We start from the raw sequence: 72089 nt of genomic DNA, 5'->3' as shown, positions 1-72089 counted from the left end.
AGGTTCAATTCTGACGAGATTTAGAAATGATCGGTCACCTATCAACTTTAAACAAGACTTTCCGTTTTCTCCCGCAGAGTTTGCAAACATTTCTGTCACATTTAAAGGATATAATGAGGTACAACATTGGGAAGGTTTTCCTGAATACGAAGTCCATCAATATAGAAAATGTATCAGCGATAATTCAAAGTTTTGCTTTGAGGAGGTGAGCTTCTGTATAAAACCTGCAAACACACCTCTATGTCGGTTTACTCTACATAGTGGGTACTGACAGTATATATTAATAGTACATGTATAAGTAGCCGTAAACCCATCACGGTTATGTATAATATATGTGTGCCATTGTGACAGAAATTAACATTATTATAACTGAAAATGGTATACATGTACGTAGAAAATTCAAACAAGAGGCTCCCAGGAACCTGAATCGCTCATCTGGTTAAAGGGCAATAACTGACAAGGAGTTGTCTGTCCATTCTGACTCCATGTAGACTTTGGTAGAACGTATCATAAGGATCATTTCATCAACTGAAAGTTTCATTCATTCTATTATAGTTTTCAAGATATTGGGTGAAAACTGCGAAAAACAATGTTTTGCCTTTCAAAGGCAACAACTCTAACATAGAGTCGTCTGACAACTTTGATTCTTGGAGGCTTTTGTAAGCCTCATAATAAGGATCGTTTCAGCAATTGAAAGTGTCATTCTATCAATCATAGTTTTCAAGACAGCTGAAAACTAAAAAAAAAACTGTCATTTTTCTCCTCTCAAAGGCATTGACTCTTACATGGAGTCCTAACAAGTTTGATCCCTTGGATACTTTTGTAGGCCTTATAATAAGGATCATTTCAACTATTGAAAGATATTAGCTGAACAGAAAGGTTTTTGGGATATATATGCACAAAACTACTGTCCGGTCCCTATGTCCTTTTTTAGCTCAACTTGCCAAAGGCCAAGTGAGCTTACGCCATCACTTGGCGTCCGTTGTCGTCGTGGAGAAATTTAAAAAAAATCTTCTCCTCTGAAGCTACTGGACTGACAGGTTATTAACCTGGCATGATTGGTCCTTAGGGTGTTCTGCACAAAGTAAACTTTGTAATTTTTTATCCATAAAAAAACATGGCCGCTGTTACTAAAAATAGAACATTGGGGTCAGATTGCAGTTTTTTTGCAAAACCGTTGCCTTTAGCAAATTTCTGGCATGGGTAAAATTGTTCAGCATCATGAGATGGACCTATGCCAAAATTTCAAAACGATTGGTCAACTGATGTAGGAGTTACAGTCCCTGAAACAGTTTTTTTTGCATTTTTTGCATGTGCAACTTTGAAAATCTTTTTCTCAGAATTCAATGAAAGTTGGCGTTTATGTTTCTTAGAGTATCACACACTAATTGACCGTTGGGATTGTTGATTCATGTAAAAACATGGCTGCCATTACTAAAAATAGAACATAGGAGTCAGATGGCAGTTTTTTTGCAAATAACTCAAAAAACCGTTGCCTTTTCCACATTTCTGTCATTGGGTAAAATTGCTAAGCATCATGAGAAGGACGTATGCCGAAATATTCAAAACCATTCATTGACTAATGTAGGAGTTGCGACCCCTGAAACAGTTTTTTGTTGTTTTTTTTTCACATGTACAACTTTGAAAATATTCTCTTAAACCATTTAAGATCATTGAATGAAAATAAGCATAATAGTTCTTTAGTGCATTGTGCTCAAAATGACTGTTGTGATTTTTAATCCGTGAATAGATATGGCTGCCTATACTAAAAATGGAACTTAGAGGTCATAAGACAGGTTTTTGAAAAAAAAATCAAAAATTGTTGCATTTAGCAAAATTCTGGTTCAGGTCATGAAAATGCTATGAAAAGCATTTCCTGCATTTGACAATTTTGTTGATTTTAACTTAGCCTGTCTCATTCCTCATTTTCAAATAAGCAAATGGTTAACAAGGTGAGCGATTCAGGCTCTCTTGAGCCTCTAGTTTACTAACGACGTCCATGTTTTTAACCAACCAAAAATCCAAACAATTATTTTGTGCAGGATACCCTAAAAAAATCCTTTATTGAATTCTGTATAGTAGTTTCTTCGAAGATTTTTGAAAGTAATAACATCAAAAACAGCAAAAAAACGCCCAAAAAGGCCAATAACTCCAGCATGGGTCAACAGATTTTCACCAACATTTGACCACAGATAGATATAATCATACTGAATACTTTTACTCACGACACAATTTTGTTAAACCTAACGGTTTTGGAGATATATGCAAAAATCTGCTGTCAGACCCATATGTTCTATTTTTAGTAACGGCGGCCACGTTTTTTAATTGATCATAAATTCTTACGGTCATTTTGTGCAGAATACTCTAAGGAACATTCATTACAAATTTCATTGAAATCTATTCAGTAGTTTCAGAGGAGAAGATGTTTGAAGAATTGTTAACGACGACGAAGACGACGGACGGCTAGTGATACATGTATATTGCTTAAGGCAAACAATCTGAACCCGCTCTAAACTTTCTCTTTGGTTGTAGTTTAACTTTAACATTCATTTCGTCCATGATAAAAATAGTTATGTTTGGCGCCATTGCATACACGTACATACGTTGTATGTGGTGTGTATTTGGAAAAAAAATTTAATATACATGTACATGTAGATCTAGAAGACTAACAATACGTTTGATATATAAAAAAAATTTCAAGATAAACGAACTTGTTACATGGTTATGATTTTCTATGAATTAAGATCTTTTATTTCTTTCAATATTTTTGTTGAATTTTGCTTGATTAAAATATAGGATATTAGGTCCGTGTATAAACTTAATTAATAAATATATCAATTTACTGTATGTACAATGCAATGACTTGTTCTTTCAGTTAGGTATTTACTACGAGTCAACATTGCCAATAGACAAGTCTGTCATACGGGAGTATCACACGGACCCAAACGGAGTTACTTGGCCCGACATAAATTATGCCCAATGCCAGGAAGGAAGGATATGTAGATCATGTATAACTGTTGATAAAGCGGAAGTGATTTATTTCAAGGATGGCGATCTTATTGTCGGTGGAATTGTTCCCGTGTTTGACGCCGGTACCGACAGTCCCGTGTCTTGTGGAACCATTCGGAATAAGAATGGTAACGAAATGATTCAAGCATTTGAATACATGGTGAGCTTGGTCAACAGAAATACGGTTCCTTACGACAAATTATTTCCAGGAAAATCAGTTGGGTTGATGTTCATAAATAGCTGCGATCAACCTCTTTTAATGAAACAGAAATTATTGAATCTTTTTCATGAAGGAGTGTTCGTACGGAATGGGAAGACTATAAATCTAAGAGAAAAATTAATAGGATTTGCAGGGCCTTACTCCAGTAGTTTAAGCGTAGCAACTTCGAGCATATTTTCAGACTTTGGGTACGTGCAAGTCGCTTTTGCATCTACAGCCACTGACTTAAGTGATAGAGAAAAGTACCCGTATTACACAAGAGTTTCCACTCCTGATAGTAAACAAGCTAAGGCAATGATCAGCATAATTAAACATAAGTTTTATAGTTCCAGCTACATCCAAATTGTCTATAGCAAAGGTACGTATGGAGAAGCGGGAAGAGACGCCATTAAAAAGGAAGCGGAAGTAGGAAAAGTTTGTATTATTCAAGAAATTGAGGTAGACGAAAATAGCAATTTTAACATAGTACTTCCGAAATTGCGCAGCCGCCCGTTTGCTAAAATAGTTATTTTGTTTTTAAGAGCACACCAGATTGACCTAATTGCACCTTCTATGAATCGCGATATGGAGTATGGGGAATTCATGTTCATTGGATCTGAAGAATGGGGATATAGGCCCGATGCATTTACTGATAAACAAAAACTCGTAGGTTCTATCATCCTTTCACTACAGTTACCAGAGAACAAAGATTTTACCAAATATTTACAAGGGATTACAATATCCACAAAATCGGATAATCCCTGGCTTCAGGAATACATCGCAGCGAAATACAGTTGTCATATTGCCCTCAGTTACGATAAAACTTTCACTACAGCTTGCCATCCGGATATGAGACTAGCAAATAATGATACTTACGAACAGGAAATTTGGACACCATTTGCACTGAGAGCAATGACTGCTCTTTTAGGTGGAACTAGTGAAGCTTTCGAAGATCTATGTGGTTCCAGTTCGCCTAAAATATGTGAACCATACCGGAACAACCCCCTAACTGTAAGAAACAAGATAATCAATCAAAAAATTAACAATGAGACCGGAAATAACGTAAGAGTTTTTGACAACAATGGAGATGGCATTGTTGGCTACACAATTTACAACCTACAGCGAAATCCAGACAATGCCAATAAAGTAATTTACAAACAGGTACATAGGAAGGATATTTAAGTGTCAGTTTCTGTAAGAATCAGGCAGTGGATGAAACATGGTATGAAAAAAATATTTTGATAGTAACTTGACTATTTGAACCATCAGAATCAAAGATAAAAAGCAAGATTTTTAATATCAATTAATTAAAATATTATTATATTGAAATGCACTGTAAATGAACATGTCATGGGCAGATAACTCTGTCAAAAACCTCAATTTTCTAACAATCTATTGAAACATTCCTGAGCAAATCCAGTGATACAGAAATCAAATAATTGTCTATTCAAATAGAGAAAGCATTCTTGAATGAAATTATCAGATCGGTGGGGTTTTGACGTGCATGTTTCAATGTTTTCCCATTTTGCCTGATTCTTACCAATATTTACATTTAAGAATCAGCAGGCGACTGCTTTATGTTTTATGCCTAGTATGTTCTAGGTTTTTTTTTTTTTTTTTTCACCGTAACGTTGACTCACTCAGTTTAAAATACTCTACGTACTAGTCTCTGCAAGGCTCAGACAGTCAATGGAACATGACAGCATGACTCGTATCACTGTCTGTATTATCAACTCTTTTATATAGGACGAACAAACTCAGTCGTCAGGCAAATTTTGCTCACGTGAATTTCGTATATTAATCGAGTTTCACGTAAACTTCACATGCAAATAGTTGTAATTTACACCACATTAAAATAGTCACTATTGCATGTATTTCCTGTGAAAAGTGCACATTAAATTCACGCAAAGGGTCTATTGGCGATTCACATGAATTTACGTGAAATCTGCTGTTACAAATGATTTCACATGTAGGCTATGCCTATGATGGACGGAGCTCATTGTCGTATTTTAGACAAAATGGCGCCTCCGCTCTTTCGCATTCGTCAACTTCCGTGTCGACAAATTTCTTCACTTCCGTCAGAATATTTTTAGCCGGTCTTCCATTTCACATATGTATAGGGCTTCGCTGACGCTCCGTCCATATTATTTTTTATCAAATTACGTGACGTTCATGTGCATGTTTAATCGTGTAAATGTTTTCTTTTGACTTTACGATTTAAAACGATAAATTTTCAAAGTACAACACATTTTCCCCCTTTATAATGACATTTGTTGAATAAATTGCTATTAAAATCTTGCATATGGTGTCTGCGAATATTTTAAGTTATTCGGGCAGTCAATATTGGAAAGATCAATGTCATGGTATCATTATACGTACATATAGTGATTTTAATATTGGCTAGTAGTCAGGTTCCACCGTTGTCATGAAGACTTTTATAACATTCCATGTCACCCTTACGGTCTATAGATTAAATTTACATGCAGTACATAAATGGTCACGGGTGAGATGAAAGGTCAATCATGTGCATTAATATGTGTCGTAACGTTATGCAAACATACAAACACTCCCTCTTGAAAATTGTGTAGTTTCATCGTGTGTTTACATTCCACAAACCTTCTGCAACTTTAAATAATTTGCTTTTGGTAAAGTTCCAAAAATTCCGAACGTTTCGCATTTTGTTGAAATGAAGAATTTCCAAACGACATGGATCAGAACCCGGCCAATATTTAAAAAAGTCAATATTGGAAAACCTTATGCAATTATACTTCATTGACTAACTAATCCAATATGTCATACACGTATTAGCAGATGGATAAAAGCCGTATTGGACGGCTGAATTCTATATTGGTGCATTTGGTCATATTTAAGCTAATAGGTTAGTCAACAATTCCTCACGAAAATTCGACGATACATTGAATGTACATGTAGAATTATACTGTTTTTCGATTAAAAAAAAAAAAAAGAAAAACTTGCATCTCACGCGCAAAACATAAATATTATATCCGAAATTTCAGACATTTTGTATTGTCCAGTAACGGAAGGTAGCGTGATGATTTTCTGGACTTTGTATTTCATTTGTATTGTTTTTTATAGGTTGGAACGTTTTCTATTGACGGACAAGGTTTTTCACTGGACCAACAGAACATTGTGTTGCCCGATGGGATCGATTTACCATCAGTATGCCCTAATGTAAGAGAGTGTACTTTGTGTCGGGGACCAAGACCGAATGTCACGACGACGGGTGAAAGGTACATACAAATGTAATAATATGCAGTAAATGTTTTGATTTTTTTCTCATATAGAGATACATGTACGTCATAATGCTAATTTAGTTTATGACGTCATTACTTACGATCAATTTTACACTTACGACTTTTTATGAAACTGACACCTGTTTTTTTTTTACATTTATCATTAAATTCTTATACTTTATGTAGATTCATGATGTAAAAATTACTCAAACTTTCAGTTTTATAGGAAAGTAAACCGAAAATATCTTGATAATTGTAATGCAACAAAATAAATACTGAATAATCGAATGTGTCCATCGATTTCTCCCAAATCTTTAAATATTTTTTTCTCATCGAATGTCGATTATTTACCTAGTACATGTAACTATTTAAACTCATTGGCGGATGCAATTAATTTGCGCAGATGTTTGTTACCTGTTACCAAATGGTTAATTGCTTCTACCTCATCTGTGTTTTCAGTTCTTAAAACTTTAGTCTGCACGTTAAAAAAACTTTTGATTTGAGTTCTTTTTTTTCCTTCACAGAGAATCAGGTAGTGCTGCCGTGTCGGCTCTTGGAGCCGTCGTCGGAGTGTTGGTTGTTGTCCTCCTACTTGTCGTCGTTATTGCAGTAATATTGTACCGCAGAATGAAAGGTAAATAATTAATTTACAGATTTTTTTTCATCCAAATCCAATAATCAAAGCACGATATAAGTTCATAACGTTCAAGATACAATTATCACATGACAGCTGAGAACAAACATGACAGTGCTGTAGAGTCTAAGCTCTGCTTGTTTTTGTACGGTTTCCAAGATGCCGGACAGTTATGTATCCAGGAGAGTGACACATTTTATACTATACACTGTATGGCTTGCTTTACTTTGCATGAAGGGGATACCTTTACAAAATAAAACGTTTTGTTGATTTTTTAATGAGTTATTTCCCTTAGGTGTTGTGTAACTCCCGTAAGCCCACAATGAAAGCAAAACATATTTAGATAAATAATTAGATTGGTTTAAAAAGCACATTTTTTTGAAATATTAGTATATTATGTGTATTTCAGGGTTCAATGCGATGTACAGAAATGCATAATGCGCACAACATTAACATCGCATTGTGTCACGTGACAAAAGATAACATTTGTATATAAATTAAAAGAATGGAAGATGGTATATTCCTGCTATCATTTTGATGGCTTCTCTGATCTTCAGGTCGTTTGACAATCGGATTACGTCGCGTAAAATCATTCACATTTTTCCGACCTAGCAAGATTCTTTCATTTTCTCAGAGGGCTGGGCGCAGCGTTTAGAGTGAATTTCAAACGTCAGGCGCTGTTTCAGAGCTTGTATTCTTGCTATTATTTTGATGGCTACTATTTTTGAATGTATTGAATCAGTGCTGACTTGAAAGATTTCTATCAGACTATAAAGAAACATGCAACACAAGTATGTGTGTTTCTATCTTTCTTTACATTCGATTTGTCTTTTAACGGACGTGTTATACCACCGTTCGTCTGCCTACATGTCGTACGGTAACTAAAAAAAAAATGATTTGATCGTGGATTCTAATAAATTTTCGATGCAGTGATTGTCATTATGGAAGGAAGTTGAGCCCTCTTTCTGTTTTTTTTTTACGCGGTTATGGATTTCTTTTAAACACCAATAAAAACGTAGGCTGGTAGGGCGTATCATGTACTTTTAAGAGGCGCCTCAGGCGTGTGTTTGTACGAAAAAAAAAGCAAAATTATCATGCATAACTATTTTGTAACTGTGAAACCATGTTGGGATCCATAAAATAAACATGGATGATTTAGGGTTCTTTTATTGATAAGGCAGATTGGAATCTGTTACAAATAAATTAATTGACCCTGTAATACAATAAAATACTGTAAGAGTAATCAAGGGAACCAAGGTTATAGCTGTAATCAAAAGAATGTAATCCAGGGACAAAGACCAGACATGGAAAACAGACATAAACAACAAAGAACATAAAGTAACTAAAATCATACATACAAAGTAACAAAAGTAAATGAGCAACTCGGGAATATCACCAAGTGAGATTTGCACACCGTTTTTTCTTCAACTCTCTCTACGTTCTCTATACTCATGCTGTACAAATATTTAACAACAGTTGTATGTTGCAAATTTATAATTATACGAATCGTCCTGTCGTCTGAACCTACTTTTGTTTTATGACTTTATTTGCTTAGTTTCAGAATCAAAGAAGGATAATTACAACTATCTAACACCAGTTAATGTTCCTGATCCGAATTTTTACCAAGCAAGAAATGTCGCATACATTCACGAGGAAACAAATCACGGTACTTCGAGAAACAACTGTGTTAACTCGTCCAGGTCTCAGCCACCAATTATGGATCCATACCTTGACCCGATTGATGCTTATACCTCGGATTCACATGACGGACAATCTAACCAGAGCAATACAGTACCGAAAAAAATCGATTCGATATCTTCTATTAGTAGTATGGAAAAAGACGATGGTCTTTCTTTCCATTGTGGCTCAGATCAACATCCGGGATCTTCGGATGGGAGTATAACAAAGCAGAAGCAGATAAACAGTTTAAGTGACTCAACCCCGCAAGGTGGCGCCCAGGATGACAGAAATGTGTCAACACTACAAGATGGCATTCGAAGGGACGGAAGTACTTCGTCTGCTTCTCATCCGTCTTTGTCATCGTCTTCACATTCACAAACAGGACAACCTAAATTTGATAGAAATATATCAGAACATAATAGTTTTGCACGTGATGGGTCTCCTCCATTAGCCCCGTCCAGACGACCACAACAGGTGGCTGTTGTTTCTGCTGTACCTAAATCTTAGGTAAAATACAGTCGACCAACAATAAAACTGCGTTCATACTTAGTTAAACCAAAATGATGTTATCTCGGATATGCTCGAAGTCTTTTCATCGATTATGTACTAATTAGGGCCTGGCACTTTAGTAATCACCATGGGCGTCCATCTGTAACAAGTCGTGTCCGGACTGTTACTTTAAAGGATTTTTGATTTTTGATATTTGACATGAGGGTAGATCCGCACTGTAAACATTTGTCTTTTTGCTTATACTTTTGGTATTGAGCACTAGAGTAGATCAGTTCATTGTGATGTGTTGCATGTGATGGTTGGAGATCTTTGACCTCAAGGTCAGATTAATAATTTTGCATACAAATTCTTTACCAGACTAACTTTTTTTATTGTATGCTTTTGATATTGTGCATTAGGTCAGATCAGCTCAAGACGATGTGTTGTCTCTAGGTCAAATTAATTATTTTTGTATGGTAGATTTGTGTCTGGGCTGTAACTTTTTGACATTGTCTTTTGGTTTAGGCTTTTAATTGTGATCAGCTCATGACAACGGTTAGTGATCTTTGACCTTGAACTTTGACATCAAACTAATTATTGTTGCATGACTGTTTTATGTGACAGCTGTATTATTGTGTGTTAAATTGAATGTGCTGCGCAAGGCTGATGTACAGGATTTTTACCACAGTGGGGCCAACAGAGATGGATTTTATCTCAATGATATCTTGTTTGAATTAACATGCATCAAATGTATGTCCACTTCAAACAATGTATATTGTATTCAACTTACACTTGTCTTGGTTTAGAGAGTATTAACTTTACAGTGTACAAGTACATTTTGATACAGGTGTCTTGTTGCCATTTATAAGGTCTAAGGTACAGGGTGCTTTTACTCATATTATACATGTTTACTGGTCAAATGCCAGTGATAACCGGAAGTGACGGGTTTTTGTAGTATGTATTATATTTATACTTAAATATTTTTTTGATCGAAGATATATTTTTATATTTTGACTTACAGTATTGCAGTGAATGTTTTGTAAGAGTAAAATATGTGTCAGACAGTTTATAGATACAATCATATTGTAAGTGATATTCTTTTTCTTTCTGTTGATTTCTGGGCACATTTAAATGTCAGTCTTTGTAAGAATCAGGCAGTAGGGTAAACATGGTATGAAAAAAAAACATCATTCTAATAGTTTAATTTGACTATTTGCACGATCAGCATCAAGGAAAACAGACAGTATTTTCCATATCATGCTGGACCTTTGAGTTACAATTTCATTGAAACGCAATGAAAATGAACAGTCATTGAAGCAGAGAACAAATAATGGTATTTTCTAACAGAGAAAGCATCCTTGAGTGATGTTACATTGTCATATTTGTGGCGATTTGACATGCATGCCTCTGATTTTTCCCATTTTGTCTGATTCTCACAAACACTAAAACTAAACATTCCAGTGTGTGTGTGTGTGGGGGGGGGGGGCTAAAATCAAATTTTGAAAAAAAGGCAGGATGTTGGTGTAAAGTTAAAATTTTTAGGATGAAAAAGAAGGTAAATCCATGACATAGAAAATAAAAATAAATCAGGTCAGAAATTTTACTGAAAAATTCCAGGACACGCATTTTGATCTTTAAGTTGGACCCCCACCCCCCCCCCCCCCACCTACTAGAAATTAAAATGGTTGCTCCCTAATACAAAACTTATACTCATTCATTTATAGATAATATAGAACATGTTTCACAAAAATAAGTGCAATATTGATGTGTTTTACATGTGATAGGAATAACTATATACATGATATAATTAAAAAAACACTTTATACTAGTACTGTTTTTACTAGTGTCATTTTTTGTGGGGAAAATGGGGGTCTTCGAATATCTGAACGACGTACGCCAAGATTAAATTGTTGGGGAAACTTAGTTTTTTTTATATTCAAGGGGATAGAATGACGACTGGTCGGCTCGGGGCTCGGAGTCCGGATATATGTGTCCATCTCGGTTAACATGCCTAACTTAGGCTGTTGCTTCTGTGAGCTAGCAAATAAAGATCCGACTCAGGTTGTCGGTTTAGTACAAAGCAGGGTGCGTTCGATTAGTCAATCGTACATGAAATATATGCCGTAGGACTTCGTACGATAATCAGGCAATCAATCGCATTACATGTAAAGGCCGAGAAACCAAAGAGTACAGCTAGCGACACCTCCATTGTTTCAGCATAGAGGCGTTACGTTATCGGATTGATAGATTAAAATTGATTGATTGATTTGTGTTTAACGCCCAAGCAGCAATATTTCAGCTATATCAGGACGATAAACATAAGTTGGATGATAAAATGGATGTGAAAAAATTAGGATGCGTCACAGGGGTAATGGGGTCGACGAGTTTCGATTGCCACTGGAAATTGAGAGAGGTGGGTAGGGTCGGGCAATTTAGCTTCCTGTAGCGAAGCCAAGGCTCCTACTCCTGTCGAATACCACAGCAGGATTCTTTAACGCACTATTTAGTCGATAGGTTTAGCGCTGCTGTCGGCTTACTCTTTTGACACCTGAACCTGCTCCAGGCGCGTTACCGGAAGCTGCCTGATACAAAAATGTACGTAATACATAAAGTCTCAATATCAGAACACCTGATACTCAGGCAGATAAATAAGTAGCATATGAGTTGTAGGAGTTAAAATGACCTTGAAACTGAAGATTTTTTTTATATGGCAGGATGCAATTGAAGAACACAAGGGCGAGTACCAGAAAGCACTTTCATATGTAATGTAATAAGAACTATTCATTGTTGGCCTGAAATATTTTTAAAGAATCTAGATTGAAGTTCCCAGATAATTTCCGACTTAACAGATTTGATCCAAGCAAGATCATGGTTTCTCTCGAAGTCATCGTGTTTAAAATGCACATCTGGTGCGCTACAACAAACATGATTGATTATTGGGGTTTAACGCCCGAGCAGCTATATTAAGGCGATCCACAACAAACAACAACATGCTGTAAAGTCACACACAAAAATTAATAACAGAAAATACGGAAGTTTATTTGTAGCTTTTGGCCATATAAAGTGGGTAAACAAACGGTAAAGTACCTTATATTTTATGTTGATAGGTTCTATGTACCGTATCGCTAACTTTGTATTTGTATCTATTCATAAGGCCTTCATAATAATACAAAATCTATATTTTGTTACAGCATTTGAAACGTTTTAAATTTCTTTAAATAGTAACATGTTTTTTATTTTATAATCTTCCTGTTCCTCAATATTTATTTCTGCGAAGTTTTTCAACGCATCTTGTCAAACATTTTAGACATGAACGAAAAGTGCATTTACTCTTCAGGCTTTCTTTTACATGACCATTCACGTAAGTAACCATTTCAAGTTTTTATACGCCAATATGAAAACCACTTTTCCCTCACTGGTCCGTCTTAAGATAATTATACCGCTTTCCACCCACTGGTCTGTCTAAAGAAATTGTACCGCTTTTCATTCATTGGTCCGTCCGAAGAAAATTATACCGCTTTTCACCCCCTGAGCCGTCTGAAGAAAATTATACCGCTTTCCACCCACTGGTCCGTCTAAAGAAAATTATACCGCTTTCCATCCATTGGTCCGTCTAAAGAAAATTATACCGCTTTCCACTCACTGGTCCGTCTAAAGAAAATTATACCGCTTTCCATCCATTGGTCCGTCTAAAGAAAATTATACCGCTTTCCACTCACTGGTCCGTCTAAAGAAAATTATACCGCTTTCCATCCATTGGTCCGTCTAAAGAAAATTATACCGCTTTCCATCCATTGGTCCGTCTGAAGATAATTATACCGCCACCGATCTGTCAGCTGGAGAGCGTATTGAAACTGTAATGAATCTTTGGTACAATATTTGTTTGTTTTTAACGGAAGGAGATGGCCTTGAACAGTTTGTTGGTTCATCTTTTATCATCGCAATGTGTATTGTAAAACACCAAGATGGTGTGTTCCCTTTTTTTTTTTTTTTTTTTTTTTTCTTTTTTTTTGTTTGTTTGTTTGTTTGTTAGATTTTAACCGTATAATGTAGAATATATAGCTTGTTAACTCTCCTTTTATCCCATTATACTTCTACTCACGTGTGAATGTCTTGCTCTGGAGTCGTTCGTTTCATCTCTTACCAACCGCTGCAGATAGGCCTTTCGAAATTTTCGGACACTATTTAAATCAAACGTCAGATAAGGCAATGCAAAATCATTTACTTTTCCCCGACTTTACAATATTATTGCAATTTTTCGAGGGTTTTCCTGTACCGTCTAGAGTGAATTTAATCTGGTTCCCTGGACAATTTCATAAGCTACCCTAGGATCGCTGAAAGTACAGAGAAACTTGTGGAACAAAAATATTACCCAGGCTGCCAGGTTAGAGTATTTCCGAACGTCAAACGCTGATTTTTGGCCTAGCTGATGTATAGGTGATTTTAATTTTCTTTAGTATTTTTTCACATGTAATTAAATCTATTGGAAAGAATATCGTAGTCGTTTCCTTAACAACGAGGAATAATTCAGTCAGAACATTTCAACAATAAAAGTCTGTCTGCTTAAGCCAAATAAAGTTATACCTCTATTTTTCCTGTTACCCGACCGACTCATGTCGATCCCAACCCCGAATGACTTCATTTCAGGTTAACAAACATCAAAAAGTACAATAAACAACCCAATTTTTTACATTTTCTACAGGAACAAATTTCAATGCTTAGTTGGTGAATTCAATGCCAGAAGAATTATTTACCGTCCAGCTAAACAACTAAATTCATACCACGGATATGAAATTCCAGGTAGTGTTTATATTGGTGCAGTTGCTGTGTGGTCTTAGTAGATGTGAAACTCTAATAAATGGCTCGTTGACTATTGCTGGATTGTTCCAAATAAAAAACTCAGCTGATGGACAGTGTAGTGAAGTAGAGACATCATCCGTGAAAACTGTAGAAGCTGTGAAGTGGGTGTTTAGAACTCTGAATGATCAGGATTACATACCAGGCGTAACAATAGGTCTGTGTAGTCCTAACAATACACCTTTCTACATTATATCTTTAAAAAGGGAAGAAGTATAGTAATGGCAGGTCGTTTTATGATAATAAAAAATATTCTATTTGAATAATCGAATCTAGCGAATTTAATGTGCGAAAATGTTCATATCTGTCATTTTGGTAATTCAATGTAAATGCATCTAAAATCATGATCTTCCTGAAGAAAATATCGTAATAACTGTTTATCTTTGAATCACAAATTAAAACTGAAAAGGGGCCTTTTCTGGTAAAAGGAGGTACATTGTATATTGTTAGAGGAAGAAATCATCATAATGGTTATGAACATGAATTTAAGATAAACATACACCATTAGAAGCACTAAGAGCATGATCTCAGTCTGACAGGATGTGACACCATGCGGAACTTTTCAGAATTTATAGGTATATTGCATGTAAAACGACATGATAGTTCCGAAAGAGAAAAGCAAGCTGAATGTAGAGTATCTGTGCATGATGGGAAAATTCGACCCAAAGACAAGTCATTCCAAGTATACTAGAATTTAGATCGTCATCGATATAGCTACTCCATCTTAAAACTTGGTCCTCTTACAGGTTAAACTCATACATGTACATGTATTGATTTGTTTCATATGGTTTGAATACATTATATATTGTACACGCGTGCAGTAAAATGAGTCTGCACAATATATAGAATAATTAAGGATCATGATATTTCCTCTTTCTTTTCTGGAAATAGACTTTTTATGACACAGATTATTATTTTTACTCTTTAAATTTCGAAAAACTCAAAAGCAAAACACAAATGCGTTGTAGGGTTTTATCTGAGATATTGGACTTTAGTTCAATAAACCCCGTCTTCGCGGGATCTATATGTGGTCGTGGTATCCGTGCGTCTGTTCGTCTGTCTACTTTTTCTTTACCGTTTTCTGTGCTACTAATTACACATCAACTTGATAGTTCGAAAAAAGCTTTACATGGTATATAGATACATGTATGCGATATGGTACATGGTGTTCGATTTCCGTTCGAAGCGATATCAACTTCCCGTTTGAGGTCTTGTTCATATAGTTTGACAATTATGATATATGAACTGGGTTGGGGCGCGGAGATATCCTGTTGTGAGCTTTGCTCATTGTTTTTCTGATGTATAATTTCTTTGTCACGATATTCTCTTATGCAGAATATATATACCCCTTTTCCACAGGTTTCGATGTTCAGCCGACTTGTGGTCTGGTATCTGAGGCTGTAGACAGAGCAGTGGATTTGATGATAAAGACGAGAAATCACGAATCGCCTCCTATAGGTACGTATAAACCAGTGACGGATACAAGGGGTTTCCGATGGTAAGAATCGCATTTTGTTTTTGGAAAATGCTATAAATTGGGAAAAAAAGGGCAAATGATACCCTGGACCCCTCCTCATTTTTGACCCTCTTTTCAAAATCTTTAGATTTTAGAATTTAGATTTATAAAACGATTGATTTGCTGTTTTTGTCATAGACAGAACATATTTTTAAATATTGGAAAACATTGTTTTGCCTTAGTAGTGTCTTTCAATAGTGTTGCTACTGATGCCTGTAATTTCTAGCGTTAATATTATAAAGGCTTTGTCACTTGCATACTTATGATATCTGGCTTATTAGTTTAATGCGTTGTCTCCTTGTTCTCAAAGGTTTCAAATAACTAAATTTTTATTTGCCCTCTTGATCTGTTTGCAGTATTGGAAATCCAAGTAAGTAAAATGAAAACTAGAATGAGACTCCCATTTACCACCCTATATTTAACTGTTTCTGCACATCACATGCGATGTCATTTTATTAACTTTATAAGTGGACATCACATTGCTTATCTAATTCAAACTTGATAAAACGATGTACTGGTATTGAGTCTCTACAAACGATTCACTTTTGGATCCGCATGATACAAGAAAATGGCCATGCACAAATTTAGGTGCCTCTGAATCTGGTAGCATAAATGATCATTACACTATTCAGACTAATTTTCTTCGTATCCCTCCGCTACTATGCGGAAAAAAAATCAGACCACAAAGCAAGCATGAACCTTACTCAAATGACGTCATAAAACCTCGATGCTATTTTCATGATAATGACTGCAATAACCTAAAAGCTTACAAATGACTCATATTTGTATTTGTTAGAGTGACTGTATGCATGCGAACTCCTCAGGGAAATTCCAGTTTTGTTGAGAATATAGAAATGCAAATGCGTCTGTAGTTTCTGAAATAAAATCAGAGTGCATGGAAATCAAGCTGCCTCGATCATCAAGTTCCAATTCCAAACTCTTTGATTGTGTTATAAATTAGAGTAATGGACGATTCTAATTCCAACTAAATTGTTTTTATTTAAATTCGACCCCTTACGCATACACCTTAAAGTACATTGTCACAATTGTGTGTAGTACCCAGAGATGCTATAAACACGACAAAGGTCTAAGATACACGAGACTAAAACTAATACGTATGAAGAATAGACGGTAGATATCATAGTTTCCCGCGCATTTTTTTAATTTACCAAACAGTTATGGTATCTTTAAATTAATTTTAGTAGGTGTACTCGGTCCTGAGTTCAGTCGAGAGGTCGAGCGCACCTCATACATGCTCAGTTCCCAAAGTCCTGAGAACAGACTATTACAGATGGGTTTTGCTGCTACCGCCTCTTCACTTAGCAATGCGGACGTACACAGCAATTTTTTCCGGGTAATACAAAGCGATGACCTACAAATTGAGGTTCGTAGCCAATATGATTATTTTTATTGCAGGCGCAGTGGCGGAACCACGTGAGGGGTCAGGTGATTAGAATATCCCTTTTGTTCGCCAATTTAGAAATTCGAATATCATACTACTATTTCCGTACAAGATTTGTATTGAATTTTTTGAAACAAATATAAAAAATGTAAAAATGCATTTGTAATACTGTTACTCCCTTGGTAAGCTGGAACCGCCCTGTTTTTGTATATCAAAGTATAGATATGAAACACATGTAAAACAAAATGTAATTTATGCTTAAACACAGTGAAACTTGTCTACGCTGAATCCTTATCTTACTGAAAACCTGTCCAAACCAAATTTGTGTGGCAACTGTTTCTATAAATATCTATGCAGTTTAAACCCATTGTAAACCAAACACCTGTCTAAAGTAAACAAATTGGTCAACTTCAGAAGGGTTTGGTTCTAATAGATGTCACTGTGATATAAAATATTCATTTGCATTTATTCGTTGTAGACTGTAGTTATACAAAATGCATTGCAGTGCATGATTATATTTTTTGATAAAACATATTGTGTGACTCCCTTTTTCCTAAATTTCCTAAAACTTACCTTCATTTTTTTTCGATGGTCATCTTGGTTAATTGTATGGTAAATAAAAAGTTCATGTAAAATTAATCAAATGATTATGCAATATTTAATAAATACGCAATCAGTTTAAATATAGATTCTCCTTCTGTTTCGAGTGTGTTAACATGCAAGCTTCAGCGAGTATGTTAAAAACCATGATTTAACTATCGAGAGCGTAGAAATCTTTTAACCCACGAGAAAATGAAAGCTGTTTCTCCCATTTTAAAACAATTTCATTTGTTTTTTCGTCGTCATTCACAATTTTTTTTCAAACATCTTCTCTTCTGAAACTACTGAATGGATTTTGATGAAACTTAGCATGATTGTTTCTTAGAGTAACCTGCACAAAGGTATTGTTTTGATTTTTGATCCGTCGAAATTCATGGCCACCGTTACTCAAAATAGAACGTAGAGGTCAGACAGCAGTTTTTCTCTTATATTTCCAAAACCGTTAGGTTTAACAAAATTCTAACTGAGTATACATTTTTAAGTGTTCAGCATGATGAATCTATATGTGGTCTACTTTTGGTGAAAACCTATTGACCCTTATAGGAGTTATTGCCCTTTTTTGGACTTTTTTGCTGCTTTTGATGTCATTACTTTCAAAAATGTTCTCCTCAGAAACTACTACATAGAATTCAATGAAAGTTTGTATGTTTGTTTCTGAGGGTATATTGCCCAAAATGACCGTTTGGTCACTGTTACTAAAATAGAATATAAGGGTCAAAATACAGTTTTTTTGCTAATACAATGTTGTAACTCCAAAACCGTGTATTATTGTATACACAGGCAAATATTTTTCACGTGAAATTCGTGTTAATCGAGCTTTATGTGAAATTCATGTGAAATTCACATGAAATTAACATGATTTTCATGTGAAATTCACTAAACACGAATTTCATGTGAACATTTCGTGTTAATTTCATGTGAAGGCTCCATTCACCCGAATTTCACGTGAACTCTGTCACTTAGTTTATTTGCTCAATTCAGGTGAAAATCAAGTGAAATTCGTGTGAAAATCATGTGAAATAATTTTGCCTGTGTATAATTGTTCACCATCAGGAGACAGACCTATACCTAAGTTTTCAAAGTGATTTGTCGTCCGATGTATGAATAATGGTTCCTGAAACAAATATTTTGTGTCGTTTTTCACGTATACTCGAACATTTTTGAAAATCTTTTCTGAAACCATGCTACAAAATTTAATGGACGTTTGCATAATTGTTTTGTAAGGTATCCTGCACAAACTGATCATTTCAAATTTTTCATTCGTCAAAACACATGGCCGTCGTTACTAAAAATAAAACATAGGGGTCAAAATGCTTTTTTTCTCTACATGTATTTTTCCTTAACTATAGAAAATAAATAATATGAAAGCTACACATAAGATAAACATGATATTCTGATTTGACTGGCAGTATTGAATTTTTTTTTACGACAATTTTCACCAGTTGCTCGGATTCCAATGATTTTTGGTTTCTTTAGAAAACACTGTGTTCTACGTTGAAGGATGATGACGTTTGTTCTTAATGGCAATTTTTCCATTCATTTTTATACTTGTTGCTATGATTTCAACGATATATGGTTAATATAGTAAATATGGTCTTCTGATTTGAATTGATATGATGAAAATGTTGAACAGCCATGGTTAAACTTCATGTTCTTTTTCAGCAAATGCCCCCTCAAGCCAGGTGGATTAAAAGGGTATAGGGGACCACTGCCCAATTTTTTTCAAGAGGTTCTAAAGTACTTTGAAGGCATTTCCAACATTGAAGTGCCTTAGGTACTGCCTCAGTTGAACTAACAGCATTTATTAATATAATATTATGGGTTTTTTTCAGCATAAACAAGGTAACAAAGCATGATACCTTTACTTCCTTAATTAAGAGGGTATGGTTTGACAGTTGAACAATTCATGCTCTTCGAAAGCCTCGTGTTTTTTGATTATCTGGTCAAGTGGGATAGAAATTCGTCAAACAGGAGAGGAAAATTCTTCTGGCATTGTAGTGACATATTATATATAGTTTGTGTTAAGATATACCATGAAGAGAATTAGGTGTATCATTGAATGAACTTTATGGTGTTTAATCCCCCCGAAGATCTCATACGCCTGTCCATGTTGGTCATAATGTGTCTTAAAAGAGTTTTTTATTTTTTAATTTGAATCCTAAGAATTGTCATTTAGTTACCGTGGATTTTATGACCTTATTGTCTTGGAGCTTATCTAAAGGTGTATTTACACTTATTGGAGACGTTTTTGGTGACGCTTACCCTACCGTTGCACCTGATCCATAATCCCAGTTTTTAGAGGAATCCCAGTTGCTCGTTTACTTCAGTTTCTTTGTATGTATTGTTCTAGTTACATGTACTTTATGTTCTTTGTTGTGATTGTGTGTTTTCCATGTCTGGTCTTTGTCCCTGGATTACATTCTTTTGATTTCCACTAGTGTCTATGTTTCCTTGATTACTTGATTACTCTTATTCTATTGAATACCCTTCATGTTTTGTAGGTTATTATAGAATTGATGAAGCAACTTCAATGGAACTACATAGCCATTATGTATGACAATGATATATACGGCACTGAAGCTAAAAATAATTTTGCTAATAAAGCAGTCACACACTCTATCTGTGTAGCAAAAGTATTTGCACTAGACGTCAACGAAATCAAGCTGTCTAAAGTCCAGGACAACATACAGGACATTGTTGGTAACAATGAGAGTCCAATAAATGGCATTGTAGTTTTTGCCCGAGGCGACAACGTGAATACTGTAGTACGCATCGCTTCAGATTTCAATGATCCGTTGTCGTTCATTTTCTCAGAAGCTATTGGTCTTTCTGATTAATTTTTTAAAAAAGAGGCGCGATTTATTTATGTAGCCGCGAAAGGATCCTTTGTCGTTTCTCCAGCGGCAATAAGAATTGAAGAATTCGAAGATCATTGGCGGGAATTAATGCAAAATGTTTCCGTCCTATTGGAAGAATCCAAAGCAAACAGTTTCTTGTCAAAAGTTTACGAAACATATTCTGGATGTCTGCCGACTACTTCTAATGTGTGTCCTGCTTTAACTTCTGACCAGCTTTCAGAAGTAAAGAAAACATCACTTTGGACTGCTTATGCCATTAAAGCCGCTTACGTACTGGCTAAACTATTGAAAGAAACACATAACAGTTTATGCCACGGTGAAAATGGCGTCTGCAATCGAATGCGAAATCGTTTGCCAAACGAAAGAGGGCTCTTAATTGAAAAACTTCGAAACGGAATGAACATAACATTTCAGTATGATTTTCCATTTGTTCCCATTGCACTTACTAATATGTCGTTACAGTTCGATACCGGAAATAATGTCAAAATGGTGACAGGACTTCCAGACTATGAGGTTTTTCAGTACATAAAGCGCAGTGATGGTTTTGATTCCTTTTATTTCGAAAAGGTAGATATATCTACATGTAATAGGGCGAAAGGGACGAAGTTTTAAGCTAGAGTAGCCTTATTGACAGCGACACAAGTTTTAATCGATTTGGGACGACTTGTCCTTGGGCCTTGTTGTTCCATAACCTGGAAGCCCGTGTAATATTTTCGTTCCACAAGTTTCTCTCAAATAACCCCGGGTCACCAGTGAGGTCTTCTGTCTTTTAATATTCAAATTTTTAAATGCAACGTTTAAATATTTCTTTCAAATTACTTAGGTTACCTTTCTATACAAATGCACAATGAATAAGTTAATTTATATAATTTTATCTTGGTTTTAACTTTATTTATAAGCGGCAATTTACCCATATATTGTGCGAATCCGTCGCTGGTGACCTGAGTCTATATTTTAGCGATACTAGGGTCGATTGACCTGGGAACCAGATTTCGTTGTTGCACAACTAACTTACTCTATATCTAGTTTGTTTTTCTCATTTGGAACTATTCGGTCATTTTGCCTGCACGAAATCCATTAATCCCGGAAAGTTCTGCTGGATTTAATTACTTCCTCTCAGACTGAAACTTCGAATGATGTATATGAAAGTTATAAGGACTACGTTTTTTTTTTGTAATATGAGACGGGTGTAACCTGCTAGAGTACGAAGTCAGATATAAAGATATTTTTTACTCAGATTTATTTTTCTTCATAATTTAAGAAACTTTGAGACGCGAGCTTTAATCATAATCATGTATCGTTGTAAAAAATACGAAATTAAACAAAAAAATCCTTGCTTTGTATTACATGTACTGTAATTGTTTTATAATTTTTTTTCTTCATTATCTTAGATAGGAACCTACAGGACTCCTGAACTACATCTTCAGTTATCTCAAATAAAGGATTACCAGACCAACAATGATGGCGCCTCTTGGCCTGACATCATACGTGCCCAGTGCAAAGAAGGGAAAACATGTAAGTCATGTATTTTGGAGGATCCATCTGAATCGGTTTATTTCCGGAACGGAGATGTACTTCTTGGAGGAATATTTCCTATATATAATGGCGGTACGGACAATCCGCTATCATGCGGGGATATACGGACTTCTGAAGGAAACGAGTTGGTCATGGCAATGGAATACATTGTAGAGCTCATAAATAACAGAACAAAACCTTATGACGTAATTTTCAAGGGAAAAACCGTTGGCATGTTAGTAATAAATAGTTGTGATCAGCCATTGTTGATTCAAAACAAGCTTACGAAACTGTTCGGGAATGACTCATTGTTACAAACAGGGGAAGTAATTGATATTAACAAAATATTAGGATTTCTTGCAGCCTACTCAAGCAGCCTCAGTGTAACAACGTCGCGTATTCTCTCGGAGTTCGGATACACTCAAGTCGCGTATGCTACGACAGCCGCAGAGCTCAGTGATCGAGAGAAATATCCGTACTTTAGCAGAGTGACCACTCCAGATACCAAACAAGCTAAAGCTATAATCAGCATCGTTACACACAGACATTATAGATCAGACTATATCCAAATTGTATTTAGTAAAGGTTGGTACGGGGAAAGTGGACTAGTCGCCATTAAAAAAGAGGCGACCAAGCATGACGTTTGCATCGTACAGGAAATTGAAATCGATGACGGAGATAATTTCAACGCCGTTTTACAGAAGCTCCGTCGCAAACCTTTTGCAAAGATAGTAATTTTGTTTATTCGAGCGCATCAAGTCGATACTCTTGTAGTGACGCTAAACGACAATATGGCCTATGGTGAATTTTTCTTTATTGCATCGGAAGCTTGGGGGTTCAGGCCAAGCCAGTTTACTGACAAACTCAAATTCGTTGGTACTATTATACTTTCTCTGCAATTGCCAGAGAATAAAAATTTTACAGACTATTTACATAGCAATCATATATCATCCAAATCCCACAACCCATGGCTATCACCTTACACATCAGCCAAGTATACTTGCCATGTCAACTCGAGCTTTGACAAAACTTATAAAGACCCTTGCAGTGCCCGGATGAAACTAGCGGCATCTAGTGGTACATGTAGGCAAGGAATTTGGACGTCTTTCGTTCTACGAGCTACGAACGCTCTCTTGGGCGGAAGTTACGAGGCATTCAAAAATATATGTGGCCCAGAAGGAAGTAAATTGTGCGACAACTACCGTAGATATCCTTTAAAAGTGCGTAATTATACCCTCAAACAGAAAGTTGATGTTGATGGAAGCGGATATTTTACAAACATTTTTGACGAAAATGGTGATGGGATTGTTGATTACACTATTTACAACCTTAAACGTAAAAGTGCTGATAGGAGTATACTCGAATATGTTCAGGTACAGTTCATGAATTATGTTACCTTCCTATTTACACCATACATGTACACGTACACAATCATTGTTATATAATAATTACAGTCATCATAATATTAAATATTTTATTTAACGAAGGTATTTTATTTAAAATACCATTTTAATCTCGTTAGAGGCCTTTAAACGTAAAACACTACAACCAATAAATTAAAACAATTGCTAGTTACGTCTAGAAAAAGATATGGTGAAACGCAACAAGTGCACCACTGTACAACCTTTATATAAACAGATTACCAAAAGATCTACAGTAAGTGTAAACACTCCGTCACGTAAACTCTGAAAGGTCCGACATTAAAAGTGACGAAATCCACGGTAACAGAACGATATCACTTTAAAAGAAATAAAAAAGGTCAAATAATGACACGAATGTCTACAATGGACACTTTAATGACCAATATTGTCAAACAATATTGACATTAGGCCAAAATCGTTCAATTTTAACCAAGTATCATTCTGCAAACCAAGAAAACATCTTCGATATAGTGGACAAACATCCGATATTAACAAAATTAGGTTAAGGCAAAATCGCCATTTAACATGCGCGTCATTTTGAAAATTTTCAATTGATGTAACTTGATATCGCAAAGCCATAAATCGTGAGAAAAAAAGCTAACGCAGGGCCAATGGTTATTTTTTTTATTGTCATATTTGTGGTTTGTTTTTTTTATTTATGTTTAATGGTAGTTTTTAATTGAAGTCACAATTTTAAGTATAAACATACAAATGGATGGATCAGAACCTTCCAAAAAGTAATATGGAAAAAGGTGGTTCCATTCTATCTTGGCTCTTTTTTGTCCCAAATTTGGTTGGATTTTCACGTTCGTATCACATTAAAATTTGTACATATTCCATTGAGAACATTCCTTATTTTTGCTAATAGAATAACGTAATGTAGATGTATCTAGGTAGGAACGTATGACCTTCAGGAGGACAAACTTGACCTTGACACCAACACAATTACGTTACCAGATGAAATCAGCATGCCTTCAACGTGTCCAAATACGAGAGCATGTGAGGCTTGTAGAGTTGGCACCGACAAGAGCATAACAGGAAGTACTAGGTATGATTCTCTACTTCCCTAATCATCAATCGGTCACTTTTTGTCTGTACCTTTGGTAAAACGTGTTGTAATTTTGGTGTTGCATAAGATGCCTTCGTCATCAAGGTATTTCCCCCAAACTGCAACTTCGGTATTATTAAGTCACTAACATTGTTAGCGACTTCTTGCACTCGTCATTTCTGTACTTTGCATTCGCATACGATTTGCATAATTATATATTACTGCTCATTAAGCTGCTAGTCGATGCCATGTTTAAAGTCATAGCTTCATACTGTAGTTCTAGCATCATACGAGATCAAAATGTACCTCTTAAATATCATACACATGTGTTCTACGTGTGGATTTGCTTGTATAAAAAAAGGGAAGTTTACATAAAAAGATGAAAATGATCGGTTAGCATTGAACATACCCAGTTCAGATTCAGACACAGGGGCTCGTTACGGTTGACTATATATATTATATACATTATCACGGCCCCGATATTTATATTTGTTGTTTAATCTGGTTCCTAATCGGGTTACCTGAGCAATAAAATCCCCCAATAACGATCCCTAGATCACTAAAAATTTGAGAGAAAGTTGTAGAACGAAAACATTACCCGTACATCCTTGTAACTGGTTGTTTTGATTGAAAAACATTCGGGTCATCACGGTTACGAAAGAATAATCATATCAAGGGAACCAAATTCTAGTGGAAGGTACCCGATTTTAGAGCATATTGCATTTGTGCCATTTCGGATGTTGGAAGCAAGCAAAAATCAGTGGCATAGAATATTTGATGATAAGCGACAGTCATTTTGAAGACTTCAATCTTAATTTTCCTTTTATTCGATTCTATGCTAAACTTTTGTTTTATGAGTTAAAGATTTTGTATTGTGCATGTAAATATTAAACTTAGTCAATACGATTTGTTTTGCTATGATTTGAATAATGTATGTAAATATACATTTATAACGGGTCAATATATTCGATCTAATGATTTTCACCGCCCGTGTCACCTTAGATCTGTGTTCACTTTTCTCTCCCCTTTCGATGAAAAAAGTATATTAATTTCTGTGTACAATGTAAACTCGCTGTTCCTATCATTTTCCTCTATTGATATTTCATCTTGTGTCCCGTCTCATATATGTGTCCTTTCATCATTAGCAGTACAATCTTTGGCAGTACATTTTTTTTTATCTCATATTCTTAGGCATTTTGAAGTATAAATAAATTTACATGTAGGTAATCATCTGATCCATACAGAGAGTATACCGTCGTTTGTTCCATACAGGCGAGTATACAATCTCCTGCTCCATACAGGTGAGTATAGCGTCTTCCTATCCATACGGATAAGTACATCGAATTCCAATCCATACAGGTGATTATACAGTCTTGTGCTCCATACAGATGAGTGCACCGTCTTCCGATCCATACAACTGAGTTCATCTAATTCCAATCCATACAGGTGATTATACAGTCTTGTGCTCCATACAGATGAGTACACCGTCTTCTGATCCATACAATGGAGTTCATCTAATTCCAATCCATACTGGTGAGTATATCGTCTTCCGTTCCATACAGGCTAGTTTACAATCTTTTGCTCCATACAGGTGAGTATACCGTCTTCCGATTCATACGGATAAGTACATTGAATTCCAATCCATACAGGTGAGTATACAGTCTTGTGATCCATACAGGTGAGTATTTCGTCTTCCGATCCATACAGGTGAGTATACAATCTCCTACTCCACACAGGTTACTACACCGTCTTCTGGTTTATGCTTATGAGTGTATCGAATTCCTATCCAAAAAAGGTGAATATACAGTCTTTTGCTCCATGCAGATGAGTATATGGTCTTCCAATCGATACAGATGAGTATACAATCTTCTGATCCGTGTAGGTGAGTATATCGAATTCGATGCATATAGGTTAGTATACCGACTTCCAATCATTGCAGGTGAGTGTACAGTCTTCCGATCCATGTAGGTGAGTATATCGAATTCCGTTCCATAAAGGTGAGGATACAGTTTTTTGCTCCATGCAGGTGCGTATACCGTCTTCCGATCCATACAGATGAGTACATCGTCATCTGATCCATGTACGTGAGTATAACGAATTCCGATCCATACAGGTGAGTATACCGACTTCTAATCTATACAGATACATTGTAAATGTATCGTCTTCCGATCCTTGTAGGTGAGTGTATCCAATTCCTATCTATACTGGTAAGTATGCTGTCTCCCATCCATAATCTCATATACCTCTCCTGGTTTTCTTCACAATCAAATCTGTCTTCTTTCTTGTCAACATTTACTCAGAATTTCATATCTTACTTACTTTTATATCACTTAATAACCGTCTGGTTGCCTCACCAGTAAGATATTCCGTTACTCCATACTTGCTTTATCGTCCAACCGTAACTCTTATGGTCCATACGTATATTTTTTTGTTTTCTTTTGAGAGATCCCTATAATCACCACTCCCCAAAACAACATAAGGACTATAACTTACATTTTTTAGCCACATCTGAACGAATATCGTAAGAGTTATCATGGACGTAAAAAACATCGTTGATATTGTACAGTGTGCCTGCTATCATGGCGTCTTTTGTTTCAGTTTCCACATCTTAATCTTATTTCCATCAAAATGAATCACAATTTACCCAGTCTTCAACCCACTCTAATATATTGTCGTTTCAGTAATGTTTAAGTCTGTGTTCCTCACATATCTCACTAATTTGAGCCGATTGACAATCAACTGATATCTCATTGCACCCCCTTTTTGTGTTCACCACTACATGTACTTAACCTTGATTCATTCTTTGTCTCGATATTATCAATACTATCAGGTTATATACAGGCAGAGTTTTTCACATGAATTTTACAACATTTTCACCTGAATGGAGAAATTTTATTTTGTAACAGAGCACACACAAATCTAGTGTGAATAGAGCCTTCATAAGAATTTTACGTGCAATTTTAAAATGAATTACACGTGAATATCACACAAATTTAGTTTAAGTCAATGTGAACTTCGTGTGAAGCTTAATTCATGTGAATTTAACCTGAACTTTTTTTTGGCCTGTGTACACGTAGTTTCACTATAATTATTTGTTTTTAAGCAGTGACAGTGGTTCAGGCAATCGAGTACTCGGATCCTTTGTTGGAATTTTTTTGTTAGTGATAGTCATCTTGGCGGTTATTGTATTTATACTACATCGTCGGTTGAAAGGTGAGTCCTATGATTGTTTTTTTTTATAATTTTTACGATGGACAAAATATGTTAAGTGCCATTCTGTGTAAGAGACAGGCAATGAGTGACACATCATTTTTTCTCAATTTGGTCTTTTTTGCCTCAATACATTTAGAAAACAAACGAAAAGCTATTTAAATTCATCCTGAAACATCTGTGACTTAGATAATTTTTGACTGCTTATATGTATGGAAGATATGTAGGAAAATTTTCCCGCCATTTTTTAATAGTACATTTCAACTGAATTTGACCTATCAGTAATTTAAATAGGCACACTTTACAAATACTTTGATAGTAATTTCGAGGTACACATACATTGTACTTGCGTAAAGCAATAAAATCTCTGTGTTTGTATACTTCATGTTCCACATCTTATGTACATTTTGCCTGATTCTTAGACAGAGAAGTACTTAAGCCTTTTTCCAAAAAAGATTTCTAGCCTATACTCTTCCCAGCTTCCCAGTGGCGGATGCAGGGGAAAATTTGTCATTTTCATGTGTAAAATGGACAAAAAATGGCAAGTAATGTCTTAGCACCCCCTTTTTGACTGAGGAACCCCGGCCGGCACCCCCACCTTTTTAAAGTGTCTGGATCTGCCCCTGCGTCTTAGATTTTACTCATGATAAATGGAACCTTTCTTTCTTCCTTTTTATTTCAAGCTTGATCACAGCTCACACCCCAAGTGATTGATCGTCTGTATCCAGTATTTGAATGTTAATATTTATTTTTATCTTTTTACTTTAACTTATCGCTTTGGTCTGAATTAACTTTTGAAAATAAGAATGAAAAATCTATCATTTATTTGCTAAAGTAAGAAGAGATGAACTATATGAAGACGAACAATACGACCAAATACGGGATGGACCAAGAAAAAATACGGTTTATGGTGTTGCAAATGTTCATGATAATTGCAGACCAGCTGTGCAGCCACTAGTTCCAACTAGAAACAGAAACGTTGAAAATCGACCGAAAGCGACACTACCAGAATCAAGAGAAAGTAACTCCTACCTTCATTTAAGTCAGGTTTCTCATATGTCAATGCTTTACACCATTCCTGATGACGACTCGTCAAAAAGGTACACTAATTGTGACGTAGTGGCGCGAGTGGTGCCCGTTAATGACAAAAGTGGGAGTGGTATTGGCGCTAGCTCTTCAGTGGAGGAAACCGAGTTTTGTTCTTCAAATCGGAGCGATGAAATTGAAGGAAGTAAAGATATTTCCGTATATCTAACGCCACCTTCACCGGAATCGGTCCAGAAATATTTGTAGATTTTGGATAATGATGTTTGATAATTATGACCCAATTTTGAAATTAAAATATATGTTTTTTTTTAATTCGTTTTTTTTTTTGTTTTTATTTTGTTTTGTTTTGTTTTTTTGATTTTGTTTTGTTTATTTGTTTTTTTTTTGTTAATCTTTCTTTTTCTACTCTTCATTATTCAAGCGACTACAAGATGACTTATTGGACTGTCACTTGAAATTCTGGCATTTTTAAAAGAAATCTTGGCATTGAGTCCCTCCGTTTAATTTTTATGGACATACTAGGGTAAAACGGCAAGACAAACATATATATTTAAAGATAAAACATGAACCTCATTAAAATCGTAAGCATGAAAATATTTTCAAAGGAAATAACTATCGAAACCTACATGTACGTATAATTTAGTGTTTTAAGTGACTGAACGCAGGTATGACGATAAGATATCGCGCGTATTTGAATTTAAATTGGGGATTCCAATTGAAAGGCAGCTTTTAAATTTTTATATCATGCATGTAACTCATTATCAAGAGTGGTACATGTATGTACATGTCGTTAGTCTTTAAATGTCGCGAATGAATTTATGTATATTTTTAAATGCCTAGAGCATTAGCTGTAAATACTGCTTTGATATGAAGCAGATATTATTACTGATATAAAATATTAAGTTCCTGAGACATTTTAGTTGTTTTATTAACAACAGTTTACCTATATACAAAACTGAAAATTGAAGGTTTACTTTCATTCTTAATTTCATTGTTCTATAACAAAATATGCATCAATGTGTTTTGTTTGTTAACTTTTTTGGTTCTGTTCTCATCATAAAATGGGTATTGTTAAATGTGATGAAAATATAACAACAGAATCACAGAAGATATATTTTTTCACTGTGTAATTATATTGTTTTCAATGTAAATTTGCAGTTTATAGGATAGTATAGCAACAAAGCACTTATTGTTTCTGAACACATCTCAACTGTGAGCTAAACAACAATAAATTGTATATCAACTACATCCATGTCAAATCAGTACCACAACTCAACGATAGTATGATCTACATGTATCATTTTTGCTAAAGTTGTTTAATTTGTTCTAGTATTTTTAACCTGTTTAGTTTGTACCCTCTGATATTTTCTAAAATCATTCATTAACACATATTTTTTATCACTACGACTTCTTGTGTCTTGTATCCTGTATGCGTCTTTCTCGTACATTTCAAAAAGCTGTTCCTCAGTGTAAATACTTCAATGCACACATAGTGATGATTTTAAGACACACTTGAGCTTATGTACATGTACATTTTGTATAGCTTCATACGGGTGGCATGGAAGAAACCAAACTTGAGATGAGGAGCATGTACATGTAGGCATGATTGATAGATACAAAACGTACTAAATGACAAAAAATAATTTTGAAAAAAATGTGAAATAAACGAACAAATATCAACATATATTTGGTAAGACTACAATCATGTAAGTACAATTTTACTCCACTGCTACAGGAATGTATATAGTTATGTATGAAGCTACTGAGATCCGTCAATATTAAGTAAAAGTATGTGTCTTTATACATTCACACATGTTGCTTTCTAGGCTTTATTTCCTGTTTTGTTTTGCTTGTTTTATTATTCATAAAAATATACAGTAAATTTACGGAAGCGTATTAAGGCCATCCTTTTTTTATTTTTTTTCAAGTTCTCCACTTAAGTCTTGGAATTTCCAACTTTATTCTTAGAATTATCAACTTTAATCTTGGAATTGTCAACTTTACTATTAGAATTATCAACTTTAAGCATGGAATTATCAACATCAATCTTGGAATTATCAACTTTAATCATGGAATTATCAACTTTAATCATGGAATTTCTAATGAGTGTCGGACTTGTGAGTTTCGGACTATCGATGTTATACATAACATCATCAAACCGGAACAAAATTCAAACTCGTCATGATAAAACTGTATATCACATCAATATCATTACGACGAAAATTAGCGCGAAAAAAAAAACGTTTCGCCGGCAATCATACTTCATTTCCTTTTTTAAAACAGATGTACCCAATGGCATTCTGCTTTTAATATGTTTTAAGTTATCAATATTTTTACGGGCGATTTGTAATTCCATTGTCTATTCTTCGTATTTTTAGGTAAGGACAACCCCTCCCCTCGGCCAATTGTACATCCCCTTAAAGCCCTGGATCCGCCCCAGTGGTCCTTTTCACAAAAAATCATAAGTGTAAAATTAGTCGTAAGTTATGAAGTCATAGTAAATTAAAGTATTGTGACGTCATAACTTACGACTAATTTTACACTTACGATTTTTTGTGAAAAGGACTACTGAATACAAAGGTATTGTAGAATCGTCATAGTATTCAGTTATTTAGTAATGGAAAACCGTGATAATGTCATAAGTCCGACGCTCATTGGTCCGACACTCACAAGTCAAACACTCATAAGTCCGACCCTCATTGGAAATTCCAAGATTAATGTTGATAATTCCATGTTTAATGTTGATAATTCCAAGATTTAAGTTGATCATTCCAGTATTAAAGTCGACTTTTTAAAAAAAAATTTAAAAAGAAGGATGGCCCTAATACGCTTCCGATCGGGCAGTGGAAAAAAATTCGAGTTTTATCATAAATAGTTCTTTTTCCATACAAATGATGATTGACGACTGCACTTTGATAAATAAAAGTAGTTCATGCGTTATTTTGAAACTAAAATAAGCAGAACTTTGCACCGATATTTTTCATCCCCAAATCAAACCCTTTTTAAACTGATGAAAACTATACTGCGATTCACTAACTTGTAAAAAAAAAACCTTATACTAGTAATTGTCAAATGTTGAAACGGTATAAGACTGGCATTGTGTACAAACTTTTTCAATGAGAAGCTTTAAAAATCAGTTAATTTCAGCACATACACATGTAGCTATTGAATTAATCTGGTCTTTTTATGATTGTTACATAACCACAAACTACGTGTATATTGGTATAGCTAATGCTGACGCATTATTACATAATAACAATACCAATCTATATAGCGTCTGTAGATTATTTATACCACCATCAAAACTTTTCGTTTTTTAATTGTATATATCGCTTACCGTGCATTCAAGTTAAACCTTGAAGAAGTTGTTTCTTAAGTGTCTGTCTCTGTAAGAATCAGGCAGTGGATGAAACATGGTAGAAAAAAACCGCCATTTTGAAAGTTTAATTTCTCTACTGCAACATCAGAATCAAGGAATAAAGACAAAAATCCATATCATGTTCGTAAATTTAATTTTAATTTTATAATTTTATTGAAATGTACCGAAAATGAACATTTCGAGAGCAGATAACTCTGCCAAAAACATCATTTTTCTAACATTCTATTGATAAATTTCAGAGCAAATTCATTGATGCAGAGATCAAATAATGGTCTTTTCAAATACAGAAAGCATCCTTCAGTGAAATCATATTGTCAGTTTCCATTTTGCCTGATTCTTACAAAAACTTAATTTATTTTCCTTTCCCAAAATTGACCAGTGAGTGTTGCCAATTAAAATTCTGTCGACTCTCACGATATCAAATATCAAATGGTTAAATGTGTTGATATAAGCCAAATATATCTATTTAGAGTTTCATGCCATTTTTGACATCATTATTTCGTCCTGCGTGAGACAAGTGCAGCTGCACCTTTCTTTATCACAGACACCTTTGGGACAGTTTTCACTACACCATTTGTCCAAACCAGGTGTATGACTCCATTCTATAGTTGCTGTACACGTTTTGGTTGTTCCTTTTAAACAACGGTCTTCCGGCTCAGGTTTAATGCCTCCCATTAACGCGGAAAACATTGACGCCATTCCGGTATCGAGTCCGTTTTTAGAACTATCTGTTCCTGACTTTCCCGCCACACCTTGCCCTCCTAAACCAGACATTGATCCTAAGTTGAAAGCATCAAATGGTAGTTCTGTTCCCAGTTTACTCAACGGAGAAGTATCAGATCTTTTTTGAGAGTTTCCGAATAAATCAAAAGGGGACCCTCCGGTTTGGTTTCCCGCTTCTGAAACAAACAAGTTATCAAATGGGGAGCCTGCTTGTGGGTTGTTAAACAAACCTCCCCCTTCGCCTCCTCCCATTCCAATCCCTTCACCCCCCGCACCGGATATCTGATTGAGTATTCCAGATAAATCCAAATTAATTGCACCACCTTGTTTATTGCCAGACGGTGGAATATTCAGCTTAAGTCCCCCGTTTTTTCCTTGCTGGACGTTTGCTCCACCTCCGTTACCACTGCCTTGGTTTTGTCCCGAGTTCAAACTTCCTTGGTTGCCCCCATTTAAGAAACCTCCTTGATTTCCACTATCCCAACCACCGCCTTGGCCTCCATTATTCATACCACCGCCTTGTTCCATTGCCTGACCACCGACTTGGAAACCTTGGTCCACCCCAGCCCCAGCAGTCCAGCCACCACCTCCTGTCCCTTCATTCCAGCCGCTACTACTGACACCTGAATTCCAACCATTACCTCCCCTACTTCCACCAGCATTCCAGTCCACTATTCCAGCACTCTTGTCTTGTGGTAGTTGTACAGGTATTCCATTTTGACCGCCGCCTTGCCCATTACCCATAAGTGCTGAATTGTGTACCAGGACATCTCCTGGTCCGGCATTAGCAGCGTTAGCGGCGGAGTTGTGAACAAGTACATCTCCAGGTGTATTTGCCATAACATCTCCCAATACGGGACCTCCTTGTCCCGGTGCAGTAGGACCCTGCACATCAATTTTAACTTGAACTGTTTCTGTTTCTATTCCCTGTAAAGGTGTCACAATATCTGGTGGCATTTGAGATGAAGCTCTGGGAGCATGACCGTCTACAGGAGTGAACAGTGTTAGAGGTTCTAATGGATTGATAGGAGCATCTATCACTTGAATGGGCTGTGCGGAACCACCACCACCTCCTCTTATTATTGACACACCGTTGTCCAAAACTACTCCATCAGCTCCGTCTGTAATAATTGTTCTGCCACCAGCTCCATTGCCAATACCTTGATTTTTTCCTAGTACGTCACCAATGTCTCTTCCCATACTCTGGACGTTTCCAAATACGTCACCAGCGCCATCAGATATCATTAGCGCTCCCCCTCCTGCAGTTGCTGATCCTGCAATATCAACGCCGCCATTCTCAATTACTCCTAGCCCATTAGCGTCTGCACCAATAAATTCGACACCATTAAAGTCAATTCCCAGACCGTTTAAATCTAGTCCATTTCCGTTACCAATCCAATCACCTACACCATTTCCGCTTCCGCCCATACCAATTCCTTCTAAAATAATACCGTTTCCTAAATCTTGTACACCTAAATCAGGTATCGGTTCCGCTCCTGTATCAAGTCCAAATCCTACTCCTGTTCCAGGAATAAATTGACCCATAGGGCGAAATTGTTCTCCTCTATCAATTCCGCTGGACACTCTGTTCGGAAAGTTGAATGGCGTGGTATCCGGTACACACTGACAGTTACAAGTGAGAGGACAAACTCCTTCGCCACATCCAAGTGCACAAAGTTCGTTAGTAGCTTCCCCGTAAATTTGAGCACGACACGAAACCATGTGATTAAAGTTACAGGATGGAATTAACTGTCTTTTGTCGACTGGTAATAAAAGATACGGTATAATAGCCTTAGAAAATTTCACTTTGTATTTAGGCAGACATTCACATATGCATGGCTTAAAACATGGCTTTCCTTTACACATCGTAAGACATTTCCTGACGGGTTTGCCCTTTATTTCCAAGTACGGGGCTTTGTAACATTTAGATATAAAGTCTTTTGGGCATATCCTTGGACGTTTACTGTAGTCAAATTCAAATTCAGCTCTTTGCCACTTTTGTATTGCCTGTTTACCGACTTGAAGGGGTATGACTCTTGCATTTTTACCGCCAAGTGAGATCTTTGGCTGCAACAATAGACGAGTTAAATTTAACAAATCTGTCTAGTATACATAAAATGTATAAGTATTAAACACGAATTATAGAATAGATTTCGGATCACTTTTTTAGATGTAAAAAATTGAAAGTAAATTCGCAATTAAAGGATTGTTTTAACTTTTGACCTGGTTATGCGACATAATCCACTTTGGAGCAGTTCACGTTTCATGAACCTTGGAGGGGTTTAGGCCGAGCCAAGTAAAATTATACCTTTTTTTCCTGTTACGTGTCAGGAAAAAATGAGTCGGTAGGTCATGATTTTATTTATATATTTTATTTACTTTATTCCCCAAATGTTATAGAAAATAACTTTTAAAAAATCTTATTAACCGCCGGAACTTTGTGGAAACCGAAAATTGACTACTATCTGTCGTTTGATGGTACTTTTTGTTGTTTGTTAACTTGAAAATAAGTTAGTCGGTGTCATTGCATGAGGTGGTCGGGTATAATACTTAACATAAAGTTTGCTATAGTGAAAACAGTCCATTACAGACCAGTAAGTATAAAAAAGTATTGTATATCAAGATTTAGAAAGGGGTGCTTATAATGAACTGGTCGAATTTTTACAAAATGATAAAATATTATACAATTAACAATCCAGTTTTAGACAAAAATATTTTACTGATACATGTCCCATTCATTTGTTAGATTATCTAAGAATTAACAACAGATATATTTATTAGAATGATAATGTAGAACATGCAGAAGGCATTTGATGCTGTCGATATTTGATAGTATTTTATGTAATAAACTTAAAGTAATGGGTGTAAAGACAGTAGATCCAAGGACTGGCGTGCCGGGGGGTACGCCCCCTAATTCGGTAATAAAAAAAAATTTCACCATAGGTTTCACCTCATAATATTTTTAGTCTTGCTTTGCATGGCATTTAATTCAATTAACGCCCCACCCCCACCGCCACCTCAAATCCTGGATCCGCCTCTGATATCTATCAGATAGAGTTCAGTTTGTGTCTGTCAGAACCCATGACGTTTACCTGTTGTGTGCCTCAAGATAGTATCTTGGGGCCTGTGGTATTTTTGACTTATGATAATGATATGTCAATAAACATGGATACTGATTGTAAACTTATTCTATACATGCATGCAGATGATAGTGCAATTTCATATACACATAAATATAATAATGTTATATCATCTAAGTCAGGCAGAATTTTAGAGCTATGTTCAAATTGGTTAATAGACAATAAGTAATCATTAAATCTAAGAAAAGACAGAACGTATGTTATTTGGTCCCAACAGACAGCTTCAGCAAATAACAGATTTTAGTATTTAGTTGTACATATAGATAGAATTTTGAATTTTGAAAATGTAGTTTTAAAAATTGTAACAAATATTAGTGGACGGCATTGACAAAAAAAAAATACAAGTGTTACAAAATAAGGTTTTTTCTCTCCTTGATTTGGGCCCAAATTAAGCATAAATTGTAAAAAGCTCGACAGTCACATAAGCTTACTGTACCAGACTGGGTTAGTCATCTTAGAATTAACTTAGTGTATAATATTTATCATGGATTAGCCCCAGATTATTTATTTTTGCAATAACCAATGTGAAATCCGAGGTGCTTCAAATTTAAATATTATAATTCCGGACTCAAAACTTTGTAGCAAAAATAGTTTCACATTTAACGCAATTATTGATTGGAACAAATAGCCCATTTCTTCCAAAAATATTTAAAAAATAATAAAATAAAATAAAAAAAGCATTTAAAAATGGGGTTAGAAATTTTTTTAGCAGACGCTACAGTGTATAAGAAGAGAACAAACTGAATATATGTTTTTAATATACATCATAGATATAAGATATAACGTTTTACTTTACATGTATAAAGAATCACTGTATGTAACATTAATATATTTATAAGTATTTTCATGTAGCTTTTTCAAATTATGGACCCCATTCAAAATAAGCTGCTTTGACTATATGGTTAATACAAGGCTGTCGAGTTTTTTTAATTTGTTTATCTATTATCTATTATATAACTCATATATTTTAAATAAATATGATGTAAAATGTTGTATTTTGTATATGTATATTTGGTTTGCCTGAATAAATATTATTATTATTGTGTTTTTTTGGGTGTGAACACCGTTTTCTTACCAAAATTAATCAAAAATACAAAATTGACAGAATATATGTTTTGTGAACTTTATGCAATTCCATTGTCCTTTCAATAAAAAATTAACAGAAATCTTTATATTTTCCCCATTTGTTATGGTTTTAAGTACATGTAAATCTTTTAAAACTTTATGTATTTATTTTAGGCCAATGAGATCCTTTATCGTCCTGTCTCCTTCTATTAGTTTTGTGTAAAAAGTGAGTAAAAATATTAAAATGATAGCTTGGAACACCCTTTTGTTCGTCTTCGGAACGGGACCCACTTTAATCAATTTATTCATCTGCCCTTTGGACAGCTTATAATATACATGCTTAAGTACCAATCCATATAAAATTCTGAAACTGCCCATAGTACATGTATTTATGATTCTTGTAGCAGAAAACTCACCAACAAACGATATTTGGGACTACGTAGGTCATATGTTGATGTCTGCATACAGATCTGTATTTCAGAGAAACCCATACATCAAGAACGATAACACTTGCAATGTGTCAATTTAAAGAGGTAGATCTAGCGTAAGGGACATACCTCTTGAAATCAGTGATATGTTTGTATCTTATTCAATTTCATCAAAGCCTTTCAAGCTTTCATTTGAAACAGAATGAAATCAATCCTATAGTTACTTTGATGCTTACATGAGATTGGTACAAAATGCTGAATACAAACATTCCAATAATTTGTAAGAGCTATGTCCTTTACCTTAGGTCTACCTCCTTAATACAGATTTTTATTTCAAAAATAAAACACTCGAATGGTAAACAAAGACTTGTTATGTGGTCTGTAACCGTTTCTGAACAAGAAACGAAAGTGGATTTGGTTGATTTTTGACATGCATGAATCACCTCTTGTCTGATATTTAATGAAGACAGCTATTTAAACTGTTATCAACCATTCTTCCAAATGCTTTAATCCTTGATTAAACTATTTTCTGTCTTTTATGGGTTTTACGTATAATCAAGAGTAAAAGTCGTGTCAATTATTTTAAATTTGCTTCTAGTCCTTAAAAATCATATACAACATGTAGTAAAGTCAGTTCATTCAGAATACAAACGCCTTAACAAATAGGGCAACAAGCTGTATCTACCTCCAATTGATACTCGCTTTTCCTGATAGCTACATGTAGTTCAAAATTCAAAAGCAACATATAAGCATATTCAGTGAACTTAAACAAAAGTGTTATTAAAAAAACACGTCCAATAGGATTTAGTGAAAAAGCAAGGTCTTCGTGCAAATGCCAAAATAAAAAAAAAGAAATGACACCCACCCAACACTATATTCACCAAAAATAACATATTTCATATTCTTTGATTTAATAAATGATGGGACAACTGCTCGGCAAAATAAAAAAAAATGATATTCATCTTCAACATCCAATTACATATAGCAAAGAGAAAAGATAAAATGATAGTGAAACCTGTTTTAACCATCATGCAAAATGTGATTCATGGTTGGAAAACCTACATATTTTTATTTTTAATATTTTGTTTAAAATGTTATAGTGCTTGTAACCAGAAATTAACGTGTTTTTTTCATATAACCCTTGTTCAGATTGATTGGAATGAATTATAATACATTTCATCATATAGACTTATAAATCAAATTAATCGCAAAAATAAAAATGTGTAGCCTTTTTGGGGGGTGTATCACATATTACTGAATTTGCCTGATTCATACAAAGACTACTACTTAACGATTTTTGTTTTGTATAGACATATATTCGACTTACACGGGTTCAAAAAGCAGTGTCACTAATAAAGGAACTCCAGAAGACAGGCTTCCGGTTTAGAGTTCATTTAAGACATGTTTCCGGTTTAAAGTTCATTTAAGACAGGTTCCGGTTTTTTTTTCAGGGTTTAGTTGAGCAAAGTTTCTGATTCGTCCAGGGTTCTGTTTTAATAGGTTAAAATCTAACACTATTATGGAAATTGATAGCTCCATTCCAGTTGGATCCACAAATTTTGAAAAGGGGATCAGAGAAAGGCCAAATAAAGAAACCTTTCCGACAATCTTTTTCATTGTGACGTTATTTTTAGAATTAAATGAAATGAGACTAAATTTTCATCAAATTTTGACCAATCAGATCGCTTAAAGTTGAAGATTTGAGGACAACTCAAAGATTTGAAAAAAAAATTCTCATGTTGACATTTGATATGAAACTGGCCCCTGCGATGGTTTCAAATATTTGTTTTTCTCAACATAATCTAAAACTCCTTTAGTGTTAGACGACCGATGGGGAAATATAAACACTAACCATTTTATTAGCGCGGGGCTGTTCTTTCTTTCTTGTTTTTATTTTTTAATATTCCAAATATAAGCAAAAAAGATTTTTTACCAGCCAGGGTAAAAAAAGTTTGATTCAATATTTTCCATATTCCTTATGTAATATATATATTCGAAAAAAAGGGAATGCATCTCCCTCAACAAAAACTCCCATCCTCTCCTTCCCACATCAAGAAGAAAAGTTGTATCTAATCATCTAAAAATAATTGGTACTAAATGTACATTTTTTGTACCTATATTTGCAGTTTCACTTTTTTTTTGTATATCTGGTCGGTCATCCGTTGTTGAAGGCATATAGGTTCTACTTCAGTAATGAGTAGTTTAAAATATTTCTCCACTCGAATGGTAAAATTAAGCTGTTCCATATGCCAGCTTAGCGAGCATGTTAAAATCTTACCTTTGAGAGTAAAGAAATAATTTAATCCAAGAATATGTTGAAGGAGAATCGGTTTCTCAATGAAACCGGAAGAAAACGTAGATGTAAAATGGCGGGAAAACTCTCTCAGAATGGTATTCCCCGCTCTATGATGTCACGTGCATTTTTAATCACTGGCTTAGAATGGGAGAAATCTTTTGAACAGTCTGGTCGAGTTGTTCAAAATATGATTAGGCTAACTTGACATTAAATTTGTCGTTAAAAATAACGCGTTTGTTACGTGTTGTTCAAATATTTTAACGAAAAAATCTGCCTGAAGTTGTCGTTAAATTTAATCAACATAAAAAGGTCGATTAAAAAATGAACGCTTGGTTAAAATGGCTGCATTTATGGAAGTACCTGTTCCTGATCAAAGACGTGAAAGACATTTTAGAGAGAGAGATGGCCTTTCACTTGATTTTCATGATGAGGACTTGAGGCAGAGATACAGATTTGGTAGGCAAGACGTTATGTTCTTAACAAACCTTCTGCATGACGATTTGATGAGAAATACAAACAGGAATCATGCACTGACTGTACAACAACAAGTTATGATAGCACTTAGGTTTTATGCCTCAGGAAGTTTCCTACAAGTAGTAGGAGACGCGCTTGGACTAGACAAGGGGACTGCCTCCAGGGTTGTCACTGCTGTCTCAGAGGCACTTTGCAGAAGACTTAATGAATTTGTTCCATGGCCAAATGATTGATTATTGATAGATTACAGTGTAATCTGTCTTAACGGAACCACTTTAAGACTTTTAATTGATACAAGGAGTGTCTGCTTAAGAAAGGTTTGCGATTAATCAGGGTACGGCTTATCAGATTATTCTGGATTCCGTTTATACAGTTTTTTACTATTATTTAGGGTTCGGTTTGGACAGGTTTCAGAATTATTGAGAATTTGGTTTAGACATGTTTTCTGGTTATTCAAGACTGTTTACATGTTTTTATTATTATGTAGGGTTCAGTTTGGACAGGTTTCCGGATTAATGAGGGTTTGGTTGAGACAGGTTTTTTGGTTATTCAGGGCTTTGTTTAGACATTGTACTTCAATATGATAATTCCTGAAATATTATTCATAGTATAATAATTATATTCTATCTCAGACCACTATGATAATATCAAATACTTACTGTTTTAGGTCAGTATTATTTAATTAAATAACCACCGAAATGTGAAAATTTATAAGCATCACTCGTCATTAAAACATCGTTAAAGTTTATTTGCGTCAAATGCTTTGAAGCTACCGTGAAATTTATGACAGAAAGCGAGATCTATAAAATCGACGAATAATATATACCTGTCTGCATGTCCATAGCATAAACTCGTCAGGGATGACAGCTTTACATTGGGTTTGTTGTCAATTGAATGATTAATTCATCGGAAACGTCATTGTTAAACTGGTCAGAATTGACCTCTACTTCGAAGACTTAAAGTTCAACATTTCAGTGGCGGACCCAGACGGAGGGTGCAGGGTTTTGGCACCCATTTAAATTGGATAATTTGTCATTTTCATGTGTAAATTGACCAAAAAATGGCATATAATATCCTAGCAGCCCCTTTTTTCTTAGGAACCTCGACTGGGACCCCCATCCTTCTCAAAGTGTCTGGATCCGGTCCTGTATTAGAGGAACGTTGACTGAAATACATGCATGAATATTAAATATATTAATACTAGTACATGTAGTAGCGCGGTTTGTTAAGTGTTTTGTTAGTTTTAGTTGTGTTTTAAAATTTACTTTTAACATTTATATTAAATTAGAGTTTGCAACGTGTATACATTATTTTCATAGATTTTGTTATTGAGCCTTGCTACCAGAAGAATGTAAAATAGCAGTCCTAATAAAACACCAGTTATTAATAAAAAAAAAATGTTTTTCTAATTCAGAAACAGTTCCAGACCACATAGCTTGCCTTGGGTTTCCTCTCGATTGTTACACTTTTGCGATAAAAATTAAAACAAATTTTGAAAACGAAATTGGCTGTATGTTAGAGTTATCGTTCTTTAATTAATTGATAAATATGTGGATTTTTCCAAAATACATGTTTATACAAAACAAAACAAAAAGACACTAAAGGAACGTAAAATATGGCATACATAATAAATAAGAAATACCTTCTGGTAAAAACAGAATGTATTTCTGAGCACGTCTTAATATCTAAATTATATTTTTTTTGAGAATTGCAAAAGAAATAAGAGCATTGGTTCTAATGTTATTCAGACGAAACTTCAGGCGAATCGCTCCTATTTTTATCATATTTTGCAAGCCAGATATGTTTGCTTTACCTTGGATAAAACAAATTTGATGCGAATAGTTTTTGAATATTCTAAGTTATTTATCATATCCTATGGATGACGTTTCATTGACCTATGACCTATTGAACTGGACCTATTTTTAGATGAGATTTTCAAACACGGTTACATTTGAGTCCTTTGCATGTGAATATGTGAGTTGTATATATATGTCTGCATACAGCTACACAATGCATCGAAGTATTTAGTTATGCATAAAGGCTTTAATCCTGTTTTTATAAACCCCGGAAAACGAATGATCTCCCCTTGACTTTGAAACGATAGACTACCTGAGCTGTCACGTGTGGTACTTCCATGAGGTAGGTGCAATACACCTTTAACCGTAAACTTGAGTTTTTGACGTAAACGTGTAGCATAATCCTAGTGGAGGTACATGTACCAACTGAGGCTGATTAGGAAATTAAATTTAGCAAGAAATGGGTTCCGTTGTATATAAAGTTTTGAAAGCTTCACTGAATCGACAGTTTTGGATCAAATAACGTAAATATATTGAATTACAATAATACTTATATCTGATATTGCCCTTTTTTTCTGTGTGAAATTTCCATTGCCCCCAGTTAATGACCTATGACCTATGAAGACGTTAATAAAGAAACAGAACAATTTACTTACATAAGGCATTGGTGCATATCCTTGTTGGTTGCCTGTTCTTCTCAGATTATATAACTTGTCTTTTCTAAAATTATAATAATTATTGAACTTGGATCGCAGATATTTTTGTTTATTCCAATAAAGTGAAGGGTGTGGTATTCGCCGAGGACTATAATGCTTTAATACATTGCGGTAGTATCCTTTGCTGATAGGTCGGAGCCTGTAACATTCTATGCCTACTAGAAAAAATTGCAGCAACAAAATTCCAATAAACTTCATGTTTACATCCAGCAAATTGATATGAAAAGCACAGTATCTCTTGCGTATAGAGGTATGAAAACAGTCCACAGTCCTACAATCGGTGGTCCAAGACAAGGTCTGAATGACAGAGTGGCCCTCATACAATCCAATACCCAATATTATGATTAGCAAATAATAACAATTTACACCGACAAGATTTGTAATAAAACTGACACTGATTCATTCGCTTATTCACAAATAAGCGCATAAATGTGACAAAAGGCAAGGTTGTAGTGGAGCTCCCTGACATATGCCAATTAAATTATTCAGAAATAACGAGGTAATATAGAAAGCGAAGCCTTCTTTATTGTATTTCATTTGTGAAGTATAAAGATTGATTTGATGTTTATGAAATATACTTACTAGCCAACCATTCCGCTCGACATGCACACTTGTATGATAATATATAAAAATATAAACCCCGAAACTATTAAAATCATAACAAGTTAGTATAATATATGTATTTTTAAAATTTTTTGGGGTATTTTTTTTGTATTTTGTATTTTGTATTTGTTTTAGCGAGAAATTAAAGTGTGTCATAACTACATATAACACCACTTTGAATTTACTGAATCTACTTGAACATTTTACAGCGCCTCCGAGGGCAATCATTGATGCCACGTACATTGTACATCTGATCGACGAGCCTCACGTGTATTGGGATCTTCATATTGGTTTGTGTGCTCGTCCGTTCGTCTGTCAAAGTTTTGGTTTGTGAATGACATTTTAGATACCAGTTAACTTAAACTTTAAATGTTTTGCACGATAATGTGGCCCATAAATGCAAGTTTAGTTTGATCATCATGTATTTGGAAAATGCCGTTAAGGTGTTAAATACCTTAAGTAATGAAAACGGAAATTGCTTAGGTAATTCAAAATTTGGATGCGGAAAATTTGTTATCGTACAAATATAGAATCTTTCACTGCATTGTGTTTTACATGACATTTTGTACTAAAATGAAATGTGCATTTACAAATTTCGAGGCTTTCCGGGCGTTTCGAAATCGAAAAATACTATTGAGAGTGTAGAAAAGTAGTTTGACTTAAAGTGCGATGTAAGAGTCTATTACTCTAAAGACCATTTTCTTCGTTTTGGCTTATTCTTACCAACGTGAAATGAAACCGGAAGCAATCATCTACTCAAGCTCCACACAGCCGCAGACGTTTGTTTCCTCTCTTAGCACCGCTGCAGGCAGGCTTTTCGAAATTCTCGGGCGTAATACAATTCAAACGACGTTTTACCATCGGTTGACGTCGCGTAAAATCATTGATTTTGTCCCGACTTTGAAGGATTCTTGTATTTCTGAGACGGTTGGCTGCAGTGTCTAGAGTGAATTTTGAACGTCGGACTCTGCTTCGGAGCTTGTCATCTATCGAGAACAAAAAAAGGCACCGGTGAGCAAGTGTGAAAATCTTACACTGAATACAGAATTAAACGGCATTTTTACACTAGAAAACAGTACATTTTTTCACAAATGATGTATGGGATTCTATTTATAGCTCAACTCGACAGAAGGAACATGTGAGCTTCAATTGATGTAATGATTCTTATGATAATGCACCGACCATTTTTATACCGGGGGGGGGGAGGGATTTTCAATGTTGCTAAATAATTTTTGTCTGCTCATCTTAAAATTATTTAATTTTTTTCAATAGCAATTGAGTTATAATTTCTTTCAAGAAAATGGCAGGTTTTTTTTGGCTAGTCAAATTTAAACAATAAATGGAAAATATTATATAAATATCAAGGGAAGACATATGAAAGTTAAGACTCAGATAATCAGATATTGTATTCCTGTTAAGACTAAATAAAATTAATTAATAGGTTTACATCCCCTCCAGCTAAAAAAATTACATTTTTTTATAATGGGACGGGAATTTCAAAACGCAGGATTTTTTCACATCAGTTTCTTGTATTCAGGCACTATAATATACACATCTTTCAATTCTCGGTGACCAAAATAATATTTCTTCTGTATCTGATGTGGCTATGGATTTAGAACATGTCTTTACTCCAAAAAGATAAAATTATGCCAGCAAATATTTGGTAAGGAGTAAAATATAAAAAATAAAATCCTCCCACCTGGTGAGGGTTGAAGGAAATTTATTTGGCCTAAACAAGACATGGCTTTGTCTGCAGACAGGAATTGATGAGGATATAAAAATATAAAAAATAAAATCCTCCCACCTGGTGAGGGTTGAAGGAAATTTATTTGGCCTAAACAAGACATGGCTTTGTCTGCAGACAGGAATTGATGAGGAGCTGCTTGTTTTTTTCTAAACCACACAGATCACGAGAAAGTCTGGGACTCGTGCAGGCCGGGATAAGCTTCACCTGCGATAGAACGAGAAAGACTGAGACTCGTGCTTGCCGGAAAGTTTCTCCTGCGATAGCACGAGAAAGTCTGTGACTTTTGCAGGGAAGCAGCCCACGTCACAATCAATTATGCATGACCAGTCTAGAGTCTATAACCCTTTAGAACCCCAAAATATATCAATTAGGCAAGACGTAATCTACGAGTAAATTCATCATTGTATATCAAAACTCTTGCACACTTATATTGAAAATAAGGGGTGACAGGAGACAACCTTGGAGCATTTCTTATATGTTCATTGAAGGATGATGAGAGTGTTGAATTGTGGATGACTTGGCATTCGGTGTTTTTGTAGAGTCCTTGGATAATCATTACAGTTTGACAGGGATTCCACAGTGTCTTAGTACCTTTCTTCGAGATTGGGCTAGTATCAACATCAAGGTCTTCTGCTGGAGGTAGATCAGGAACACCTGATATATCTTCTCCATTTAAAAGTGTTCGATCCAGGTTTGCTATCACATTGCCATACTTGTCTTTCACTGGGCTTTCTACCTGTCAGTTGGCGTGTGGTGTTGTACTCAGTTTTTTTTGTGTGTCATTTCTGCTATTGCATTCTTTGCTTTTGAAGCGAGATCGTTGATGTAGGTTCTTTTATCCTGTCTGTTTCTTTCTCTTTACTTCTTTCCTAATGCTTATATGTACACTCGTCAACCATCTTGTCTTGACCTGCTCAAGTTATATTTTGACAGACCTACGTTTCTCAGTTGTCTCGATTGTATCATCAGATAACCATGGCTTGTATTCCTTCTTTTAGAATCCTAATTCTTCTTGGTATGTGGTGTTATATGTGAATTTTACTCTTTCCAATTGTTTGTCTACTGCGCCTCTTATGTTATACTTTCGCCTTCCTAATCTGATCTTGTCTGGTTGCCATGGCTATCTTGATCTTCAATTTAGCCACCACAAGTTGATGATCGGATGCTATATCAGCACCTCGATAAGCTCTAACGTCTGTCATGTTCTTTCTCCATCTCCTGGCGACTGTAATGTGGTCTATCTGGTTTCTAGATTTCATCTCTGGAGACACCCGGGTTGTTTTGTGTATATCCTTGTGAGGGAGTTGGAATGTCGTACCTCCTATGACAGCAAAAATCTGCATTCTGAGTTCCCCATTTTCGTTGATGTTAACCAATTCATTCCTTCCCCGTGATGAGCTCTCCCTGTGTTATCTTTTCAAACTTTGGCATTCATGTCACCCATTACAATCAAGATGCCCCAAGTGTTATTCAGTCTTGGGTAGCTTGGAGGTGGTTGTAAAACTCTTCTTTGTTTTCTTCCTCTGCTACGCTGGTAGGAGCGTAGCATTGAATGACTGGTACTTTTTGTATCGTTGACATAAATCTTGCCATGATAAATCTTTCACTCACAGGATTCGATGAATGATGATTCGGCCTTCATGTTGAGTGAGATTTCTACTCCATGTTGATGGTTACCATCCTCGTTTGGCGGTCCAGAGTACAGTAGAGTTATTCCTGAAGACAGCATGACTGCTCCACATGATGTCCATCTAACTTCGTCCCAAAATATCAAGGTTGTAGGCTCCATTTTTCCGGTTTCGTATAATGTCTTCACGCTCCAGCTTGCAATCAATGAGGCAGTCTTAAAGGAGAAAAGTTTCATTGGCGGATGAAAAATTATAGTTATGTGAAATCGAATGTATTTTGTAATATAAAGAACGGTATATACATATGATGATTTTATCTTCAACAGATAAAAAGTGCTACGGAGTAAAATGTATAGTTTAATTGTTCATGAAAGACATGCATTATGCATGTAAAGGTTTAACCGGGGTCTGCTTTAGTGGTGCTTCTAATAGGTGAGAGCATTCAGGGTCATTAATTATATAATATCAGTGATTTCGTAACAAACACGAGATTGTGTGTAATGTTGGATATATTTTGTTACAAATGTTAATAACTTTTTAATTTTTTTTTATTGACTTTTAAGTCTGAGAGCACACGCTCGGCTAATGGGCAGCACAAGCTGTATATTTCCCAGTCGAGTAACTTTTTAATGAATTAAAATTTTTGAGATTGTACGTTAGGCACATTGGAGTACTGTTAAGGCTTGAGGTTTCACCCTGTTTTATTTGGATTTAATTGTACTTTCTCTAAGAAATTTACTGAGGACTTAGATAACGTATAAGTAAATTTGAGTAGTTCAGGATCTTATTAGTAATGTTAAATAACATATGAAATTGATCAAAAGACCCATTAAAGACAATAAAACCATCATCTCGGAACTTTCGATGCACACGCTCTGCTAGTGGGCAGAACAAGCTGTATATTTTGCTGTCGAGTGGCTTTTTAATTTGGTTTTTTGCACTTTCTCTAAGAAATTTACCGAGGACTTAAAGAACATATTATTAAATTTGATTAGTTCAGGTTCTTATAACAATGTTAAATAACATTTGAAGTTTATCAAAAGACCCATTAAAGACATTAAAGCCATCATCTCGGAACTAATTATGTTGTGTTTGTTTGGGAACTTTTCAACCATAAAGTTAATAAGTTCTTACTCTTGTCAGGGCAAGGTACTGTCCTCATTGCATATCGCATTAAGGACTAATTCTAATAGAACAAACTATAATATTAGAAGTAAGTTCTCATTGCTCAAAAGTATAGCATAGTATTCTTTTTATATTTATATTTTCAGTCGCCTTAATTAGTTCATTACTGAACATGCTTGTATACATTTTTTTCTACCTAAACTTTTTTTAATGAAAAACAGAATACAACATTATTTTTTTCACCGTTAAGCAACTTCATTTATTTTTTTTTCTTGCCACAGCAAAAATATTTTTTTTTATTTTTCTTCAAAGTGAAATTATTTTTTTTTCAAAAATATCCCAGGCCCCTTGTATAAAAATGGTCTAAAAGTTATTGTCCTTAAAAGACAAAACGATTTTTTTCTTTAAGACCGCGTAAGATCTAGAATAATTCCTTATTAGAATTGTTGTTCTTGAAATGAAAGGTCGAAAAATGACGTTTTGCAGTTATCTTGAAAACCATAATAAATAGACAGGTCGGTTGATGGAAAGTTTTTATGATAGCCTCTGAAAAACTACAGTGGTGTTAGGATGGACCTATATATTTAAATGTAAAATTACTTAACAAATTCTGCTCAACCTTAGCCTTCATTTGTATGTTACAATACATTCATGTATAACTAGGCCAATAAGCCATTAAAATAGGCCGTTGCACGTGTACCTCACACAGTGGTAATTGGTACGATCGATCATCAGTTAATGACTTCGTAACAACCAAAAAACACAAGGGTCTCTGTAAGATAAAACAATAACAAGAACGAAATGGTCCCGTCAATGAATAGGTCACACAAGTACAGTGATATCTTTATTAGTCGAACTCCTTTTATACAGAGGGATGTGTTCGGTTAAGATAAGTGGGTTAAGAAAAGTGGGTTAAGATAAGTGGGTAAAGATAAGTGGGTTAATGTAAATGGGTTAAGATAAGTGGGTTCAGGTAAGTGGGTAAAGATAAGTGGGCTAAGATAAGTGGGTTCAGGTGTAAGTAGGTTAAGATAAGTGAGTTAAGGTAAGTGGGTTAAGGAAAGTAGGTTCAGGTAAGTAGGTTAAGATAAGTGGGTTAAGGAAAGTGCACCGAGTACCAAAGACAAAAGGTGTTGAAGTTGATAGAAATTGACTTCGGAGGATGTCTGGTTCATACAGATTACAGGTTTATTTCGGGTTCTGTTCAAACGCTGTATCTCAAATCTTTATACGTTGAAAATGAAGAAACCGTTTGATTTTTATGTAGGGGATGTGATCAAATTTAAAATAAAAGGGTAAGACGATGATGTTTGAATGGTTTTAAAAAATCCAGGACGAAAAAAGGCATGATGCAAGTAGAAGAAAAAGAAAATCTGGGATAGGCTTGAGTAAAGAATAAAAGTCAGGTAAGAAATTATGAAAAAAAAAAACAGTCCAGGACCATGCCGACCCCCACCTCCCCCCCAACCCCGATAGGAATCAAATGGTTGCTACCTAAGAGAAACAAGTTTACCACATGCAGTTACAATTCAACCAAGTACAGCGTTGACTTTACGCTTGATATTTTTCTCATTCTGTGTATAGTATATAATTAGATCATGATATCAATTACAATACAAGTGTACTCATCACAATTCCGCACACTCTTTAAATCTAGGCGTTCTTCGGCACTCATGACAATATTTTGGTTATTTACTCTTTCCAATTATTAATGATGCACTGTATGAGTGATCATTCATTTATAATGTATGCTAATTTTCAGTCTGTCCTTTTCAATAACAAGTAAAACTTCTGTTGAACTTCCGCATGTTTTGTATCTGATATAATGTACATGTATGTGCTTATTTGACAAATTGTATTACGTGTTTTTTTTATTTTCGTGTAACTGTATCAATTAGTTATTAATAATTCAAATCTTCAATTTTGGAGGAAATAAAGAAAATGAATAAATCAATCATACATGTAGTATCAAGTATATACATGTATATTAGCAATAACTTTTACTATATACTTATATTAAATGTAAAAGTCATTAAAGCAGTTCACTACATACAGTTCACATTTTACACAAAATGGAAAATAACATGTTAAACATATGAAAGTATCAAATTTTAGAAAATTCGTTCTTAAATACCATTTTAAATCAAATTCGAGCTTTTCTGTCTTAAAAGTACCAAGTGAAACTTTACATTGTTGCGATCACGAACTTCATTTTTAACGATCGCAACAATGGGAAATTCCGCCCTCCCCTTAGAAGACAATTGTTGAAAAACTGTGTGTGTTAAATCATGAAAAACACTCACTTCGTGATCCTCACCGGTTGCCCCCACCCCCCTTACTTAAATTGGATCTGCCACTGGATTTGACAGTGCATCAAAAGCCTCAATAGGCTGGTTATCAATGTACAATGTATGTAATGTTACTGTAACTTACAGTTTGTAATTATATATTTCATGACTTACAGTTAAGTAGTTGATACCCTTTTGTTGGAAAATTAACTGCCTGAAATCCCCCTTTTAACCCACCTGGCCCGAAATTACCGTCACTTGGCGTTGGATTTAGACAAACTGTTAGATTTAACCACAGGGGCTTGCTCCCACTACCAAATAGTATTTTTAAAACACGAAAAGGGTGGTCCTAAATTAATTGGGGGTGGGGTGTCTTGCTTCAACTATATTTTTTCAAATAAAATCGAATATATTGCTATTTATTGCTCATGCAACAATCACTTGACAATTGATGAATCTAATAAGTAATCGCGTTTGCTCGGCATTTATCTTGTAGTCTACAATGGCGCTAAAAGCGCGGGAAAATTAGTGTTATCGCAAATATCATGATGAGTTTGTCTAGCAATGTCAAGGGTCGCAGTAGATTGTAGAAATATGGAGTTTGTTGTCTTGATTTGATTAGCAGTATTTGATTGTGATACCTGGGTTTATTTATTGGATTCATCATTTGTCACGTGATATATTTGAAAAAAATGCTTTGAGGCGAGGCGCCCCCAAATATGGGACACCTTTATCGTGTTTATAGACTAGTCGCGCTGCATGTTTAATGATGGGGGCAAGTCCCTGTGGTTTAACCAAACTCTGACATTTTTTTAAGTTTTTCGATCTTTACTTTAAAAAAAAACATTACCCAGAAGATACTGAACAGATTTCAATACAAGTTGGTATAATTGTTCTTTTGTGTGTCTTGCGCAAAATGACTGTGGTATATTTGATCTGTAGGAAAATGTGGTCGCTGTGATTTAAGATTGAACAAAGACAATTTTTATTTTAAATATCTCCAAAACAGTTAGGTTTAGCCAAATTCTGACACGTTCTATTACTACGATGTAAAAAAGACATACATGTAAAGGGTTGATTAAATGCTGGGCTAGGCAATATCAAGTTTTAGCGAATAATAGCCTGAATCCCACTTTTTTGTATGATACCCCCACCCTCACCCCCCAAAAATAACCAAAAAACAAAAACGGAATTCAACTCCTCTTTTCAAAAGCTCTGGAAGCGCCACTGTACATTTATTTATTGTAAGTATGATAATACAATGCAGTGGTAGTTTCGTAAACAATAAATCATTGTGTAGGTGTTAAATATTGGTCAATAGCTGTGGAGATGTCTAGTTATATACTCACGGATAATTATCACCAACAAAGCAAACAATTACCTTTTTCTCATTTTCAGAGGTGAGAAACCTGGAAATTGACGTATGTTACGATTCTCACAAACAGACTGTCACCAACAATAAGATGAACCGCACAAGTAACTCACTGGCTATCTTATGTATATTTGAACCTATTTAATACATTTTTATTATATTTGTTTCAATACATGCACTTAAGTCGAAAAAGTACTCGATATCACAACGCAATGGATAATATGTGGAAGTTTGCTATTACTATCGTCGTTGGATTTATGGTTGTTTTTATTCACTCTTTGAGTTTGTTCATATTTTGTAAACAGAAACATTTTCGTAAAAATAACTTTATTTGTATGGTGTTACGTCTAAGTATCAGTGATCTCTTATTCGCTGTTGGATTAATCGCGCATTCGTTTACGAACTATCTCAGTAATGGTGAAATATATTTTAGGTATCAATGCGCGCTTTTAAAAGACATTTTAGGAGGAACGGTGATATTTTCATTGTTTCAGACTTTACAGATTTGTCTTCAACAGCTAAGTGCAACTTTTGTGACGAAGAAGAAAATTCTAGTCTTTATGACGTCATTTAATTCGATGTTGATTGGATGTTGTGTGTGCTACGTTTTAGCCATTACGCGATTTTGTCTTACAAATTTTCCTTCTCCAGCATTATGTAATGCATTTTATTTTTTAACCACGATGTTCCAATTATCCGTTGATGCTATTGGGCTTTTAATTGTATGCTTTATCTTTATTTGTTATTCGTGCACCATTTTTCGTACTTATCGATATTTTAAAATGACGGCAACAGAGAGTCACGTGATGACTGAAACTCAGAAAGCAAAACGAGAAGAAACAATCAAGAGAATGAAGAGAAATGTACGAACAGTGTGTATCATATTGTTGTTTATGTTGGTAGCTTACATGCCAAGGATGATATTATTCATAGTTGTGAATGTAACTTGGAGTAGATACGACCCCAGTATGGAAGTTTTTTTGGCATACAGTAATCTATTACTGTTTATGAACATACTCCTTGATCCATTTGTGTACATATTGAGATTTAAGTCTGTTAGAGAAGATCTTTTCCGTATTTGTAGAAGCAGAAATACTATCACCCCTTTTTCTGGAAATGATATTACTAATCATGTTTTAAGATCGATGTAAATGTTGTTTTCTGTCGCAGCTCTTGTATTTCCTCTGAAAATACACACAAATGGGTCAACACGAAAAAGACACGACCTAAATACCGGTGAAAATTTTGTTTACTTTTATTCAGGTGTATACCTTCTGTGCAGAGGATCGCGTCGTTTCCTAGTATTCATGCAGAATGTTTTCCTCTAAAATACTGGCATATCAAAACTGCCAAACGCATACTTTAGATTGACGTATACAATGTTTCGACACTGCGAGATTATATAGTACTAAAACGTTACAAACATGTTCATGATTGAAAATTCATACAATGTTATTTTTTAAGTACCGGTCAACATAAAATTCAGACACTGCCTATGGTAAAGTGATTCATGGTCAGGAAAAACCCACCAAACAAACGATGCTTTTTCAGTCTATATATGTTATACACATAACAATACTCATTTCATTATTCAGATCTGCACTTTTTGGAAATCATACATTTATCTCCCACTAAAATCATCCAAATCAAACCAAGCCATAACTGATGTCAAATGCGCAACAACCAAATGAAAAACTAAGACTGGTTATGTAATCAGTAACTGTTTCTGAACAAGAAATAAAACTGAATTGTGTTTTTTTTTATATGTATGAATCACCTTCTGCCTGATTTTTATAAAGATTCATATTTAATATCTTGCTCAACTTAATCGCTATTTCTATCTAAGACTTGAAACAAATGTTATAAAGACTTGTCACCAGTTAATCTGGTACGTTCGTGGTCAATATAATAAAAATATAGAATTAGGTTATTAGCATTATCTGCCGTTTCCAAGAGTTCGAAGTTTACTTCTTCCATTTAAATGATGCCATTTAACTTAGTATACATTAAACGTTATATTTTCTATATCTTTTATCACATTCTTATCGAAAATAAATTCTGTATTACTCAAATATAACATATCAAGCTCCAAATTTACTATGAACTCTAAAATTCCAGTTCTTTATTTTACTATTACCACTTCTATTTGCCCACAAAAACACTTTCTTATTCAACCTGTTATTACACATCTTTGTACATCTGGACCATGTTCTAAAAATGGATGACCATTGTTTAACTATACATGGCATCCAGCCCAAATCACCATACAGAGACGAATTTGGGATGTATTTTCCTACCCCCATGAAAAACCTCATCGCTCTGTTTTTATAGCATTAATACAAGCAGTCTTTTGCACCCCATATAGATGCTCCATATTTTATAACTAACATTACAAGTGAATCAAACAACAGTATGTTCAAACCACCATTTGCTTTTTTATTTTGATATTAGTAAACCAAGTGACCTACTTGCAGACTTTGCAGTTTCATTAAAATTCAAAAAATCATTTAAAACTAAACCTAAATAGATATATCTATTTACCATGGACATATAATGACTATTTATTATGAAATTAAAATTTGTCTTATTACATAACTGTCCTAAAATGAATAATTTTAGATTTCTCTATTTTCACAAGAAGATCATTTGAAACACACCAAACATTAAGAGTGTCTAATAAAAGTTGTAAATCATTTTCATTTTCTGCCAAAAATACTACATCGTCTGCATATAAAAGTATTGAAACAATGTCTTCAACTAATTTAACACCAATGTTCAACCGTTTAACGTCATCTACAAGACTATTTATAAAAATATTGAATAACAATAGATGAGAGAATCAGTTTGTTTGATTAAATATGTGAAACATTCAATTAAGGTTGTCCTTTTGTTGCACTTTGTATACTTGTATGTGACAAAAGTCAACCATAGTTTGAATATTTCGTCTGCATACCTGTATGTAACAAACATGATTATACACCATCGTCAAACTCAAAGCGGGATACCTGTTGGTGAGACACCTTCGTAAATAATTATATGATTATACCCCATCTACGAACTCAAATAAGGATACACTGTATCTGTTGGTGAGGCATCTCCATAATATTTATTTTAAAAAAATGTTTATACCTCATCTTCGAACTCAAATCGGAATACCTGTTGTTGAGGCACCTCCGTAAGACATTGTAACTATTTTTAATATGGGTATTCCCCATTTTCGGAATCAATTCGGGGCACCTGTTGATGAAGCACCCCGTAGATATTATTTTAAACATTGTTTTACCCTAATGCTCCTGATGAAGATATAGTACTAAAAACGTATATGGTCAAATGCACCCACCAAAAAAATGCAACAGTGTGTATCCCAAATACAAAATAGTACATATACTCAGAGATCAACAAAATGTAAAAATAGAAGATGTGGTGTAACTGCCAATGAGATAAGCACACCCAGTTTACCCTGACAAACGTACATGTATCAACTGAAAGATCTTTAGAAAGACTCACACCTTAAATTAAGCTCTGAGAGGCCACTACAACAAAATCCACGATGATGATTTAATTTCAAAATAAAGCGAAGAAGTGAAATAATGATACCTGGACAAAAAATTAATGACAATATCTGTGCTGTGAACAGGTGCAATACATGTAACATTGCAGTAAAGCTTAATTAGTTCTATTTGGTGATTACCACTCTCTTTAATGTTAGATCGAAAATGAACACACCATTAAATTCACTCAATACACATACAATTCTGTCCATTGAATACCTCAACTACACCATATTGACAAATTAAGATGTCCACTAAAAGAACACTCGCAACTTCTGACGGGTATCTCAAAATATGTTTAAAGTGAAAATACCATTTAAACTATCAGCATCAGAAATAATCAGTTACCACTTTTTCAGTGGACTGGATTTGGAGTAGTAACGTCCAGTATTAAAAATGCAAGATTTGATATAGTACTTAGTTTTCATGTAAGGATGCAATTAGGGGTCAAATATTCTATTCTCCATTGCAAAAAAAGATTAAAGTTCAAAGAATATACAATTATTTGAAAATCGTGTCCTTTATGAGTAAATATATTAAGGACAGCTGATATACCTATCGGATTTTGTTTGAAATAATGTGCTTTGTAGAGTATATTTCCGTAAAAAAATGAATGAGAAACACTTTTTTCGTTATGATCATGGATCGTTATGGTGTATCCATCTGCACCATGAAAACTGATTTATTCAACGTGTCATAGTTTTCCATTCCTCGTTTGTCTACCCCGGACATGACTTTTTATGAGCAACTCCGCTGGTGTTTCTAGAAAAGCAGAGGACGATTATCCTACCGGTGCACCTGGTCCATTCTCCCAGTTTTTAGTGGAGTCCAAGTTGCTCATTTACTTTTGTTACTTTGTATGTATGATTTTAGTTACTTTATGTTCTTTGTTGAGTATGTCTGTTTTCCTTGTCTGGTCTTTGTCCCCGGATTACATTCTTTTGATTACCGCTTTAACCTTGGTCCCCTTGATTACTCCTTAATTAAGAATCCACAAGTGCTATTTTATGTTGATACATCAAAGTTTTATAAAAATGAAAAATTGGTAAAAACACTTTCCTGTGAGGAATCTGTTGCGCTCCTGTGTCGAAAGGAAAATTAAAAAAAAAAGATATTTACATACACCATTGATTTAAAGAAATTCTATATTGTTATATATTATTCGAACTCGTAAAGCAATCATAGTTATTAAGTAACACTCCATCTAAGAATCATGCAAAATGTGATTCATGGGTGAAAAGCCTACATATTTTTATTTTTGATATTTTGTTTGAATTGCCATAGTAAACAGAAATTAACATTCGGTTTTTCATATAACCCGTGTTCTTAGGAGATAACAAAATATATAGAATGCACTGTAGATTTTGAAATTAAGGGAGATAACTCTGTAAATAATACTCAAATTCAATAGAATCTATTAGATTTTCAATGTTGATTATCTCCTAACAGCAGGCAGATTTGAATGAATAATTACACATTTCATAATATAGACCGTTAAAACAACTTATTTACAAAAATAAAAATATGTAGCCTTTTTTGGGGGTAGAGCACATTTTTCAGATTTTACATGATTCTTACAAAGACTGCTACTTAACTGTATGATTTATCTAGTTTCTGCTTTGAAACCTTTCGACATTTTTCAGAATGAACAACACGTCAGGTCGTTGTATACACGTATAAGTAAAATGAAATCAATTGACCGAAACGTGTTTTTACGAGGACGGAAGTTGAATTTCTATATTGGTTCATTCGACCCAACAATAGATGAGGTTATTTATAATATTCCAAAAATGTTCGAAGAAAAAGATACTCTGTAGGAGATATGTTGAACAACTAATTTCAAAGTCAAAAGTAAAAGCTTAAGAAATATGAAATGGCGAGAAAACTATCCGAAAATTTTAATTTGCATCAAAGTCCAATCATCAAAAAAGAAGTGTAAAAACTAGATATAAAAACTTGCTCAAAGGGATAACAAAAATGGTTTGGCAAGGGCAAAATTTGGCCTCAAAAACTAAGTCTACATGAAGAAAATTTTATGTTGTTTCTCCAGCTCTTTAATATGTTTTAAAGTTGATTTGATTGGTTTATGGTAATAATTTGAACATATACGGTCAAACTTGGCTAAGATTGGAAAAATCTGTTAAAAAGACTGGAAAACACCAAATTTTGTGCAGTTTTTCACACTTTTAATAATGGCCACATGCGTGTTGACTCTCGTGATTCATATATTTTGTGTATAATTGTCAGTTACAACTCGTGAAAAAATATCGTGTGTCAACAGATCTGTGGCCACTTGCGTTCCATACAAAGACCATCTTAAGACCAACTCGGCGGGTGTTTCTAGAAAAGCAGAGGACGCTTACCCTATCGGTGCACCTAGTCCATGCTCCCAGTTTTTAGTGGAGTCCGAGTTGCTCATTTGCTTTTGTTATTTTATATGTATGATTTTAGTTACTTTATGTTCTTTGTTGTGTATGTCTGTTTTCCATGTCTGGACCGCTATAACCTTGGTTCCCTTGATTACTTCGCCATACCCCCAAATAAAAAAAAATGGAAAATTACATCAATATTCCATCATATGTTTGTACTTAAATTTTACTGATTTGAAACTCATTTTATTACACTGACAGGATAGAATTTAAGTATAAACACCCATGTGACAGTAGCTTTTTAATTCGTCTGGTACAAGAACGTGTAATTACTAATAGGACATTTACATAAAAACATTTAGTTACCATTCTGTGTAAGAATCAGGAAATGGGTGGCACATCATTCTTCTCAGTTTAGTCTTTCTTGCCTCAAATATATAAAATACATATAGAAAACAACTGAAAAGCTATTTAAATTTATCCTGAAACACCTGTGATGTAAATTATATAGAAAAAAAGATAAAAAAAATTTCCCGCCACTTCTCTATAATGAACTTGAAGTAAATTTGACTTATCAATATTTCAAAATTTGGTTCTTTTTGGCGGTTATGAGATATAAATTCTTAGATTATGCAATAAAATCTCCGCGTTTTTTCCGACGCATTCGGTATAGTTTCGCTTTTTACGCTTTGACCTTAAGGACGCTCTTTTGTGGAAACGCAAGTCACCTGATCGCAATTCTGTTTCCCGATCGACCCAATACCTGATAACTTAGTGGCGTTCAAAAACTGTATCAAAAATTTGAATTCCATGTCATGTGTTTTTTTTAAAGGTAGTACTTGTTTCTTCATATGGCACACCTGACACACATTTTGCCTGATTCTTTACAGATAAGTACTTAAATGACTGTAAGGCAATACTCAGACAAGTGTTAATTGAAATTGATAGACATCCTTTGATCACAATCAAACTGCTATATTATGGAATTCTGTCAATTATCTTTTATAATATACAACTTTTCTTTACGTAAATTCAGTTGCTGAAAAAGCAATTACAGTTGCGTAATAGAATGTCAACGGTAAAATGACTTTCATTATCAAGTTGTATCCACATCCCATTAACCGTCTTAGAGACAATAAAAAAATAATTTGCTTTGCTAATTTGAAATATTTTGGTAGTTCAGGTCTCACTAACCACTTCTAACGTTTCCATTACAAATGACATCTTTAAGTTGCATACCATTGCGAAGCTGGGAAAATAAGGCTTTCAAAATCATTATGCTAATGGTACGATGATTTGTAGAAATTCTTCACAAAATTTACTTCAATAAATAATGCTGAAAATCCATATTTTTACCTTTTCTGCTAACTGACAGCATGGAGGCAAATTACTCACACATGTCAGCAATATTCATACACCTTTGTAGTAAATTACATATATGATTTTAAATTACACATTTTCAGCTTTATTTTGACTAATTTTAATCAGAATAAACCCAAATAATGCACTTACAATGCATAGGTCTAGGTTCAGTGTGTTTTTGGTACTACATAAAAGGTTGGTGGCCATTTGACCCGGAAGTGGTTAGTGTGACCTCACATGTCAAGTCAACCGTTACGCCATATTTAAACAGTCATGAATAACTGCTATTTCTAGCATAACGTACGGGATATGTACGGTGGCAGAATGCGGCCATGAAAAAAAATAATATGTTGTTACCTCAAGAAAGTATGTAGTTCACACAAGATAAGTTTCTCGTTCCCTCAAGAAATTATGTAGTCCCCTCAAGATACTATTTTGTTTCCACAAGATACATATATCGTTCCCTCAAGATATTATGTCATTTCCACAAGGTAAATATCTCGTTCCCACAAGATAGATATCTCGTTTCCACAACATAATCAATATTACGTTGTTCCCTCAAGATAATATGTCGTTCCCACAAGAAAATATCTCGTTCCCACAACATATTTATAATTCCGTACAGACAACTGTCATTCTGCACAAGGGGACTACAAGGTCAAGACATGATGGTCACAGTGACTTAAAGAGATTGATCCCGAAAAGGTAAAGCGCCTCTTAACGCACACTAGCTCACTATTCCCTAAACTCCAAACATTAAAATCTTTCGTTGGTTCAAATTTCAGACAAAAAATGTAACTCTTATTGGAGTTAGGGTCCTTGAAAGTGTCATGTTTTGTGTGTGATTTTTTCCAGTTTTTCCTTATTATTTAGTGTTCAAACAACATTTGAAAATTGTTGAGCATTGTAAGATCTATTCCTGGTGCATTTGTCAGAAATATGTGTTGATCCTTCTTGGAGTTACGACCATTGAAAGAGTAATTCTTGGTAATTTTTCCAGTTATAGCAGATTATTAAGAAAACAATGACAGACTGATAATTATTGTAATTGAGAAAAAATGGTTGGAATAATAAGGTATATCATTTGTTAAAATTTCAGAAAAAATTGTTGATCCTTTTTAGAGTAATAGCTCATAAAAGTGTCATTTTGCAGATTATTTCGGCAATAATAGCAGATTAATTGAATGTAAATAGGAAAAAAATAATTAAAAGCTTAATCAAATAGATCTATTCTTCATGCAAATTTGCATGAGTATTTGACCATCTGTAGTTTATGCATGTGTTTAACAAGGTGAGCGATTCAGCTCTCTAGAACCTTTAGTATATGACGTTGAAAAACACACCTATCTCAACTATAAATGACCATTGTAAACAATCAAAACTGTGATTATGTGAAAGCTGTATACTGTTGGAATCTGAACTAATAATAAGTTCTGAATATTTGTCACAGATGGTACTTCTTATTCTTTATAATCAATTAATCTGTCCAAAAACCCGTGAAAAAACGTCAAAATTCCTTATGTCAGGTGTAACACAGAGTAGGTTCAAAAAAGCTAAAATAGTGAATTGCGTATTGCAGAGGGTATTCTTCGTTGGAAAAATGTCATGCTCCAACGCAATTCTACAATCCATTGGCATTTTCTTCTATGAAATAATGATACTTTATAATTGTACATACACTTAGGAATACACATATTTCATTTATTATGGTTTAAACCATTTCAAACGGAAAAAATTCGACCAAAACAAATGTCTAGCGATTTGTCGAACTTTCACTTTTTGAACGTTTGGAACGTTTTCCGTCGATCGGGTAATGTAGAAATAAAACGAAATCATGAATTTCCGCATAAGATAACAAGAACTACACACTTATACGCATCTCTGCAATTACAACATGCAACTGAAAGAGACAAAAAATCGAAATCAAAGGGATATAAAAAGACCAAGAGTATCTGTATTTTGAGTTAATAACAAACGTAAGAATGAACCAAAAAAAGAATAAAACAGAGGTTTTTTTTAACGTCCTTGACTACCCTGTCGGGTCTCGCACGGACGGCCCAATTTGGTGGGCTTTAAATAAGTTTGCTATTTATTTAAATTGTATTTTTAACCAAAAAAAGTTGTTTAAAAAGTATAGAAAAAAATTATGAATAGCTGAAATGTTAGATATTAAATAGTAAATAGTAAAAATAAAATTTGAAAATGGACCATGTAAAGGAGGAAAATGCCAAGTTGGATGGAGAAAAGCCAAGGATAACCAGTCGGACCCAGAAGGCAGGGGAGATCTGTGTGATTTAGATTGCCAAAAAGTGTATGCGTTTTAGAGTCAAATGGGTGTGGTTTAGTGAATATCCAAAGGTGAAGTGCAAATTTAATAATTGATAATGTTGGAGTTTCAGTTACAAAAGGTGTATGCTTTTTTAGAATGTCGAAAAATTTATACCGAGCAAAAAAGTGTATGTAAATTTAGACTGTCTTGTCTAGCCGGGCGTATTTCCAAGATTTTACCGTGCTAGCACACGACGCTAGTACGCAGTTTTACTAACGCCACACAAGACCGTTCAAGCTCATGCTTCTGGTGAATGGGTTGACCAATTTTTTTTTAAGTTTGAAAACTGGATTGATTATCATTGGTTAGATTGGTCAACTTTTAGAATTTAACAAGTGTAAAATGTAAATCCAAAATTTACACGTGGACCTAAGAATGGCCAATAGCTTAGCCATAGAAGCAAATAAAAAATGTATTTATAAGCCAAAGTAGTAAAATAAGGAAAATAAAAAAAAATATTATTTGGGAGTTTAAGCATGTGCACATGATTCACAGAAGTAAAAAAAATAATAATAGTAAAAAATAAATAAATAAAATGAGAGATTATGTGTATAAATATATTGCATAGTGGAACCCCATATCAGGTGATTAATTTTATTTTAATTCAATTATATATTATTTTGGGGTTTTTTATTGAAAAAGAATAGAATAAATTGTTATACAGTTTACTGGAATTCAATCGGAGTAGAATGACTGAAACGCAAAATAGGGCTGACAAAACTTTAAAAATGTATAGAAAAGCAGAATGTTAATAGATCAAATGAATGCAGAAAAGGAAGTCATGAATATTTTTTATTTTGGAAAACGCAAATGAGCTGGTGAAAAAATAAATCAATGAGCGGCTACCTAATGGATGTTGATGAAAGCCCTATTTTCTGATAGATAGAAAGCTCTTTCAATCGAAATACTAAGTTGTGAAAGGTCCAAATTCTGCTATTGGTACATGTAACATAAAATCAAACATGTATATCAAAATGCACATTTTAACTTATCGCAGGAGAAAGTTGCTATGTTCCCTCTCTAGACAGACAGAGTGTGCATATGTGTGGCGGTTGTATTCCATGCTGTAGTGCACATGCATGTGCAAATTTAATTTATCAGTAGTTCTGTTAATCAAATTAATTAATCTCTTCGATTTTTTAAGAAATGTTCAAGATGTTTTAATTGCTACCAATAAAAAATTATTGTATATTTTGCTTTACTGTACCCAAAAAGTCCAGCGCCGATGTAAACATATTAATATTTCTTTTTCAGATTTTTCTTAGAATATGGAAAAATGGTGGCTTCCATCTCTGTATTCCTATTTCAGACACGGATATTCTTACTCAGAAATGAAGCTTTTACTTCAGGATAAACATGATATCTGTATTAGTACACGGCATTTACGTCGAGTTACAAATTCTATTGGGCTTTATAAACGCAAACAATCAAGTATAGAAAGATGCTATGATTTTATTCAATCGTTTCTGACAAAGACAAATGGATCACATGGATATTGCTTTGTTCATCAACAGTGTATAAAGAACAACTTAGTGATTAGCATGGAGAACGTTCGTGTTATTCTGAAAGCTTTGGATAGGCAAGGTGTTGAATTTCGGAAAAGATGCAAGTTAAAACGCAGAGCGTACATATCTTGTGGACCCAACAGCATTTGGCATATAGACGGGTACGATAAACTCAAACCTTTCGGCATAACCATTCACGGATGTATAGATGGTTTTTCTAGAAAACTTATATGGTTGAAGGCTGGAATAACGAACAATGACCCAAAAGTTATAGCAGGATACTATATTGAAGCTGTCGTAGGACTGGGAGGTTGCCCGAAATCGGTCAGAAGTGACTTTGGAACAGAAAATAAGTTTGTTGAACATATGCAGCGATTCTTCCACCGAAATAGTATCCATTCAGTTAAGTGCTATATGTACGGCTCAAGTACACACAATCAGAGAATTGAATCACTGTGGGCAATGTCCCGCAAACAGTGTGCGGAGTTTTGGATAAATCTGTTCAAACTGCTGAAAGATTATAATCTTTTCAACGGATCAATCTTGGACGTCAACATAATTCAATTCTGTTTTATGGAGCTTATTCAGGTATGTACAAATCTTAGATCTTACAAGTTCTAAAAGTTTTCACGAGTGCAAGAAAAATCCCAATTCTAAATGATCCTACACACATTTTCTGTAATGTTTTATGGGGGTACATGCTGGTCATGATTGTCAATGATTTGTCTACCTCCCGTGCACAATATAACTCTCCTTCATAGTTTATTTAACACATAATAGACCATTTTGTGGTAAGTTGATGAGAATGCTCAATATACACTTCCACGAGGTAGGGCTTGGGTAGAACAAAAAAATTCTCCTGGCAGAAGTATATATTGAGCATGCTGTACGCATGCTCATCGACTAACCCATTGTTAGCAAAAAAGGGTCTATTCGTGGAAAGGTAAATTTCTGGGGATTTTACTATAGGTAGTCAATTTATGCCTAAAATTTTACCATGAGCGTTAGCGATAAATTATACGAAACACGTTTCAACTCTTACGTGACAAAATAATGATTTGTTTTCTTCGCTTCGTTTCGCATTTTACAGTTTCGTTTCGCAATTTATAGATTTCGTTTCGATTCGTTTCGATTTCGTTTCGCATTTTATAGCTACCCCCAGCGGATTAGGAAATTAGTAATCTGATTATTGATAATATTTGCTTATTTTTTCTAGAAAGATATAAAAAGCTTTTGTATCGGATTGGAATCAGCACAAAATAAGGCACAACTCATCAACAGCCGCACCTTCATGGAGGCCATACCTATTACACAGAATGCCAGCGTTGATTGATGCTGAAGATTATATCCATAAAGTAAATGAAGACGAAGTCGACGTTTGTTTGAATGAATGTTCTTTTAGCAATGATCGTGTATGCGACGTTGACATATATGATTTTTGTAATAGTATATTAGAGGAGATAGGATGGATAAGAAACGATGGTCCTTATTCCAATGTTGATTTGTATATCGCCTTACGAAATTATATATCTCATGTATTACATTGATTATATAAAGGAGGCATTTTTTGAAGCGAGAGAAAATAAAATTGGTATGAACGCCCTTGTTAATAAGAATTTCAACCAAAAAATCATTTCTAATTGGCGTTATTTGTCTTATTTTATTTTATTTTATTGGTTGGTTCGTTTGTTTATTTATCTCCCCAAGCTTTGTTGTAGGATATATATATTTTTCGGTATGTTTGTTCGACCGTTACACCTATGTTAAGCTTTGCATTTCAGTTGATTTCTCTGGAGCTGTAAGTCTGATCTTGATGAAAATTTGTACACTTATTCATCATGACAATAACAAATGAACTGCATAAAGGTTAGGGGGTTTCCACAAATAAGTGCCGAGCGGAACATCCGTGTCTTAGAGACTCATTTTCTAGTTTCTATATTCACTCCATGGGAATTTGAACAATGGAAAATGTGAGCATATGTTGTATCTATGATTGAACGGTAAGTAGATATTCAGGTAAAAAAAAAACATTTGCAGACGAGTATGGAAAAGATGCAAAATTTCCTTTCTGTAATATCCTCGACAATTTTAGAATGCAATTATAAATTATCAATTAAATATAAAAGTTTCAACCCAAAAAAAAATCAAAATAGCGCAATAAAATACAACAGTTATTTTGGACGCAAAAACGATGTAGATGTATAGGTTGTAGCGGTCAAAAAGAAGTCCTTGTCCATGAACGTGCGTAGCTAATATATTTTTACAAACATCTTCCCTGTGATAATTCCCCGTCGTAATATAATAGCTACACACACTTCTCATTGCTCAGGCTCCCATGGTGTGGTATTGTTTCCTAAATATCAAAACAATAGAAAATGGAGGAATATCGATTGAAAAGTACGTGTGACCACTCATGAAATACATATTCCAAGTTCTGGAAAACATCAAGGTTATTCTCCTGCTCCCCACCCGTCACACATTCCATCTAGGGGTATGCTTAGAGATCTAGCTAAAAGCAAAAAGGTAAAAGAAGGGCTTGGTCTTTCTACAAGAAACAAAAAAATATAAAAAGCCACACAAATGAGTTGTTTAAATAACATGTTCAACTTGACTTGAAATATCTCAACATCTATAAGAGATTGGATGGTATTTGGTCGGTGGATTTGATCAAGGATGATGTTTTAAGGCTCGTTAACCAAGTGTTATGTGCAAAATGTTAAGCACCCGTCCAACAAGAACATAGTTATAGCCATTAACAAAAACTTGATCAAATCAATTCTGTGGAAGATGTATTTCAAGATAACGTTTTTCTTGTAAGGTTACTACCTATATGTAAGATGTACCCACTGACTAATTGGAAATGTCAACCTGTCTGCAACTTGTTGCTGAGATGACAATGACCAAAAACTTAAAATCAATCACGCAGAAAATACACGTTAAGGCGACTTTATCCTGGTGCATATGTTAGATATTATCCAGCAAGTTTTATCCTCTTTCTGATTGACCAAGAATACATGTACTTCCACCACTGTGGTTGCTAAGGTACGGAAAATCAATAAAAACTTCAGGGTGATCTAATTCTCGTAATCATGACATATGTGTAAGTGACTATCCAAGATGTATCCAGTGACCAAATATCAACCCTTAACTACGGGTAGTTTCTGAGATATTGAACTTAACTGAAAGCTTGTTCAAAGCGAATAAAAAATGTCGATTAAGGTGATCTACTTATGGTAAGGACAGTTTAAGTGCCAAGATTTATTCCTAAAATAAAAAGCATTCCTCTACAATATTGATGAATCATGAAAAGTTATCGAAAACTTGATAATAAGAGCCAGTCATTTAAAACATAGGTAATCTATCGATTACGAAGCTCACCTCGTTTTGCAGTTTGTCTCTCAGCCTATTGATGACAGCATCCCACAAAACAAGCAGAAAGAAACTACTTGGATTGACAACAAACTCAGACTAAAAAATTAACAAATCAAAACTTCTTTATGAAAAAAACAAGAGTGCTGAATATACAAAGAAGTATAAACATCATAAAATAATCATCACAAGATATGAGAAAAGCCTAATGGTGCTACATCCAAAACTTTATATTTAACTTAATTGCTAGCATGCGAGCTTGATGAAAACAGGAAAAAAACATCCAAAAAATCTCTTTACTTACATCAAAGGTATGAAAAACGACAAAAACGGCATAGCAGCACTACGAAATAATGGCACACTCACTGAAAATCCATCTGAAAAAGCAAACATCTTCAACTGCCAATTTGAAAAAGCATTCCAAACTGATACTACTGATAAACCACTACCATATAAAGGCAAATCAACTCATCCATTAATGGAAAAATCAACATCACAAAATAAAGTGCAATTAAACTCTTAAAACAAATAAGTCCACACAAAGCCACAGGCCTGATCTGATATGTGGACAGGGACTAAAAGAACTAAGTACAGATGTGGCAACAAACATGCATCATTACATGCAAAAAAAAAAAAAAACAAAAAAAAAAACAAAAAACACCAACATCGGTAGAATACCAATCGATTGTGGTAACGTGCAAGTCTTCAAGAGAGGAGAAAAACACAACGTAATAAACTATAGACCAATATCACTCGAATGCATTCTCTGCAAAGTCAAGGAGCATATCATTGCAAGTAGCGTAATGAAACACCTTGAGTGTAACAACATCTTACACGGCCTTTTGCATGAATTTCACCATTCAAGATCCTGCAAAACCAGTTAGTTTCATTTATTCAAGTACTTGCTCAAAATAACTATAGCAACATTCAGACGGATGTAATTGTGGTAGACTTTGCCAAAGCCTTTGACAAGGTCCCGCACAAAAGACTCCTTTATAACCTCAGTCACTATGGCATAGATTATTACAGCTTAAAGTGGATTGACGATTTCCTTTCACTAAGAACACAGACAGTCTTTGTTGATGAGAGTTCAGAAACAATTCATGCCACATCCGGTGTATTACATGGAAAGTACCGGCTCCCATACTATTCCTTGTATACATCAATGACTTTAATGACTACATCAAACATAATATCTAACGGCTTTTTGCAGATGACAGCATCATATCTAAAACTATCAAAAATACACAGATGCTGAACAGCTCCAAGAAGATCTATCAGCTGCAGCTGAATGGGAGGAGGACTGGCTCATGTCCTTCCATCCTGAAAAGTGATCAGTTCTCCATGCAACAACGAAGAAAAATCCAATACAGTATAACTACATGTACACACTCTTCAACATGTACTACAAGAAGAAATCGCTATACAATATCTTGGACAACATCAAATGGAACAAACACATAGATAACATAACACCACCAGCAAATACCACAACACTAGCTCCGTAACTGACATGCTGGAACAACTAAATTAGCTAACTTAACAAATACGACGAACAAGAGTACGTCTCATCTTCTTTTACAAAGTAATTCATCACTTAGTAGATATTTATCATACAAACCTGCTCACTCCATTAGACGTCAATATCAGACAACATACACACAATATCTCCCTCAGACATATCCAAACACAGAAAGACGCGTACAAATACTCCTTTTATCCAATAACAATAACACAGTGGAACATCTTACCGGCAACTATTGTACACTGCACAACCTCAGAGATCTTCAAACAGCAGACCACAAGATCTACTCTTAAAAGCCTCTTCCAACAGTAAAATAAAACATTGTACATTGTTTAACCCTATTTGACTCTTTTGTCCCCAAATACAGAATGAGAGTTGTCTGTACGGAATTATAATTATGTTGTGGGGACGAGATATTTATCTTGTGGGAACGACATATTTACCTTGTGGGAACGACATATATTATCTTGTGGGTACGATATAGTTATCTTGTGGGAACGACATATTATCTTGAGGGAACGATATATGTATCTTGTGAGAACGAAGTAGTATCTTGAGGAGACAACATATTTTCTTGAGGGAACGAGAAACTTATCTTGTTCGAACTACATACTTTCTTGAGGGAACAACATAATTTTTTTTCATGGCCGCATTCTGCCATCGTAGGATATGAGATGACAACCAAATTAAAAAAACCAGTGGTAATGATACTTGAATAAAATTACCTCACAGTTGAAAATACGGGATAGTTTTTTTTTCCTTTTTCGTCTGTGTTTTTCGCTTGTTTGAATCAAAACCAGGTATGTTAGCTGCTAAGATACCATATAAAGGTGACTTTTATTAAAAGTCGTATACTCCATCGGTGCAGCAATCCTTTTCATATTACATATCAACTTGCTATTTTAGAGAAGATATTAACGAAATCCTTCAGAAATGACAAGAATATAAATTCCCATAAGAATTTAACGGATGAAATAGAATATATGTTATTTTAAAAATTCGCAACCCATGTAATATTCTGAAAAAAATAATACTTCTGAAATAAAATACTTCTGCATAATGAAGTCGAAATGTCATCTTTACGATCAAATTCTCTCGATCCGCATTAAGTGACTCGCTTTCCATACTTTTACAGACCAAAAATGAAATTGAATCTTTTTATATTTTCCAATATGATTTCCATGGTGACAGCTAAGGGGCATATCATACATATAAAGGCGATGAAGGGGGAGAATTTAGATGTTTTTGGAAAAGGATACAATATGTTGGAAATAACTTATATTTTAAATTTGTGTCAGATTCTATCAATTGCTTTATCAAGTAAATTTTCTGTTTCAAAAAATAGCATCATCGCTTCTAACAAAATTCATTTGGTTACAGAACTAACCGAGTCTTTTACAATGTGCGCGGTCTTGTGTTCTGCTAATAGTGCCTGCTGTGCCGTGGAATATGAAGATTCTACGAGAAATTGTTTTGTGTATTCTGTACCTAAAAATATACAAACAAAAACACATCCTGGAATATATTCTATACTACCCGATAAAACGAATGGTGAGTTGTATTACGACCCCTACAAATTGAATGGGTATATAAGTGCTTTAAGCTCCCCTTGTATAAAAGTCCTTAAACGATGTTAAATAACTTTAAATAACTTTTCCATACTTTCAGTTTCTGATATTTATGTATTAAATATCGGTACATATACGGAAATATTAAGTGTCAGTCCCTGTAAGAATCAGGAAGTAGGTGAAACATGGTATGAAAAAACCCATAATTTCGATAGTATGATTTAACTATTTGCCAATCAGAATCCAGGAAAAAAGATTTTCCATATCATACTGGACCATTTAGTTACAATTTCATTGAAATGCACTGAAAATAAACATTTCAAGGACAGATAACTTTGTCAAAAACCTCATTTTTTTAAGATTCTATTGAAAAATGTCAAATCAAATAATGATCTTTCCAATAGAGAAAGCATTCTTGAGTGATATTTCATTGTCGATGGGGTTTTAAAATGGATATTTGACTTTTCCAATATTATCTGATTCTTACAAACATTTACACTTCAGACAGAGAGACAATGAAGAGACGTGACAATCCAAGTGTATTGAAAACAAATATGTGTTTAAATGAAATTCGCGACTGCAACCGGAAATTACACGTGACATTTCCATTGATGTCGGTCACGATATTGTACTTGTTTGTTTAACTTTACTTATATTTATGTAGTGCACAAAATGATTAAGAATTGTAAATTTTTGTAAGAATCAGACATACTTGGAAAAAAAGAAAAAATCTGCATGACAAAGACCTACTGGTCTGACAATGTAAATTCACTTAAGGATAATTTCTCCATTTTATCGCTGCATCACTGGATTTGTAAATAAATAATTTTTCCATAGAATGTTAGAAAAAAAGGTTTTTGACAGATTTATCTGTCCTTGAAATGTTCATTTTAAGAGCATTTCAATAAAAGTTTAGCTCAATTTACCAAAATGATATGGAAATCATGTATTTTTCCGTGATTGTATTGGTGCAACTCGTCAAAACACATTTTCAAAAGTGTAGGTTTATCATACCATGCTTAACCCACTGCCTGATTTTAACAGAAACTGAGTCTTACTCTACATAATTGGCTCGCACTTTTATGATATAAAGTCTTTCTGTATTTCCAAAAAATATTAATGAATATTACAACAGAGTCAGCGCTTTCACCACTACCAGAACTACATATCCACAAAAATACTGATGATTCAAAATTTAAATTTAAATTTCGTTTTCTTTTTTTCTTTTTTTTTTCTTTCATTTCGTTTTTATTTTGTTTCTCAGTGTGTAATCTTGACAACCTATTTTTAGTTTGAAACGTAACCAATCAAGTGGAAACCATATATATGGACATCAAAGGCATTAATAAAATATAGTTCTATATATGTATTCGAATTTTTCTTTGACAATTGGTCATATAAAATCTATTTTCAATTGTATGCTGTAAAAACGGGCTGTGTATTTATACAAAATAATCAGTTTGATACATTTAAATATTCACCCGCCAGATCTCTTTCGCGGGAGTAGTACTTTTAAGGCGGTTATCAGCCGGAAGTCCTCTTGATTGACATCTGATGGTTTTAAGTCTCAGAAGTCACATGGCTACCGAGTAAAAAAGTATTACGTTCTCTTACCTTAACAGTGCATACAATAGACAAATGGAAGCAAAATGTTATATAACTTTCTACTTCAAATTGACTTTCAAACCCACTTTCGACTCTACAATTTTTAATGGTAAACATACAAATTTATGTTTCTAACTTATTACTTATCAAACAATATAGTTCTACAAATATACCATAAGTTTTAGGGTTTTGTTATATGACCATGTGCTAATGTGTTTTGAGAACTGAGGAAACAATTTTCTACAAAACATACAAGGTAATTCTGTAATATTTTATCATTTTTGTCTTTATAGAAGTATCTTGCCCAACAAATTGGATCAAACACATGAACACATGCTACTTCTTCAGCAACTTTAATAGGACATGGACGGAGGCATTGGTGAGAATAAAAAATAAATAGCATTTGATATTAAAAGTGCCTTTTCTGCCAATATTGAGATTTCCAATATATTGTAAAACTGGTACTTATGTTTTTAAGAGTATTCAAAGGCAACCAAGATTTTAGCAAAAATCAAAAGATTGTAATCCAGGGACAAAGACCAGACATGGAATACAGACATACACAACAAAGAACATAAAGTAACTAAAATCATACATACCAAGTAACAAAAGTAAATGAGCAACTCTGACTCCACTAAAAAATGGGAGCATGGACTAAGTTCACCGGCACTGGTAGGATTAGCGTCCTCTGTTTGTCTAAAAACACCCGACGAGCTGCTCATTAAAAGTAAAGTCTGGGGTAGACGGAAAAGGACAGAAGAATTTAGACACGTTGAACAAATCGGTTCACACCGTATACATTGTAACGATCTATGAGTTCTTGGTGACGATCATAAAACTTCTGTAGTGATGCAATAAAATATGTTTAACATTCTCTTTCTTTTACTCATATGTAACTTCCGCAAAAAAACTGACGTCATTAACGTTCTGATGTTGAAAAATAAATTTGTAATATGCGATGTCCTCCGATTCCTTCTATCACCTTTATAACACATATACCGGGCCTAGTAAAGATACCTGCAGGACTTCGTCTTTTAAATGTTAAAAGTATTTGTCATTTTCAAAAAAATACTGCATGTCAATTACATATGATTAACAAAATACTGTCATTTTAAATGACTTCTCGTTTGTATTTAAGGTGCAAAGGTACGTAAGTCAGCTCCTTTAACGACAAACGGAAAAAATTCATTTGTTTTATTGTACAATTCTCCGACGACTAAAATGAAGTGTATTTATTTTTTCCAAGTGCCCTGGAATTTTAAGATTCTGTATTTAATTATTACACCAAACGAAAAGAGTTTTGTTATATCTGAACAATAAGAAAATCGGATATATTATGTTACACAAAATTGCGTGGAACTTTATGATCAGTCGGTTTTCTTGTTAA

The 72089-nt window shown here is 34.5% G+C and overlaps 3 protein-coding genes across 5 annotated transcripts in view; 2 read left to right on the top strand and 1 right to left on the bottom strand.

The window, feature by feature from the left end:
* Positions 1-11101, top strand: part of LOC148597537 (uncharacterized) — a 22477-nt gene extending 11376 nt beyond the window's left edge. For both annotated transcript variants that reach the window (XM_088564338.1, XM_088564339.1), the window contains exons 5-9: positions 1-205; positions 2876-4369; positions 6305-6459; positions 6987-7096; positions 8652-11101. The exon at positions 1-205 is cut by the window's left edge and continues 749 nt beyond it. In XM_088564338.1, the coding sequence (XP_088420464.1) occupies positions 1-205; positions 2876-4369; positions 6305-6459; positions 6987-7096; positions 8652-9283 (2596 nt within the window). In that variant the 3' untranslated portion in view covers positions 9284-11101. The remainder of the gene's footprint in view (positions 206-2875; positions 4370-6304; positions 6460-6986; positions 7097-8651) is intronic.
* Positions 11102-20472: 9371 nt separating this feature from the next.
* LOC148597536 (metabotropic glutamate receptor-like) lies at positions 20473-37021 on the top strand. Of its 2 annotated transcripts, none has more exons than XM_088564341.1 (5): positions 20473-21065; positions 21890-23386; positions 24328-24482; positions 27589-27695; positions 28528-37021. In XM_088564341.1, exons 1-5 carry the CDS (start codon positions 20586-20588, stop codon positions 28983-28985), a joined length of 2697 nt encoding a protein of 898 aa, XP_088420467.1. In that variant the 5' UTR covers positions 20473-20585; the 3' UTR covers positions 28986-37021. The 2 variants fall into 2 exon arrangements, with proteins under 2 accessions (XP_088420467.1, XP_088420466.1); XM_088564340.1 differs by having other exon boundaries at positions 27586-27695.
* Positions 32593-37537, bottom strand: LOC148597535 (uncharacterized). The gene is made up of 2 exons (XM_088563041.1): positions 37463-37537; positions 32593-34908 (listed from the first exon to the last, which is right to left on the bottom strand). Exons 1-2 carry the CDS (start codon positions 37535-37537, stop codon positions 32593-32595), a joined length of 2391 nt encoding a protein of 796 aa, XP_088419167.1.
* Positions 37538-72089: the final 34552 nt, after the last annotated feature.

This window comes from Perna viridis, chromosome 15, assembly GCF_037379345.1.
Source record: "Perna viridis isolate PV_CMFRI_1.1 ecotype Kerala chromosome 15, ASM3737934v1, whole genome shotgun sequence".
NCBI lineage: Eukaryota > Metazoa > Mollusca > Bivalvia > Mytilida > Mytilidae > Perna > Perna viridis.
This window is presented reverse-complemented; position numbering and strand designations above follow the sequence as displayed.

Bases quoted from the DNA above. Each gene is read 5' to 3' on its own strand.
- LOC148597536 (XM_088564340.1), top strand. From the start codon at position 20,586: ATGCAAAATGTTTCCGTCCTATTGGAAGAATCCAAAGCAAACAGTTTC. The intron at 21,066-21,889 runs GTAGATATATCT...TCATTATCTTAG, and splicing joins ATTCCTTTTATTTCGAAAAG to ATAGGAACCTACAGGACTCC. The intron at 27,696-28,527 runs GTGAGTCCTATG...TATTTGCTAAAG, and splicing joins ACTACATCGTCGGTTGAAAG to TAAGAAGAGATGAACTATAT.
- LOC148597535 (XM_088563041.1), bottom strand. From the start codon at position 37,537: ATGGGTTTCTCTGAAATACAGATCTGTATGCAGACATCAACATATGAC. The intron at 34,909-37,462 runs GTGAGTTTTCTG...CTATTGTTGCAG, and splicing joins GTCCCAAATATCGTTTGTTG to CCAAAGATCTCACTTGGCGG.